This window comes from Cryptomeria japonica, chromosome 5 (assembly GCF_030272615.1).
Source record: "Cryptomeria japonica chromosome 5, Sugi_1.0, whole genome shotgun sequence".
Lineage (NCBI taxonomy): Eukaryota > Viridiplantae > Streptophyta > Pinopsida > Cupressales > Cupressaceae > Cryptomeria > Cryptomeria japonica.
The window spans coordinates 160,498,644-160,570,732 of NC_081409.1; the positions used below are offsets into that span (position 1 = coordinate 160,498,644).

Below are 72,089 nucleotides of genomic sequence, written 5' to 3' on the forward strand. Positions count from 1 at the left end.
AGACAATCTCTCTGGGCATCTAGAAGAAAAATTTCATACCTTATTACAAGAGAAACATTTCAAAGGCAATTTTCCATCATACTTACCGACTCCTTTAGGTAGTCTCTAAGCAATCAATGATTCAAGCTCATCCAATTCTCCTTCTTGCTCTTCCATCTCTCTTCTCTCCATATCTGGATATTTTTCATTCTTCAAGATCATACTTTTGATTTTCAAATACAAATTCTCTAAATCTTGTCTCAGACTTTCCATGCGTTTCACCAAATTCACTCAATTCAAATGCAACAATATTTCTAACCAACATATCTCTTGTCATAGTAGTTACACTCTAGATATCATCGATATCAACTACCTTATATTTGTAAGTAGGAGGCAAAGATATCAGCACCTTAGCAACAATTTCATCTTCTTCAAGGGTTTATATTCTCATCTTCTCCCATCTTCAACATCTCACACTTCCCTTTCAAACTCTACAACTTAGCAACTTTTACTTGTTTATCTCCTTCATACAAGATTTCAAAATTCTCTGCGATCTCATGTGCGGTCAAAAGTCCCATTACATTAGTCATCTTTGAATCACTTAGGGCACTCAACAATGATTCCTTCGGTCTAATGCTATTTTCATCTTCTTTGATCTCATCAGCAGTAACTGGTCCATTCTGAGGAACATAATAGACATTCTTTGTAATCTTCTAGTAATCTTCTCCAAGACACCTCAAGGGAACCTCCATCTGATTCTTCCATATATCATAATTACCTCCATCAAATCTCGTACTCTCCTTATTAAAGATAACACTTTCACTTCTAGTTGCCATCCTGGATCACCTCGAGCAGTTAAGCTTCTTCCAGAGAATCTAGCTCTTATACCAATTGTTGGCAACAATAATGAAGGAAAATTGAGAGGGGGTAGAGGGTGAATCAGTTTTCACTGTATCTACAAATTTAACCACAAATATAGATCTGATAAACTACAACAATAAAAAAGATAAGAAAATTGAAAGCACAACACACAACACCAAGATTTTGGCATGGAAAACCCGATTAAGGGAAAAAACACGGTAGGAACCTACCCACAATAAGATGATACTCTGTAGTAGTATGTGTAAATATTAAAATGGGAAATGCACATGCATTCATGCACACTTCCTAGAGCTCACTTCTCAAAAGATTATGACCCGGAAGGCTACAACCCTCAGGGAAGTCTCATTGACTTACAATAAGATTCAGACTACAATCTAGAAGAAATGAATAGATGGAATATCATCTCCAAATGCTTGATGATAGTTTTGGTTAAACATAATTGTTTGCTATGCAACACCAATCTTTACTCAGTCACAATACCAAAGGATGAATCACTTGTTCGCATATACACCACTCTTTGATAATATGCAGACACAACCACGTTACCTAAATTACATGACTATATAACCTATTTATACAACTCATCAAACTTGACAATAAGGTCAGCTAAACCCTCAACTCACAATTGAAAAATTACATCACACGATACAAAGATCGACCACTAGAACAATATAATGATATACAAGACATAACATGGACCTAATTCAAATCTCCAAACAAGCAACACCACCGGAAATCATGCCAAGATCAACTGCAACATGTTGCACCACCAGGAAAACCACATGACATGAAGACCATCATCGGTTCAGTGAAATTACCAAGAACACACACAAAAATCTATGTGGATCATCAAGACAAATAGGACACAATTAGGAAACACCAGCAAGTACGTTAGAATCATTAGTACCAGTTGCACCAACACCACTTATCAAACCTTCATCTGTCAACATCTGAAACTCAAGAAAACTCAAACAACAACAACTGCCATGAAGAAAAATAACTTGTAGAGCACCAATTCACAAACCATTTTAAATGAAGATACACAAGACCATTCCAAAAAATATCGCAAAATATCATCTCAAGATCTGATCACACTAGAATATACCAGAGGAAATACTAAACTTTGCAAAGCACTGAACAAAGAAAAAAAATACAAAATCGGATCATATGATATGATCAATTGAGCTTTCCGGATCACCAAAACCAATACAGAAGAATAAAATAATGGTATAAATACTCCATACACCAAACCAAAATACCAATAAACCAATCTGCAATCACCAAAGTAGAAATATGTTGACATCAATGACAGCAACATATCCTAGAAGCAACAATGTCCAACAGATCTCATGTTGTTCATGTATTAATATCAACTTAAGAAAATTGATATTATTGGTCTAAAGGCTTAAACATAAATTCCATCTACATAAACAACCTAAAACTTGAATTTAGCAATATCTAAAATTCTAACATGTATTGAATTTTACATGGCTACAAATGCATCATTTAGTCAAGATGGGGAATATTTTGCATGATTTTTTGTGTTTGGGCATAATTCAAGGGTTGTAGTGTTGGACACAATGGATCACTTAGAGGGGGTGAATAAGTGATTTAAACTATTTTTCTTTAACATAGAGATACTAGTAAAGTAGAGGACAGGCAGAATGCTAATCGGTAACTTAAACAATGCAAGTAGAGTGTGTGAAAATACTAGCTAAAACATTAACATCACATATGAACAAGAATACATCACACAACACCAGTTATATACAAGGAAAACCCAATGTGGGAAATTTTTTGGTGAGAATAGCTGTTGGAGATCTTCTGCTCCAATCCAACCTCACAATGAAACTCAGATTACAATATTTAGGGCACCAACCCAAGGAGCACCAACCCCTGATTTATGAGTACCAACTCAAAGGAGCACCAACCCCTGCATAATTTATAGGCTATAACCTAAAGGAGCTACAACCCCTGCACTAAGCTACAACTCAGTGGAAAACAATATGAATCTCAGATATACAAATGAAATCATTGTTGCAAATGAAGTTTTGCAACCTTACAATATTCTCCTCTGCTGGTTTGTATTTTCTCGACCCACTCTGCAACTTGATTTTGCTGATAAATTTTCTAAATCCCCTCTCACAATGTCTTTTCACCTTCAACTCACACTTGATCACTCTTAATCAGGCATGACCTTTGCTGGTTTGTCCCCTCTGTAATCAATGCACACTCTACCGATTGTTCCCTACACCGGTTTATACTGCTTCTCCTTATCAGTCAAATCTTCACTTTGTAGCAACAACTACAATAGTCTCAAGTCATCATATTTAAACTTGATCTTTCCTACTAAGAAATAATTCAAACTCTGAGCGGTTAGGGTTTCCTTTACCCAAAACAATCTGCATGAGATCCGATTTAGTCTGTCTAGGATCGATCACCTATACACCTAGAATGCATCTGTACATGTTTTCCATTATCCAACACATACTTGCTAAAGATAGCAATCTCGTACATTATTTTCTACCTTGAAATCTGTTGGCTCTTAAAAAGTTCATCTGTTTCCTTCTCGAGATCTTCTTACAATCTGATTTCTTTGTTTTGATCCAAGCACCAACTACTCCTTGATCTTCCTCAAGCCGCATCAGTTAGTTACAATCCCGTGATTTTTGGTTGTTTCATTAATGTCGACTAGCTGTTTCAACAACCATGTCGATGGAGGCTTTGCCGGCCTCTGCATGTTTTCCACCTCAGCTCCACATGGCATCACAATAGTCAATCACTTAGCTCATTAACACACAGTCAGTTCATACTTGAACATTCAGCAAACTCATACCGATACATGCCTTTACCGATGAGACCTTCTCCTCCGGCTAACCAGTAGTTCACGCTTCACCGGTAGCACATCTTCATCTCTGTTGATTTGTGATTACTTTAACATTCTTCCTCTTCATCATAAATAGGCAGCCAAACTCCAGACCGATTTAAACTCTATTGTTTATCACTCAGCATGCCAACACACACATGCATCTCACCTCATATCGGTGATGTCATTGGTAGTCTCAATAACTACTTGTCTTCCACCATACCGGTTTGACAAGTCTTCATGTTAATCTTCTCAATACCTTAATTGTCTTTCACCATAGTGACCTACACTCTCCTTCATACCATATGGCATACCTCTACCAGTAGCCTACCTGCAATACCGGTTGACATCAATGACAACTCAATGCCAACAATCTCCCCCTTTGGCATTGATGTCAACATCTTCTTTTCCAGTTTCTCTTCGCCTTTGATAGCAATTGCAAAGGGAACCTTAGTCTGACACCAATAATTTCTCCCTAGATGGCATTTGATTAAGACACACTCCCCCCCCGTGTCCATGCTTCATGATCTAAGAGTCATAACATAGTGGAAAAGGTTGAATCTCCCTGAATCATGTATCCTCTTATGCATTTAAGCGCTACCAGATGGTGAGACAACTCCCATTTTTTGTCTCAAATACTCAAATGGGCCCAAAGGAACTGGCTCGGTAAATATGTCAGCAATCTGCCCATTAGTATTAACATATTCTACTATGACCTCCTTGTCTGCTACCTTCTCCCTCAAGAAGTGATACTTGATTGCGATGTGTTTTGTTCTTGAGTGCATGACTGGATTGTTTGAGATGTTGACTGCACTTGAGTTATCACACCAGATTGGAATAGATTCCGGTATCTCCACCTGTATGTCTTTCAGTGTCTGCTTCATCCATAAAACCTATGAACAACATGTAGCAACTTCTATCTACTATACCTCAACAGTAGATAATGACACTAATTGGTCTCCTAGGTAGAAAGAAGCCCCACTTGTACCTTTTGGGTCATCAATATTTCCCACCCAGTCTGCATCAGTATAAGCTTGCAAAGAGAAATCTCCTCTCTTTGGATACCACAAACCATAGCCGATAGTTCCTTGCAGATACGTGAAAATTATTCTGATTGCATTTAAGTGAGATTGTTTAGGAGCAGATTGGAATCTTGCTACCATGCAAACAACTTGTACAATATCTAGTCTATATGTTATTAAATACAACAGACTACCGATCATAGACCTGTACAATGTTTGCTCAACTTTTGGTGATTCATCTAGTTTGCTCAACTTACAACTGGTAGCCATGGGAGTACTTATCGGTTTGCTATCCTCCATTTTAAATTTCTTCAACATGTCTTTTGCATACTTGGTTTGGGAGACAAAAATTCCTTTCTCCTTCTGTGAAATCTTCAAACCAAGAAAATAGGACAAGTCACCTAGCATGGACATCTCAAACTCTGTCTTCATCTAATCTGCAAATTCTTTGCACATGATGTCCTTGTCTCCACCAAAGATAATATCATCCACATATACAACAACTATAATAATGTGATCTCCATTTACCTTGACATACAAGTTGTTGTCTGCATTCCCTTTCTGAAATCCTTGCTCCTTCAAGTATTTATCTAGCCGGGAGTACCATGCTCTGGGAGCCTACTTCAAACGACATACAAAATTCTCATCTTCATGTAACAAGTACCCTTCTGGCTATTCCATATATACTTCTTCTTCAAGATTTCCATTAGGAAAAGCAAATTTCACATTCATCTGATATACTTTATATCCCTTGTAGGCTGAGAAAGCTAGAAACATTCTTATTGCCTCTAACCTAGGAATCGGTGCAAAGGTTTCTTCAAAGTCAATACCTTCAACTTGAGCATACCCTTTGCAAAGTAACCTTTCTTTATGCTGGACTATCTTACCTTCTTCATTCATCTTATTCCGATAGAACCATTTGGTACTTATGACATTCTTGTCTATTGGTCTAGGAACAAGTTCCCAAGCTTGATTTTTCTCAATTTGTCTCAGTTCTTCATCCATGGCCTCTACCCACTTCTCTCTTTTGCTAGCATCATCAAAATTTTTGGCTCTACTTCAGTCATGAGACTGAAATTTACCTGTTCACCTTCCCAGGCTAATCTCCTTCTAGTCTGCACACCTTCATTCCTATCTCCTATGATTTGTTCTTCCGAATGATTCTTTTGCACATACCGGTTGGGAATCTTGTTTAGTACATCTTCTATCAGTCCATTCTTAGATTGTTCTTCATATTCCACATCTGACTCATCAATGTGGGGTGCAGGTGCAGATTGTCCTCTATGTGAGTCTTCATCTATTCTCACATGTACACTCTCAACCTCTCTTCTCAATCTCTTTTTGTAGCATTTGTAGGCTTTACTGTTGGCTAATTATCCCAATAAAATTCCTTCATCACTCCAGGAATCAAAACTTTCCAAACCATCAACACCTTTCTTGATGAAGCACTTACTTCCAAACACTCTTAAGTGTTTGAGTGATGGTTTCCTTTGATTTCATAACTCATAATGGGTCATTCTACTGCTCACCCTTAACTGAACCCGGTTTAAAGTGTAGACAGCAGTATGAACTGCTTCCTTCCAGTATATATCTGGTATGTTGGCCTCATTCAACATTGTCTTGGCCATTTCCTTCATTATCCTATTTTTCCTCTCTACCAACCCATTTTGTTGAGGTGTCCTTGTAGCTGAATACTATCTTCGAATTCCATGTTTCTCATAGTAGTCAACAAATTCATTTGAAGAAAATTCTCCACCCCGATTAGATCTTAAGCATTTTAACTATCGTCCACTCTCATTTTCCACCATTTTCCTGAAAATTTTGAATCTCTCAAATGCTTGTTACTTGTCATGCAGGAAGGTTACCCAAGTAATTCTTGATTAATCATCTATGAACAACATGAAATACCTTTCTTTGGCCAATATAAGTCTGTATGTATCAACTCCAAAGGTCTTGAGGTGTTATATTCTTTTGTTTTAAAGATGACCTTTGCTTGCTTACCTCTGACACATTCATCATAGAATGTGCTTGCCGGTTTTATGATCTGAGGTATGTTTCTCACATACCGGTTCTTGCTTATCTTAACTAGATTGTCAAAATTCACATGGCCTAGTCTCCGATGCCACAACCAAGTTTCATCAACAGGCTATCCCATCATGCATTGGGAATCATAGCATTCCTGCAAATTGTAGACATTAACTTATGTTCTCTTTCCTTCTACTACCACCTGACCGGTACTCTACTTCCTTATCTCGCAATTGGTAGAGTCAAATGAGAACTTGTACCCTTTGTCACACATCTGACTTACACTCAACAAGTTATGCTTCAAACCTTCCACATAGTACACATCATGAGCCTTGAGCTTTCCATCAATATTCAATGTACCCCGGCCTTTGATCTCAATGGAGGAGTTGTCACTGAACCGAACTAAACCACCATTCCAATCATCAAGCTTGATGAATTTTTTCTTATCTCTAGTAATGTGATAAGAAAAAATTCATCAATAAATTCCCATAAATTCCTCCTTTCAACATGTAGAGATGTCTGCACAATCAGGCTGGACTCTGTCTTGTTTTTCTCCTTCTCTACCCAAACCAGTTTCTCTTCTTTCTTTTCCTCTTCTGTCACTTTGTGTTCCAGTTTTGTTTCCAACTTCTCATTTAGTACAATTCTCTTTGGCTTGTCAATTCTCAGCTGACAATACCTTGCTATGTGACCAAAATTATGACACTTATAGCATTTCACATTAGCACTATAAGATATACTCAATGCATTCTTGTAGGACAATTGCATATTACTCCTACATTCATAACTCTTGTGACCAAACTCATTGCATTTATAACATGTGACATTTATACTTTGTAATGCAGCAAATGAGTTTCTACTCTCAAAACTAGGGTTGACACTCATTTTCCTACAGTCTGCCATTCTATGACGAAACTTATTACATCAGTGACAATAACCATGAAAATTTGGAACATACCAATTAGGTTGTCTTGAACCTGCAAGCAACTGCCTCACTGGGGGTCTTCCTTTCATGTTGCTCACCCTTGTGAATCCTTCATTATCAATACTTGCATTTCTCCTTGGATCTACATGTCAGTGCATTGAGTACGGTCTCTGATTCATTGATTGAGCATATCGATTTGTGTGGCAATTTCTGGCAGCATCTGCATAAGTCTTCTTGCCAGTATCCTTGCCTACTGTGAATGTCTTCTTCTCTTCACCTTTATTTGAGGAAGTAAATTGTATCTCCTTATAAGATGTGTCTTTGTTGTTTGAGCTTTGACATTCTTGAAAATCTAAGCCACCGACATCTTTAGATTGCTTCTGTTTGCTCAACATCTTGTCCAGGGCTTGAATGTTGCCTTCAAATTTGCTTCTCACTTTTATTTCTTCCTGACTTTTCTCTAAGTCCTTCTAGAGTTTCACTACTTCTACTTCCAGATTCTGATGTTCCTTTTACTTTTCACTCAGACTGGTACTGGTGAATTCACACATCCTCTTGGCCTCTTCCAACTGGAGTTTTAAATCTGCAATAGTTCTATTCGACTCTTCAAGAGATTTCTCTAGCGATTCTTGTTCTTCAGCTACAACCCTTTTTACCTTCTTGAAGTCTCTTCTTGTTTTCTTTAGCTCATCTAGGGCACTAATGAGTTCTGCTTCAAGGTCTACTTCTCCTTCTTTCTCTTCTTCTTCTTCTTCTTCTTCTTGTGCTTATTTAGGTACTGGTACCTCTTGAGCCATAAAAAGGTTTGCTTTGAGTTCATCTCCATTGCAATAGTCATCTTAGGCACTTTCCTCATTTCTGGTATCATCTTCACGTGTGTAAACACTGTTTTGCTTCCGGTAGCCTTTTCTACCATGTCGGTAGATATTTTTCTTCCTATCCTTACTAAATGATTTTCTACCATTTGATTGATCATCTTCATTCTTATCACCATAAGGACATTTAGTAGCAAAATCTCCAATCTTTTCGCAGTTGAAACATTTCAAAGGCAGCTTGCCTTTATATTTGCCTGAACCTATCTTGAGTCTTCAGACAAAGTTTTCCATGATTTCATCAGAGTCTTCACCAGATGCATCATGAGAATATTCTTCTTTTCCTTTTCTTAAAATCTTGAAAGCAACTTCTTTCTTCACAACATCAGTACCGATAATCCTCATCTCATAAACAGTTACGGAGCCATACAACTCATCCATTGTAAAGACTTTCAAATATTTTGCTTCTTCTATTGCTGAGACTTTTGTATCATACTTAGATGTAAGACATATAAGTACTTTCTTCACTACCACCTCATCTTTTATTTCTTCTCCAAGCCCTCTAATGGTTTTTGTTGTTTCATCAACCCTTGACTTTCGCCTTAAAAAATATTCTGCAACTTATGCCAAGTTTCATTGGCAGAGGAGCAGTGCATGACTTTAACAAACTCATTATTCGACAACCCACTAAGAATGGCATTCTTAGCTTTAGCATTTTTCTCATATTCCCTCTTAGCATTTGGGTCAGTAGGGCGATTATTAGGAACTATGTATCCATTTACAACTGACATCCATACATTACAACCTAGAGAGGACAAATAGGTTTCCATTCTTCTACTCCAAAAGTCATAGTTCACACCATTAAACATAGGAGCTTTTGAGGAGGCAGATTCATTTCTTACCATTGTGAACACCTAACAGTATCTACCCAAGCTAGAGAATGCTTTTGATAAAACAGGGTACCTATTCTTTGATACCAATTGTTGGACACAATGGATCACTGAGAGGGGAGTGAATCGGTGATTTAAACTCTTTTTATTTAACAAAGAGATATTGATAAAGTAAAGGACAAGCAGAATGCTAAATGATAACTTAAACAATGCAAGTAGAGTGTATGAAAGGAATAGATAAAACATTAACATCACACAACATCAGATATATATGAGGAAAACCCAATGTGGGAAAAACCTCGGTGAGAATAGCTATTGGAGATCTTCTGCTCCAATCCAGCTTCACAATGAAACTCAGATTACAATATTTAGGGCACCAACCCAAGGAGCACCAAATCAAAGGAGCACCAACCCCTGCACAATTTATAGGCTACAAACTAAAGGAGCTGCAATCCCTGCACTAAGCTACAACTTAGTGGAAAACAATATGAATCTTAGATATAAAAATGAAATCACTGTTGCAAATGAAGTTTTGCAACCTTACAATATTCTCCTCTGCCAGTTTGCATTCTCTCCACCCACTCTGCAAATTGACTTTGTTGATTAATTTTCTAAATGCCCTTTGACAATATCTTTCCACCTTCAACTCACACTTGATCACTCTTAATCAGGCATGGCCTTTGCCGATTTGTCCCCTCTGTAATCAATGCACACTCTACTAGTTTTTCCCTACACCGATTTTTACTGCTTCTCCTTATAAGTAACATCTTCACTCTGCAACAACAACTACAATAGTCTCAAGTCATCATATTTAAACTTGAGCGTTCCAGCCAAGAAACAATTCAAACTCGGAGCGGTTAGGGTTTCCTTTACTCGACACAATCTACATGAGATCCGGTCTAGTCTGTCTTGGATCGATCACTTGTACACCAGGAATGCATCTGTACACATTTTCCTTTATCCAATGCATAGTTTCTAAAGATAGCAATCTCGTGCATGATTTTCTACCTTTTAATTTGTCGGCTCTTAAAAAGCTCAGTTGTTTCCTTCTCGAGATCTTCTTTCAATCTAATTTCTTTTCATTGATCGAGGTGCCAACTACTCCCTGATCTTCCACTATTATTCTTTCTTCCTTGAGCCGCATTAGTAAGTTACAATCCCGTGATTTTTGGCTATTTCATTAATGTCAACTAGTTGTTTCAATAACCATGTCGATGGAGGCTTCACCAACCTCTGCATGTTTGCCACCTCCACTCCATATGACATCACAAAGGTCAATCACTTAGCTCACCGACACAGTCAGTTCATATTGGAACATGGAACAAACTCATACCAGTACATGCCTTTACCAGTGAGACCTTCTCCTCTTGCTAACGGGTAGCTCACACTTCACCGATCGCACATCTTCACCTCTGGTGATTTGTGATTACTTTAACATTTGTCCTATTCATCATAAATAGGCAGCCAAACTCCAGACCAGTTTAAACTCTACCGGTTATCACTCAACAAGACAACACACACATTCATCTCACCTTATACCACTGATGTCATTGATAGTCTCAATAACTACTTATCTTCCACCATACCGGTTTGACAAGTCTTCATGTTAATCTTCTCAATACCTTAATTGTCTTTCACCATACCGGTACACTCTCCTTCATACCAGATGACATACCTCTACTGGTAGCCTACCTGCAATACCGGTTGACATCAATGACAACTCAATGCCAACATGTAGATGGCATGCAAACAATCTTTATACAAAATAAATTAACCACCAAAGTCTACACATTGGGCATAAAGACTATCCAAAGGTAAAGAATATGAGAGAGCAATTGTGTATGAGGTTTTAGGGTTGGGAAATATGACATCCACAATAGAAGATTGTATAAAGATAGGAAGTTTTTTAATTCAAACAAGGTAGCATTGATCTAATTAAATGGCCTTGATAAACTAAAACAAGAATTAATTTTGTACACCACACTAGAAAATTATTAAATATCTACCTTTTATGAAACTAGAATGCATTATGTCAATGATGTCCCTACATCAATATAATTACTATTAATAAACAAGTGGCGAGATAACACGATAAGGTCAAGTTTATTGTAAATGAGAGCCAATTTTTAAAAAAAAGCTAAAGTAGATTGTGAAAATCAATAAATATTTAAACAATTTAAATATAAATGAAGATGTATTTTATGCTAGTTATAATGACCATTTATAAACAAATAGTAAAGAAACGATACTTCAAATGATGTGTTAATTTAATATTGTATAATCAATCTATTCTAAATAATAAATAATTGAAGTGGCTACTATATGTAGTTAGTTGATTAGTTGTTTAGCTCATCTTTTATGATAGCATTTTTTCTCCTAATCTTACAAAAAAATTCTTTTCTCAGACTATAAATCAAATAATGTAATTTACTTCTCATAGTTTTTTTATTATGTTAAATGGGGAAGGGCTCCAACCCATTATAGCTAGACTTTGATAGATTTTGACAACCATAACCTTACTAAATTTTTTTTGAAAGAGGAAGTAAAATTTGTTGTCCTCTCCTATGCAGCAAAGCACCCAGTCTTGATGGATTCCCCCCAACTTTATTTCAAGAATATTGGGATATTGTTAAGTGAGATGTTATAGTTGCTACAAAGGACCTCTCTAAGAGGAATAACACCAGCTAATGAGATAGGGGTCATGGGAGATAAAATGATGTGAGCCATCGAAGCAAGAAGATAGTTGGAGATGGGCATGTTCAAAGTTCATAGATCAATTATAAGTAGAGTTTGACTCCATAGGGAAGACCGTAAGATGAAAATATTCAACATCTTTTTGCAAGGTAGGAGAAGAGTGAAGTCAAGAACCACGAGGACAAGAAGGGAGAAAATGTTCAGTTGCAAAATGACATCTACACTTGAATGAGATCCCTTTGTATTCCCAAATCTGTCTCTAATGCAACTCACTAACCTTAAGAGTGATCTCAACAAGAAGAGGTTTTGAGAGGTCTAAATCCACTAAAATTCCCATGTAGGAGGTGTGATAAAAGAGGTTAGTTTGGTCAACTTTGAAGTGACCCATCTTGTTATCTAGCAATAGATTTGTAGGCAACAAAAAACCAAAAGTGGAGCGGCGGGGGGTGGGTAGGCATTGAGGGAGCTTGATCTAAGTTGGAAAAAAAATCAATAGGATCCACCAAAGGGATTGAAGGAGGGTGTCCAAGGGTGAAGGGATAGTGCATGTCAACCCCATTTCTAAACACCCAACAATAGAACATCACCCTATCATCCTTAGTGTCAAATAAAATCACAAAGAAACCATGAGCACAATGATAAATTTTCACTATACCTAACACCAGTGGGTTTTAGTGCTCAGAGATCCAAGAATGCATTGTTGGAAGATATGGCCATAGACAATCAAATTTGCCAATAAGCACTAGCTTCTCAAAATATGAAATGCAACCGAACACCTCCTTCCTCACCACTACCTCTAAAATAGAAGAGGTACAAGGGAGACATTTCTTCATCGAAGCAGAACATCTCTTTAAGGGTTTACAGAGTAGGTCAATAAAGGAAATTTTAATGGGACAATTAAAAGAGGCATTTGTTATTGAAGGGGCAAGCTATTGTTTTTAAGAAGGGGAGAATTCCAATTTTGAAATGTCGACAACCAGTTTATAGACATGAGAGCCAACAATAGGAGATCTGTGTTGCTTCTAGTCACCATGAGTGAAAGACAAAGTTTTGAATTTAGGGAGCGGGAGGATGAGTCGGAAGCCATTGAGTTATAATGACATACTTCTCAAAATGTTAAATTAATTAGTTTAAAACATTTAAAATTTCTTTTTATATTAATGAGGTTTGAATAAATTAAGATAACATTAGAATGACCTATTTTAAAATAGTCATACTTGAGTAATGAGCAATAAAAGGAATATCTCTTAATATTCTATAATTATTTGGCTATTTGCAATTGCTTTACAGCATTAGACTTGTCTAAACACGCAAGCTCAAGAAAGTAGGGATCAAATGCGAGGAAACAACGTACAGAGGCTAAGATTGACGTACACAGTTTTCAAATAATGTTTTAAATCGAGCAGTTGTAAAGGCAAATTGTATTACACTAAACCAGTCAATAGCGCTGTATTAATAGAATCAGTGTCAATAATCCATAACATGGACATACTAACTATCTGGTTTTATTCTTTGTAAGCCTTTCTTCCTAGACTAATAACTCGTTTTCAATTCAACCATGTTGACAATGACAATTTCTTCCCCACATAATCTAATAAAAAAATATTATTTTATGTCTCATCAGTAAACGATATCTCATTTTCAATTCAACCATGTTGACAATGGCATTTTCTTTCCCACAGAATCCAATAACAAAGATTATTTTATAACTTAAAAAAGCCTTCTCTATCCTACAATGATGAGCTCCATTGCTAGTGGATAGGAATTTTTAATATCTGAAATTCAATTCTCTTCAGAATGTGGACATAAGCTGTCAATAATTCCAATCTTTGAACAAGGTATTTGGAATCAATTGCAAATAATTAAAACAGAAATCAAATTTTATCATTCTTGGATGAACTTTTCTATCAACTTGTTCTTAGATGTGGATTTCATTACCGACGAGAACATGAAACAGATGCATATGATTTAACAGGTACTTTATAAGGTTCACATGCATCTCTAACTATGAAACTTCTGCACGTCTCTCAATTGGCCCACTGAAAAACAAGTGGCGTCTCATGGCTATAAGTACTCACCAGATCATCCATTGTTCTGCAACCATAAAATTGTAGAGTACATTTTTACTATATAACATTGGTTTTACACACTCTGCTTAGGAAACCACAATGAAGAAAGCTGTAGCAGTGCTTCTTATTGTTATGATTCAGGTGGCAACTACCATGCCAGTTTTAATGGCATGGAATCACCACCCTCCTGCAGGAAAATGCCCACTTGATGCTCTGAAGCTGGGAGCCTGTGTTGATGTGCTTAGTGGCCTTGTGCACGTGGGCATTGGAGACCCAATTGTAAACCAGTGCTGCGCAGTGGTTGAAGGAGTTTTGGCATTGGAGGCAGCGTTGTGCTTGTGTACAACAATTAGGGCTAAGCTTCTCAACCTCAATTTACTTCTTCCAGTAGCGCTGGAGCTTATTGTTTCTTGTGGAAAGACTCCTCCTCCGGGCTTCAAATGCCCTGCTCACTAAGCCGCTTCTTAGTGTCTGAACTATTCGATGATTTGCTCTATATGTTGCTGCTTATTATAACCATGTTTGAGTAAATACTAGGATTGAGTGTACTTAGAATAAGCAGAAGTCAATGGCTGTTGCCTAGATCTGCCACAGAATATTGAGTTCAAATAGTGTAGATCAGTCCCTGCTCTCCATCTTATATGAAGTGAGTGGATAAATATTATATGTTTTCTTAGAATTAAATAAACATGGTATCTCTATTCTAGTTCTACTAAATCTGTTGGGTATAGCCTGCATTAAAGAAGTTTTGTACACCTATAGCCTAAAGAAAGCCAAAATAGTGTATTATGTTCTGATTTTTTTGTTCGATGAAATTTTGTGATAGAATTTTATGTGCTCTAGTGTTTCACAAGAATATTTCTTAAATTTTGTTTCATTCAATATTTGTAATTATATTGAAAAGACTTTCTTATCCTGATTATTTGATATTTGATTTTGGATTAAGGTATTAGGCTTGGTGAATCCACTATTGTTTTAACTCTATTATACTTCTCACTTTTGGAGGTTGGAGTTAGTATACAGATTGACATATTTATATTTAACCGAAGAAAACTTATAAGAGATACTAAGAAATGTCAAATTTTAAAATATTGACATCTCTTTGTCAAATTTTAAAATACTAAGAAAAAAATATATACACATCTCTTTTACAGATGAAATGTTAATTGTATATTGATCCTTCACTATCTCTTTGTCAATGACCTTGATTGTCACATCTTGATATGTCTTTGCACTTTTTGCACAATAGGCATTCCCAAATGCACCCCATCCCAATAGTTTCCCTCATTCATACTTTCCAATCATGCAAGTTCTATGCATCTACATTTTTGCCATGACCTTAATTTTGTAGGATAAAGGCCTTAAAGATGACTTAAGGGATTATATTTAATTGCACAGAATAACTATTCTTTAATATTTATATATGTCATAATAATAATGATATATCAATATTGTTGTATTTATAAATCTATCAAATTTATATAGATGTCTATGTTTTTTGTGATTAATAGTTTATTATTATTATATATAAACAAAAAAATTAATTACAAATTTTCATAATGTAAAAAAATATTCTTTATTTTTTTTATAAAATCATTGTTTAGTAATACTTTTAATTAATAATTAATAATTACAATTAATAACATATTTATAATTTATAATTTTTTCTCTTTATTCTTTAACTAATTTTTTTATTTTACCTTTAATTTTTATGTACTTAGCTAGTTTGTCTTTTTCTTTCCAAGCCCTTATTTTATTAAAGCAAGTAAACTAAAATACCTCTACATTTTCACATTAATTTATTTTTTCACAATGTAAAAAATAATTCCTTGGCTCACAATTGGAAAACCTAATTAGAACTAATAATTTATGCCCATAAAATTTTAAAATAGATTCACACACCCTCTTAATCTTCTTCTTTTCCTTAAGTTGGGAAGAGTTATAATGTAATCAACACTATCATGGGCATGACCAAGAACCTACAACTTATTTGCTCCATTTGTAGACCTACCCAATGATGGAGCTATCAACACTATTGTACATGTTTTTGTTAGAATTTAAGTAAAACTGAATTTTACATGTATTGTTTATGTGTCAATAGAGTTTTAGTGGGAAGACATAAATAATTCGAGAGTTGTCTAGCAATTCTAGTTTATTCTCAAGTTATATAGTTTGTTCTCAATCTTGAATAATTAGTTTTTAGTCTGTTTAATGGATTTGTAGGGAAGTGGTTCATATTCACTACTATTAAAACATGTATCTTTTGATCAATAAGATGTATCATCAAATTCCTCAATTTCCTCTATTTTTATTCTTTGTAATATATTTTATTTTAATTTGGTATTAGAGCCTTCATTGGAGGTCCCATTGTTGTATTTTGTTGAATAGTTTGCCTTCAATATATAACATTGTTATATTTTCTCTCAGTTAGATTTCATCACAAACTTTAGAAGATGTGATTTTGGTGCTCTTAGCTAAAGAAAAGAGTATAGTTAAAGGAGATTTAGGAGAATATGCTCAGCTTGAACCTACATTATACTCAAATAAAAGAATGAGAAAGAGAATGTTAGGTATAATTGAGATTGAATGCTACTATTGCAAGAAATTAGGTCATATTGCAATTAATTATAAAATTCATGCAAATGAAAAACTATAAGTTAAAGTTAAAGAATCTGCAAATATAGCTAGTTTTGGGGAACCGCCAGATGTTATTAGTGATGATGACATCATTGAAGATAAAGAACTTGTGCTGGTTTGAAGAGGTCATTTCTTTAAAGATATGAAAAGATGCAATAGAGAATAGATGGATGCTCAATATTTTGAGGTGAGAACACATTAGAGAAACTATACCTCATTGGGATTATGCTACATGCATGCAAGGATTGATGTCCAATAGTTCAGGGGAGATCCAAAGTTGTGGAAGTTTATAATCATACCTTTACGAGGGTCATCAGATACTTCACATGCAAATGGTGTCCAATGATGTTGCGAACATGGATGATAGCTGCATGATTATACCAATAGTTGGGACAAAACTTGAAAAAGTCTTACTGGTCTATTAACTATTTTCAAAGAATAGCTTCTATATAATGTACTATTTTTTTTGTGTTGCTAGTTAGTTTAATTCCTAGTTTATACTATGCAAATATGTTAGAAGTCCATCAAAATTTAGTTATTCCTTAAGGAGGAATGTTGAATAAGTAAAAATAAATTCTAGCAGTTAGTTGTAAGTCAATTTAATAGATTTGTAGGGAAGTAGTTTGAATTCACTTATATTTAAAAAAGTATCATTTGATTAATACTTGATATATCATCAAATTCCTCCATGTCCTCTATTTTTATTCTCTGCAGTATTTTATTTTAACTCTTGGAACTATAATTTCTCCGCATGAAACCAATTGTAGTGTTAACTAAATCTACCTTGATCCAAATAGTAACAATGTAATGGAGAGTAACTTATACATGATGAAGGAGTTGTCAACTAGGTTTAGTGTTCAAAATTTGAATTCTCTAGACAGGGCAAAAAGCAAAGTTCTTGAAAGTAGCAAACTTTTGGAAAACTTGTTTAACATGCAGAAAACTCATTCAAACAAGACTGAACTAGGATTTCAGCCCAGTAAATGTTCAAATCAAAGTTGAAGCAGAAAAGAAACCTGAAGATATAAGGAAAACCTTTAATCAGAGATCTACTGCAAGGAAACTACTGGTTCATCATCTGAATGTACATGGGTACCCATCATTTAATGGTTGTTATTTTCAATGAAATAAATTTGGTCATGTTAGTTGATGGATTTGTCACCTAACTATATATTCTCATGCCCACAGAGATGACAAATGTAACCAAAGTTGAACCAGTCTAAAAAAATATTAACTGACTGATTTTCCACTTATTTTACAAGGTGGCAGCTACCTCCTAATGATTTTCAATGAATGAATAAAAAACTCATATTCTTTTAACCGGAAAGCAAATAAAGAAAGAGCTTTTAATCATAAAGATTTGTAAAGTCATTCACAATACTAACTACCATTTTTAGCATTTTTTTAGATTTTAAAAAATAAAGCTACTATGAAACATCACTCACAAATAATATTCCACGACAACTAAAATTTCAATTCACCCACCACTTCAATATAAATTCACCAACTGACATCCATTTCAAAGAACACAAAAGCGTCCACACACCATAATTCAAAGATTGAATATATGAAAGCCACCAGTAGTTCTTCTCTATTAAAATAAAAGATAACAACATGCATAAACATTAGCTCTTATGAGAAAAATAAAGTTTTCCAAAAAGATCCTTTGAAATTAACTAATCTCCCTAGTTATAGCTACCATCCTCTCGTCTTTTCTGTTTCCAAGAAATGGTTACTAAGGTAACGGTCTTGAACATGACCGTTTCTATAGAGAAACATCAAAATATAAACCATCTCACACCAAATAAGATTCCAAGATCACCAGGCTCAGGCTCCATTCTTAAGTACTGGGTTCAGCTCCGCGATCCAAATATCGGTCTCATTTGCCTTTTCTTCTTCTTCAATCAACATTAGCAAGATATCCTTGAATTCTTCCCAATAAAAAATAGTAGCTTGGAAAAAGTCAGACATGCTCAAAAGAATATACCATTGCACTCGGTTGGCATCGACCTACATTACAAGACCTCTTCCACTGGGAGTACCATTTCACTGAAGCTAATTATCTGGATTGCGTTCTACCACTAGATCATATCACAGACGTTGTTCGTGATTCTTGACTTGTTCTGCAATCTTATCTAGTATGGTAGTGGCCCTCCTATATTCACTAAAGTCAGTTCGAGCTTTCCATGCAAAAGACCGTAACTGTCAGACTATATCCTCTTACTCTTTCTCTATCCAATTCAAATTTGGGTTATGAAAAGGCATTTCATCATGATGAGGCAAGACCATTTTGATACATGCAAGAAATGATGACAATTTTCCCCTTTAGCTATCTTTAATATTTCCTATAACAATGACAACAACCAATGAAGTAATGCATGCTGCCACCCTTTTTCGTATTCGAATTGCTTAAAGGCCATTAATGACAGTACTTCATAAATATTCCCTTGATTTGTGCCCTGAAAATAATTCATGATGTGGCAATTGATGAGGAGGAAGAAGAAATATCAAGATGTCATTATTCTCATCAATCTAATAGTCTTATTTAATTCCGTCGGTGCTCAAACAAGACCTATCTATACCATCACTCGTGCTACCATCCAAGGTACTGAACCACTTTAAATTATTTCACCAAATGTCCTTACTTAGAACCAATAGTGTCCTTTAAATTTCTTAGAGGGTTGGACATTCACCACAACACAAATAGTGATGGAAAGTTAGAAGCTTGGGCAAGTTCACAACCATCGAACTCCTTTCGAAAGAAAGCATGAGTATGAATTCTGAAGGCACCAGCATTATGCAGACCTTCCTAAATTGGTTGGATGATTGGGCAGTTCTAAAAGCTAAGAACCTTGCGATAGATGTTAGGAAATTCGAAAAGGCCGCGATAAGAGTGAAAGAGAGAAAAAGCAGAGGGTTGCAGCTTTTCAAAGTTTAATTTTTTTATGGGTAACATATAGGCTCTGAATGGGGATAAGGACTAGCAGGAAACAAAGAACTCTAGAATCAAGACTAGTGCATATAAAATGGGCAACAAAGTCAGGCGTGATAGAAAGAAAGGGCGCTACTTAGCAAAAGGGTGGAGGGGCAACTGGGCAAAACATAAGGCCAACAAGCCAAAAATTGAGAGCAAGACAACTACGCCTACAACAAACCTAAAAGAACCTGAATATGTACACTACCATAAGGGCCTTATGATGAAGGGAGATAATATTAGTGAAGGGAAACCATTTATAGGCTGGGAGAAATATATACCTATGTGGAAAAGAGAGTTTGAGATGAATGACATGACATGAGATGAAAAAAGTGGGATGACGATTCCCAGACTTGACTTCCAGTTACGGCTACATGAAAGTTGGTAGATGTATCCATACCCAAACATCCATTCTTCATGATAGGCTTCTAGGACCGGAAGTTTCACCTTCTCATGACTTTCTTGAGATAATTAATAATAATCCTTTTGAGAAGATCTAACCAGTGCATCCTGTCACTGATCATACATTTCATAACTTGGTAAAATAGCACAACCATCATGGCTTGGTATTTGGACCTAACATGATGACAATTCAAAGCCTTCTACAGTTGAGGATTTATCCATTCCGTCATCAAAAAATTCCTCAAGGACAATTTTCTCAGGCTCATCTGGGATACAGAAGAAAGGTAATTGTTTTGTCGATTGAGGGTTCAAAACTTCAAAAAGGGGATTATCTATTGTTTAGGCATCCTTAAAGGACTCTATGGGGTAATACAGGTGATTCAAAGGTGCCATTTAATCTCCATCCCTTGTGTAAGGGGATTCTTTCTTGAAAGAGAAAGGACATATTATTCGAATGCTTCATTCCGTATAGAGCTGATTAGTTTGATAGAAGGACTTTCAGATAGAGGATCCTTTGCTAGCCTATCAACAAGCATGACATGACTCATACGAGCAGTACAAGATGACATTTTATTATCATATTCCACAAGCATAGGATCAAACTTGGGAAGGATTTCATCCTCTCATGCATACAGGAGCCCATCTAGGATTGTAACTTGAGGCAATTCTTCCTTCTTTCCATTCCTACCAAAAATACTTATGAACCTTTCCACTTCAATCTTAGTCATGTGACCCTTATTGTCAACTACACCACATTGGAGATCATTCTCAAAAATTTGACAAAACCAACTTGAAACATAAACCCTTTTAAATTCTCCTAACACCACTTCCTTTTCATAGGAATCTGATAATAGTTCTTCAAGTTTTACTTTACACTTTCCCTCAGATGTACTTTTCTCTGGGGTTGCCTTTGCCAGTCCCATAACACGGGCATTTCATGCGACACCGTTTCAACAATTCTTACTTCTTTTCAAAGATTGACCATGTGTTGAATTGAAAACCTTTCTCTGGGTGGGGGACCAACAGAGTCGCCAAACTTCTTATCAATTAAGATATATAAAATATTTCCCAAGACACACTAAAAATTTCCCCAATAGAGTTGCCAAAAGGTCATAAGTTTGCAGATTCTAGAAGCATTCAATGTTACAATTGCAAAAAGTTTGGTCACAAAGAAAATCACTATAGAAATCATGCTATGAGTCAGAATCATAATCCGGTTGGAATGAATAAGGTAGATAGTAACTTTCATGGATATTGTCATATATGCAATGGTTATGGTCACAAAGCTAATTAGTGTAGATATAGAACACATTCATCAAATTCACTTCAAAGGAACATCAATTATTACAAGAGGAAGAAATTCAAACATTATGCTAATCAGTGCAGAAATGAAGTTGGTATGGAGAAGTCTACAAAGAAGAATGCGGTGAAGTCTAATGAATCAAAGAAAAAGAAAGTCATTATTTGGAGAAAGAAGGAGGTGAATAATGAGAGCAAGCCTAATGTACTAGACTCTGGTGTAGGCACTTCTTCCTCCAGTAACTAAGATTATTGCTTTGGCTAAGGGGGAGTTTCTTAGGGAAAATATTTTGGTCCCCTCTTTTGAGTTCATTCATGTTGTCGGTCTAGCATGACTATGTTTGAGATGAAATCTGGTAACTCAATGTTTGTGCTTACATCATTGAAAAGACACTTTTTGGTAGCAAAACACTAAGAAAAATTGGTAAGATAAATTTGGGAATTTGAGATCATTTTCATCATTATGCAAAAAAATGGTTTGAAGAGTAGAGCAACAATTATAGAGCAAAGAGCAAAGAAGTAGAGAAAGCATGAAATAAAAAATGATTATCGGAGAACCAAGTAGTATAAGTTTTTAGAATTTGGGAAAGGTGCGGTTAGACGAGTTTGACACAAAGAAGATCAAAAAAATGGAAACGAGTCTTAGTGAAGCAGATTTGCAAAAGGTCAAAGAGTTAAGTCATAAAGAAATGGATTTGTTGAGTGAGTTACCTTGGTTTGATAATAAGAATGTGATTAGGTTAATCTTGGGTTGTGTGCATAATGACTCTATGATGTTGGATAAACCCTATCTGATCATGAAGGACATTAGCTTGGATATTACTCGACTATGTGATAGTGGGAGTGACTGGTTAAAAATATGGTAAAGAACAAGGAGGGTAAAACCCTAACCAGTGTGACGGAAGATAAGAGAGCATTGTTGATCGATAAACTCATTAATCCCTTTGTGAGGTATGTTGCATATTGTATATCCTATAAGATTTATTTCAAAAAAAGGGAAGGTTCTACCTCGACTATTATTGTGTATGTTGAGCACATGATTGCTATGAAAGATTTTGTGTTCAATTTGTATGAATTGCTAAAGAATCAGTTGCTAGAGAATATCAAAATGACAAAAGATCAAGGTTATCCCTAAGTTCAGTTTGTATCATTACTTATATGTTTGGCTATATATTGTTTGAGATCTTTATTGGCGAAGGAGAATGTCTTGTTGGAATCTCATGTCCTCGTTGCTAGACAGATCTTTTAATATATTAATGGATTGGATAAGAGAGAAGATGCATGTGATGCTTATTTCAAATCATTTTAGGATATGTGGTGTATTGGTCTAGTATCCCTTGCTATCGGTTCGGTTAAGGAGGGTTTGGCCTTTAGAAAGAGAAAGATGAAAGAGATCGAGTCTTGTGATTCTTTGAAACCTAAGAAGAAGTAGAAAGAGAAAAAACAAGAAGTAATTGAGTTGGATGATCCGGAATCCCCAGTGGTTAGAGAAAAATTGGAAATTGTAGAGCAATAGAAAGATAAATCAAAATATGAAGTAGATAATATGTAGAATATGTTAGAGAAATGTGACGATGCCAAAAGAACTTTATTAGAGTGCATAAATGAAATGAGATATTGTATCGATAGAGCTAGAAAAGTTTATAGGTATTGTCTTTCATAGTCGGCTTCTATGGCGAAGCATAAAGAAAAAATTGAAACTGTTGCAGAAGAATTGAGTTCTATGGGTAAGTCAATTGATTTTCTAAGCAACAAAGATAGAGAGAAAATGAAAAAGATAATTTACTTGTAGGTTGAATTATTATTCTTGTAAAGGAAAAGGGAAGATTATGTGATTTTTTTTTGGAAAGTTAAGGAGATTGATGAAGCCAAATTAGAACAATTTTGAGTATTGCTTGGTGATGCGGTTGAGAATGAGAAGAATCCCATTGTTCCAGAAAGTTTCTCTCATGTTATTGATGCATTGGTGGAGTGTAGAATTTTATCTCTTAGTATTAAATTGTTTGTTCATTCGTGGAAGGTTATCCTTTCCAAGCTTAAAGATAAATACAAGCGGATATTCAGAAGAAAAGCAATTGAGAATCTTTTTTGGTTGACACAATTTTGACATTATTTTTTTTATTGAATACATTTATGTTTTTTCTTTCTTTTTCATCAAAGGGACCCTTTGTCCTTGATGTCAGAGGGGGAGAAAGGTAAATAGAGAAATGTGAATGCAGAAATAAGGAGGTAGAGTAATGGAGATATATGAGTAAGGGGGAGTTATATACAGATCTAAGATTGAGTTTATTATTTTTGAGATGTTTTACCATCAATGATAAAGGAGGAGATTGTTATATTTCTGTTAATGTTATCATTGATGTTAAACCTAGCAATCTAGTTAGGACTGTGTGTGGCATATGGTAGTTTGACCAACAGTGGAAGATAGGTATATGTGATATGAAGCAGTAAGGCATATATGATCTACTAGAGTCATTTTTGGAAGATCCTCTTCTCCAGAATCTTGTATTTTGCTTCTTATGGTTTGTATCTAGTTCCAATATCAGCTAAGTGAGTTTCAATATTAGTTATATCAGTCATATCAGTGGTATCGGTAATATTAGTTGTATTAGTTTGTATTTATTATATTACATCATGTTATGTTTTAGAATTTGTGGCATCTGTATCTTGAAGTTAAGAGTTGTTGTGCTTGGAGTTTGTGCTGTATCTTTCGGTCTGATAGATCCTTGTTTTGTTCTGGTAATTGGGGCACACGTTTTGATAAATGAAGTATTTGAAGAAAGTGTGTAGAAGATTAGTGAAGGCCGACTTGATTATCCTATTTTTGGTCAAGGCATGTTTTGGATAATGTGTTGATTTGAGCAATGTATTATTGTATAAATCACTTGTGCTTGGCCAACATAGTATCTTGGTGTATTTTCTTATTGGTATATATATAGAAGATGTCAAGATGTGTGTATGCAGTATTGTGTGGAATGAAGAAGTGTAGTATGTGTAGCAGAGAGTATATAAGTGTGTGATAATAGAGTATGAAGTGAAATAGTTGGTTCAACAAAGTGCATTCATAGTGTTGTAGTAATCATTTACTGGATTTGTTGTAGGCAGGTGTAGATAGTTTGAGAGATACTTTACTGGATCTACTTCAAGTTTATATGAGTTGATATCTGAGCTTATATTGGAACAGACTTCATGTATTTGGAGATGCAACTTTCTTGAGTTCATTTATATCTATTCAGGTGAGCATTCCAATAGTGACTTGCTTTGTAATTTGTTAGTGAACCATTGGGAAATGAGACACCCCTTTTGAAAATACCATATAACTAGTTATATTATATTGAGAGTTAACCCTCTCCATGGTTTTTCCTTTTTGGGTTTTCTATGTATAAAATCTAGTGTTCAATTTGTGGTTGTGTTACTTGTTTATTTTGTAATTGTTGTTTCATGTTGATGAGCTTAATTGATGAGATTAATATAGTAGTAATTTTTATAGAAATGTGGGAATACCAATTCACCCCCCTCTTAGTATTCTAGTCTATTTAACCAATTCAAGAAATATGGGTGATAAATTTAGCTCCATGTCAGCCTGCTCCAACAATTCAAATATTTTATGAATGTTTAGGTAGAAAAGGAAGCCTACCCCCTCATTTGGTAACTAGGAAACCATAAGTGAACTTTTAATTATAAAATCAACTCAAGTCTATGTGAGAAAGAATTCAAGCATTCATCAACCATTGAAGGAGAAGATGAAGTCACGATCAAGAATTCAAATTTAAGTATCCATGATCAACCTTTTATGAAGACATTCTACATTGCATCATAAACCTTTGCATGAGGATCCAACAAAACCTTGTCAAGTTATTAGGTTCAAGTATTTTTCAGATTAGATCTAACCCTTTCCCTCAACAGAAAAGCATTCTATTTCAGTTCAATTCAATTTTAATTATAAATTCAATTCAAGGTCAATTCCTACACCAAGGTTTGACCTAAGGAAAATACCCATGAACCAAATTTATTTCCTTCTTTCTGTGTGCAGGGAATTGTCCCAAGATATATGAGCGAGCAATCTAGAAATGTAGATGATGATAATTAGGCTCAGATTTTGAAGGCGCAAAAAGTGGAGGACGAAGAAGATTGGATCCCCTCAGTCCCAATTATTTTTTATGATGTTCTAAAAATAGATTGTATGATTCATCTAATTTGAAAAAGATCTAGTCTATCTACCCCTAAAATTCATAGGCCTAGGGTAATCTACTCCCCTTGGTCCCAACAATCCTGCCTAAATCTTCCATCATAGGTTTTGATCTATTTTGTCTTCTCAAATTGAGGTTTATAGATCTACATGGTATCTAGAGCACTCACTCACTATCTTCTCAAATTGAGCTTTATAGATCTACATGTTATCTTATTACAATTCAATTTCAACTCTAACAAGGAAAGACTTAACCTGGTCTAAATTCAATGCTTTTATGATTGGAACAATCAATTTTAATCTCCTTCCCTTAATGTTAGGTGATCTCATGGAAATTAGTGCGCTAAATACTAATTAATCTGTTGAAGCTCTAATTTTTTAACACCTCACTAAACTCATATTTCATTTAGAACTACTCCCCATAGACAATAGATCATCAACATACAAACTTATGATAAGGATATGGTTAAGTTCTTATTTGCAGCAAAGGGTAGGTTCACTCTTACTTCTCCTTAAGCCATTCTCTTGAAACTACCCATCAATCCTAACATACCACACTTTGGTGCTTGCTTGAGGCTATATAGAGCCTTATTCAACTTGTATACATGATTCTCTTTTTTGTCCACTTCAAAACTTTGTGGTTGTTCCACCTATACTTCCTCTTCTAAGTACCCATTCAAGAAGACACATTTCATGTTTATATGACATATGCTCCAATTATTTTGACTTACTAATGAAATGAATATCCTAATGGTCTCTTTTCTTTCCAATTTCTTTTCATAATCAGCTCCACATTTTCATGTGAATCCTTTAGAACTAACCTTTCCTTATGCCTTTCAATAGTCCCATCACTATTAGACTTAGTCTTGTAGACCTTTTTGTTCCAATCTTATTCTTGTCATATGGAAGCTCTGTAAGACCCCAAGTGTCATTCTTGTGAATGAAATGCACATCTCTAATTCCATTACCTTCATCTAAACCTCATTAGTACATGCTTCTCCAAACCATGATGGTTCAAAATCAAGCTTAGTAAATAAAGTAAAATTAATTTTCTTACCTATTTGATTTCTTCATGTTCTTGATTTGCACCCCTTTGATAAATATCACACAATTTTGTTACTCTCCTTGTGGAATTTAGATTTGAATCTCAACTTGCACTTAGAATTAAAGAACTAGATGATGGGTTGCCTGGTGGATTTGTAGCACTTGAAATAGAAATACTAGTGGGTTTATGATTATCAATATCATCAATAATAACTTTATTCGAAATAGATTTTGGCTTCTCAACATATCCTTTTTGATGACCATAAACTCCCCTTGATAAAAAATGACACTTATGACATAATAAGCCTATTAGTGAGAGGATTATACAATTTATAAGCCCTACTTTTCTTACTATATGGAACAAAAATGCATGACTCACTTTTTGGATCTAATTTTTTTCTTATTTGATTAGGTACATGAACATAGACCAAACAACCAAAAACTTTGAGATGATTAACATTAAAAATTTTCTCATACTAGGCTTCATAAGGAGTCATCTTGTTGAGTGCACTACTAGTTATTTCATTAAGGATGTACACTTTTGTAGCAATTACATCTCTCCAAAAAGAACTACTTAATCCCTTGGTTTCTAACATGCTCCTTTCCATTTCAAGCATTGTATGGTTTTTCCTTTCAACTACTCTATTTTATTGAGAGGCGTAAGTAATGGTGAGTTGCCTATTGATGTAATTCATATCAAAATATCTTTGAAAACCCCTTGAACAAAATTCTGCTCCATGATTAGTCCTCAACCATTTGATGTTGCACCCTTTCTAATTTTCTGCATAGGATTTAAACCATTGGAATATATCAAGGTCTTCATCTAGGGCCTTCAAAAAACACACCCAACATTTTCATGAATAATAGTCAATAAAAGTGATAAAGTATGACGAATTAGTTAAACTCTTTGTTTGCATAGGACCACAAATATCTGAATGAACAAGCTGAAGTGGGTGATGAACCCTCCATGCATTGCCCTTTGAAATTTTTTTCCTTGCATTATTGCCTTTAGCACATCCTTCACAAAATTTCTTGTGCTCCTCAACCTTGGAAAAACAAAAAACTAATGCTTGTGAGTTCAAAAACATCAAACTCTTAAAAAGTAAATATCCATACCTAAGATGCCACAACCAACTTGTATCCTCATATTCCAGATTGGAAAGGCTATCAATCTATTTGCCAAAATCCAATGAGAACATTATTTTCTTTGTCATATGCACAATTGTAACCACTTTATTTCCTTGATTCTTATCATAAATTGTACATTTCTTATTTTCAAAGATAACTTTATAATTCTTCTGGCATAATTGCCTAACACTTAACAAATCATGCTTTAACCATGGAGTGTAATAAATGTCTTGGACACTCTTCATACCTTTTTTTTTTGTGGACCTTCATAGCTCCTTTTGCAACAACCTCCAATGATTTGTCATCACCAAGGTAGATCACAGATTTGAAACTTTAATCCTTTGTTGAAAGAAGCTTCTTATTTCATATCCAATGGTTAGAGCATCTATAATCTAAATACTAAACATCTTTACTATTGTTTTCACATTTGGATTAAGATAAAATAAATGATCTAGAGGATTCTCATCACCTTCTTGAGCATAATAAGCACTTTTACATTCTTTTAATGTGCAATCTATTTAAAAGTACCCATACCTGTTACCATGGTGACATTGAACATTTCTCTTATCAAATTTGCCTCTATTTCTTCAGAAACACCTCTTCCTCTTGAGTTCCTCAGCTTCTATTTCCACTTGAATTATTCTGATTTTGACCTTTACCTTGGTCTTGATTGTTTTTTGTATTGTTGTAGGCATCTTTGTTCTTTGTGATTTATAATTTGAGGGAAAATGATTTCACATCACTTTCTCCAAATGAATATCTCAATATCTCTTTATGAGACATCAAAGATCAAACTAGGAGATCAAACTAAAGGGCTACCAAATATTTTATGTCTTCTATTATTATGGCAACATCATTCTATTTTGGTGTTAAAGTCCTCAACACCTTTTTGTTATCAAAATCTCATTGATCATAGTTTTCCCAAGTGCAAGACCACATCTTTAACTCTGACACAATAGTCAGTCACATTCTTGGTTTCTCGTATCATCAAAATTTTGAATTCTCATTTCAATGTCTATAACTTGACAAATTTGACTTGGTCACTTCACTGGTAAGCTTCTTTTAGAGTCTTCCAAGTATCTTTAGTTGTCTTTGCATCTAAACTTCTTGGAAATAACCTTTTATCAAGAGCTATTTGAATGTAAAACAAGGGTTGAATGCTATTCTTCTTGGCCTCCTTCTTGGCTATTTTATCATTAGCAAAGAGGGCATTCTAATCAACTGGCTCTTGGTAACTTGATTCAACAATTTCTAACATATATTTTCCTATAAGAAAAGTCATCATTTGCAGACACCAATAATCATACTCATTTTCCTCAAATTCTAGAATGGGCAAGTTGTGAAAAGTTGACATGATAAAGTTTGGCAAAATGCCAACCACTCAAACTTTAATGCCCAAAAATAACCTAGTCTGATATGAAATGTAGTTTTTGAAAATCGACACTTGCCTCTAAACCAATTGATAAAACTGACAACAATAGAGTGAAAAATTAAATCCAAGTTCAGACTTACAACTTTAAACCAATATGAATAGATAAAAAATAAACAAAACACACATTGAAATTGACAAAAGGTAGAGTACTCTATTTTTGATGGTTGAATGCTTTATTTTTATTGTAGACCCTATTTTTTAATTGCAACTTACATATAATAACATAAAGATTTGATTTTTATAAAATATGTAAACCCTAAACAAGAAGTAGATTGCGACAAAGGAATAATAGAAGTTTACCTCACTAATAACAGCTAATGCATATCGAAGTCTTTTACATTATTCACTAATAGAATAAAGGAGCCTCTACATGAACTCATATTAGAACCAAACTAAACTTGCATACTAAAAATGGCCAAAAAAAAGCCTACGCATGTGAAAAGACATGGACTATTTTAATGCATATAACCAAAGCTAACTAATCTAGATTACAACAAAGTTGGCTGAAGTGCATGATTGAACCAGTTGACAATGACATTTTATTCCCCACAGAATCCGATACGAAAAAGTATTTTATAACTTAAAAAATCAGCCTTCTCTATCCTATAATGATGAGCTCCATTACTGATAGGAAATTTTAATATCTCAAATTCAATTCTTGTCATAATAACGACATAAATTGTCAATAATTCTAAGCTTTGAAAGTAGTATTTTGAATAAGTTGCAAATAATTGAAACAGATATCAAATTTTATTTTTTATCAACTTGTTTGTGAATGTGGACTTCATATGTTTTAATAGGTACTTTGTAATGGCCACATTAATCTCTGACTATGCCACTTCTACACGTTAGTGGTCTCCCATTGCTATAAGTACTCACTAAATCATCCATTGTTCTGCAACCCAAAAATTGTAGACTACATTTTTACTATATAGCATTGGTTTCAGAGGGGCTGCTAAGGGAAGCACAATGAAGAAAGCTGTAGCAGTGCTACTTATTGTTATGATTGAGGTGGCAACCAGCATGCCAGTGTTAATGGCGTGGAATCCTGTTCCTCAACCTCCTCCAGCTCCAGTTCCAGCAAAATGCCCACTTGATGCTCTGGAGCTGGGGGCCTGTGTTGAAGTGCTTAGTGGCCTTGTGCACATAGGCATTGGAGACCCAATTGTAAACCAGTGCTGCCCAGTGATTGAAGGAGTTTTGGCATTGGAGGCAGCCCTGTGTTTGTGTACAGCAATCAGGGCTAGGCTCCTCAACCTCAATATACTTGTTCCACTAGCACTGCAGCTTATTGCTTCTTGTGGAATGACTCCTCCTCCCGGCTTCACATGCCCTGCTTCTTAGTGTCTGAACTATTCAATGATTTCCTCTATAAGTGCTACTTATTATAACTATGTTTGAGTAAATAAGCAGAAGTTAATGGCTGTTGCCTACATCTGCCACAGAATGTTGACTTCATATAGCGGAGATCAGTCCCTGCTTTCCATCTTAATCTGAAGTTAGCTGGATAAATAATATATATGTTTTCTTACAATTAAATAAACATAGTATCTTTTTCTAGTTCCACTAATATGTTGAGTATTTCTTTAATTTTGTTTCCTTAATTTGCACTGATATTGAAAATACTGCCTTATCATGGTTGGTTTTGGATTCAGGTACTAGGCTTGGTGAATACATTACAAATTTTCTAATTGGCATAGTCCATGTTTTAATTCCATTACACACCTCTCTTTGTACATCCCAGGTGGTTGAAGTTGAATGGTACATATAGACTAGCTTATATATAAAAATATCTCCAAAAAAATATTAAATTTTAATATATTTAACATTTATAAGTATGAATAAATATTATAAACATCTTTTACAAATGGAAAATTAAGTATATATAGATCCTTCATTAATATCTCTTTGTCAATGGTCTTGATTTCCACGACTTTAGCTGCCTTTCCACTTTTTGTATAATAGACCTTTGTAAATGTGTTGTGTCCTAATAATTTGACTTATTCATACTTGCCCATCAAAATGCTAGCTCCATGCATTTGCATTTTTGCCATGACATTAATTTTGCATAATGTAATGCTTTGAAGATGACTTGATGAGTATATCAATTGCACAAAATAGCCATTATTTAATATTTATATATGTCATAATATTTTTGATGTATCCATAATATTTTATTTATACATCTGTCAAATTCATATAGATTTATGTCATATGATAAATAGTTGATGGTTATTAAAGATAAGTGAATAAACTAAATAGCTTTTCATAATGTAAAAGAACAATTTCTAATTTTTTTATTAATTTAAATGTACTAAAATTCTTAATTAATCATAATTAACTATAATTTCTAATATTTAAAAAAAAGTACCAATACTTAACTTTTGTTCTTCTTTATTGATCACCTAGTTTTTAGTTTCACCTTTAATTGAATTGTACTTTAGCTATAAAAAATTCTTTCCAAATGAGCCCTTTAACACAAAACACACAATAGGGGAGAGAGGAGATGTAGTACCCCTACCCTAGTCAGCTTTGTAAAACCGGTTTGACCTTGGTTGACTTTTTATGTGGCATTCTTGAATGGTTGAATTACCATGAGGTAATGTTGTAGTCAGATATTATGATTATTATGCGTACCTGTTAATGTGCTCCGCATCGATTCTTATGTAAGTTGAATTGTCCTCCTGATTCTTGTTATTAATCTCGAGCTAACATCTTCATTAAATATATATATATGTATGCTTGTGTGACTCTTGGTTGCAAGAGATTGCAGGTACAATACCGCCTAGGTGCAAGGTTCATCTTCACCTGGATTCCCAAGGTTGAGTATACCTCTTTCGTCCTTTGAATTTGGGTTAGGTGGCCGTAAAACCCTCAGTTTACCCTAGTCATGCTCAAATGAGCATCATCTGCGATCTGTCCGTTTCCCTTTTCATTTGGGTATGTGAGTTGGGTATTTGGTTGGCTTTCTTGGGTTGCATGCTTGGCGTGTGGTTAAACTGATTATTTAATCCTAAGTAGTTATTTTGATTTAAATTCTTCATTTACGTATTAGTAATTAAGAAACTAAAATAAATAGGTTTCTTTTATATATTTAATCATTTATTTAAAAATTGCTCTATTCATGTTTGTAGCAAGTTTAATTTAATGATTAATTTTAAATGAGGAATTTATTTAGTTTCATGCATGTTTCTTTTTTTTTTCTTTTCTTAAAGTAGAAGTAATACTTCTTTAAAGGAAAAGTAAGTGATTCAAGTTCTTTTAAAGTACATACATTATATTAAATCAAAAACAAAATTTTAGAACTTATCCCACGTGATTGTAAAGGGAAAGTTTATTTTAAAATTTAATAACTTTAAATAGATTCAAATAAAACTCTACCTTTGCCACGTAAGAAAAGTACAGAGCAAATTGTGCAGGAGTAGATTGATTTTTATAAGCATGGGTAGTTTTAAAAATAATATATATATTATAAAGAAAGCCAAAGTCAAGTTTAATGAATTTTTTTTTTTAAGCATGAGTAAGGAGATTAAAATAAAACTTTTTTTTTTTTTATATAAGTCAAGCACAGCATGGATGGGTGCTTTTGAGTGTACTTTATTTAATATTAAAAGTATTAAATTAGAAGATAAAGTCAATAATAGTTCGTATCTTTTCATGCAAGAGGTAAAAGTTGGGGTTTACAGAATAAAATGGGAGAAAGAAACCAAGCTTATATATATAGAGATGGGATCGATTAGTATAAAAATAATAATTATTGAGAACCAGGATGGATTATATTCTCGAGAATTTCCATCTTTTTGATGCCAGTTGACCATTCAAGGACTATGCATAAAAGAGAGGCAAAGCTTGGTTTAGGCGCTCGATTTCAAGAAGAAGAAAAGGCACTGCAACCACTAGTGTTCCTGCCATAATCCATTAGCAACTTAGGCTCAACTAAAATAGGTAAGAAGGCAATAAATTTAGAAGTGAGATAATTTAAAAGCCCAAGATAAGGGAGAAGTCAACCATGTAGATTTAGAGACTCTGGATAATTTTACAGAATTAAGCTTTGTATCAATCCATTGCAATCTGAGAGGTAAGTATTTGATCCATAGTTCTATTTATACATGTGGAATGTCTCTATTTATACATGTGGAATGTCTTTCTATTGGGTATGGAAAATAGGCTTGAAATTCGAATCTGTGAAGATTAAATTCAGAATAGCTCGAACTTTATTGTGGATTGAATATATATTTATTTTTATTTCATTTTTGTATTATTCGAAGGATGTCATTGTAGTATTATTTGGTATAAAATAGATAGGAGTGATCTAGGAGTATATTATATTATTGAAAATAGGCAGAATGGAAGTTGCTACTATTTCAGAGATAGATAATTGAGAATTATTCCCAATATTTAATAAAATGTTAAAATGGTATTATTCTAGTTGAAACATTATACATTATTTATAGATGAATTGAATTGTAAACCTTATAGAAGATTTGTAAGATTGGGAAAATAGCATAGAGAATGTACAACCACCTTGATGTTTGCTTTCATTACCCATCTCTTGTTTTTTTTTTCTTGAAGGTTAGGTATATCATCTTAAATTTTTGTAGGTTAAAATGATTGGGATCAATTAATTCAACCCAATGGGATAACATGATACATATATTAGTGGTATGATTTCATTAAGAGGTAAATAATAAGTATTAGGATACAAAGTATAAGTATATAGTCTAAATTGAATCTAATAAAAACCAATTAATATGTTTCCCACTAGCAATGTTAAATCTATTATTAGTCATTCTTAAGTAAATGATTTAATAGTTTTTTTTTCTGTGTATGCAAGGATTGTTCTAGAATATTATATAGTTAGTTATGAAATTGAAATTTATACTAGGTGTTTGGTCTATAATAAAGATAAAGATTAAATATCATATTTAGACAATTAATGCTTTACATTCATGTGAACTTGGTTGAAAAACTTGTAATGATGTATTTATGTTATGTCTTGATGCATATCAGTTTAGTGAGTTAGAAAACCAAGAAGGACATGTACCTAGATGAGGTAGACAACTGAAATTAGCTTAGATCATTTAGAAAACTTGATCGACCTTTAATGTTTAATTCAATATGGAAAAAGATTGTATGTTCTGGTTATTTCCTTTGCAAGTTTAATTTTTGTATTCGCTTTTGTTTAAAGTAATGGCAAGGCCTTGGTATGTTTGTTTGGACCCTGTCGTTTGGTTGATTTGGAGTACCTATTTATGTCTTCAATCTCTAGTTTAGTTGTTGCCTTGTGATGGTGTTCAAACTGGTCTTGTCCTTTATGCGGGTGTCAAGTGTTGATTTGTGGTTGACCATAGCAGGTCAGGTCTCTAGTTAGAGTACTGTCGGGCAATGGACCTTGTATTAGCTTTTGATATGTTCAGTTGGATCCGTTTCTTTGTAGGGATCATTTATGTAGTTATTGACCGATGTGGTCGGTTGTTTATTGGTATGATTCACCTGGATGGCAGGAATGTAAATGATGTGAAACTTATGTACCCTTAACTTATTTAAATGATCAGAGGGGTCTTACAATTGAGCAGACCCGAAGATGTATCCCTTTAGGGGTGAACTCTGATATCAATTTGGTGTTATGCGATGCTTTTGTTCTTATGGTTCTTGTTTTAGTATTAGCATGTATGGATGGCATTTTGATATAATGTGTAAGTGGATTTGATGAGGTTTATTGTAAATGCATGTATGTAGTCGTCTCTTAATGCAGTAAAGTGGTTCATGAAAGAGTGTAGTTTGATTTGTAGAATGAAATCTATTATTGTTAATAAAAATAAGTATGCATGAAAAGTTCTCATTAGTTATGATGAAATTATAGTGCGTTTGGGACAAGATGCATGGCATGTGTTTAATGTAAATTGAACGATATGGATGGATAACAATTGTTGGATGAACTCATCATATTACCTAAATTGTAATTCTAATGGATGAACTTCATTTGGTTATTTACATTTCAACCTTAATAAATGAATTTCATCATATTAGCTATATTTTAACCTTAATGGATGTATTCGTATGTTATCTATGATTTAATCTTAATGGATGGACATTATCATGTGATCCATATTTTTATCTTAATGACAGAAATTATCCTTGTTTAAAGTATTATCTCATTAATAACATAATCATCTTATTGGATTAATTAACGTTAGTTAAGTTAAATGTGGAATTAACTTAAATGTGGAATTAAGTAATTGTGTTGGGAAACTCTTTAGGTGTTAGTTGATGTCTTCCACTGTGTAATCTGTACTTTAATATCTTGTTGTGTCATTGTGTTGTGTTTAACTTTAAAAAAAAATTATTGCACTCCATTTGAGTGTCTTAGCTTTATCCCTTCGGGGTTTCCTGGTGGGGCATTACATTTGGTATCAGAGCCAAGTTGCAAACACTGGGATCTCTGGTTTCGCTTATGCCCTTAGTTGGTGTGTGGTGTATTGACCTTATGTGTATGCTTGTCCTTCTTTTTGTATGTGTATGATTGAGAAAACCTTAACTTGTGTGTTCACACCTTGTTTTCACCTTCTTGATGTGGGTGCTTTGGAGTGATTGTATGTGCTTTGTCTTCTTATTGAGGTCTTGGTCTACAATTTCTCTTATTCTGAAGGAGAGTCGTGTGTACCTTCTTTATTGATTGTTGTACTCTTTTGGCTAATCCATTTGGGGTCGTTAGTGTTGTCTTGAATATAAAAGTATGAAATGTGCATGTTTAAGAGTATGATCTAGCTTAGTGTTGTCCACTTGAAGGACTTGTATGGTAAATATTGAATGCTTATTTTGTAGTAAAATGAATGATTATCATCCTTCTTCTTCTCTCTCTCTCTCTAGAAATTAAATGTTTTTGTTATATGTGTATTTATCTCTTATGTGAGTTTTCTTATTGCAAGAGAAAGGTTGCGATTTCTTGAGCCCTTGTGTGAGCCTTATAACGCTTATGTGTTTTTAGATTATAAAAGGGCTTTGGTTTGAAAGTTCATATTGGATATTGAGAAAAATTGTATGTTTAAATTAAATAATTCTCCATGTGTTTCGTAGGAGTAATATAATTAAATTCTATCTTAAGTAATATGCATTAATATGTGAACAGTTGATTTTGTGAAACTGCTTTGGTTGTTTTATGTGTTTCTTTAAACCAATTTGATTGAGGATCTATTTTAGCAATGCTCCATTGAACTTGCCTTTGGATATATGTAATTGCCTTATTATGTTTAGAAAGTGCAAATGAAAAGCTTGTTTGATGTGTATGCATAAATGTGTATTATTTAGCTGACAGCTCCTTGCTTATCTTCTTACCGTACCTTGAACTTTCAATGATAGGTTGCAAATTATGATATGCGGTTGTATTGTATTAAAGTAGTGAGTGTTCTCAAGAGGTCTTGCATTATTGATAAGATTACCTGTTTTGATCTCTATTGTTTGGAAAACTAGAACATTCTGTTGCAACCAAATAATTGGAAATTTCTTGTTAGGTTGTTTGGCATCCTTCTAAAACAGTAGCGAAATGAAAACCATTCAAATAAATGATAAACTTATAGTGAGAAGTTTCAGCTTGTAGTGTGATCTTGTTAATCTTGTGCCTTTGTAGGAAATAGTTTGATTATCAAACCCTCTTTCCCTTTTCTTTGCCTAAATAATAAGATTTTTAGAAATGCTACTAAGAATATATTTATTTAAAAAGAATTTTTATAACGCATATGTAATTGTATGTTTGCTTTTGGGTTGCTTATGGAAAGAGGAAAGTCTTAAGCTTCATAAAGAAATTTGCATAGTTAGTAATGTGGTTGTGAATGCTTAATGGATCTAGAAAAGATATCAGAATGATGTTATTTCCTTATGTAATGGTGAATTGTTAAGAATTTCAGTACTGGTATCTAGAGTAAACTTTATTCAGTGATTCATGTGGAAAGCATAGGTAAAACCTTTCTTGAGTAGATGATAGCATATTGAAAAGTACTCCCCGTAAATGTGACTAAACTAGTAATGGTGCTATTCCTTGTGTATTGTAAGAAACCTATGCTTGCTATGTGTACCCATGGGATGGTGAAGTAATCAACCATGGAGGAATATATTTGCTTACGAGTATGGGAAACCATACTGTTTATGTGATGTTTTTTTTTTATGTTTCCTTATTGAGTGCCAACCCACGGGTTGTTGATAAGTCAGTATGTGAAGGGGTAGTATTAGAAGTCACCATTCCTTGAATAGTATGGAATGGCGTACGAGTAATATCGATGTGAAGCGACTTTAGCTTCTCTATTTCGAGGAAAAATATAGTTATGTAATGAAACTGTATTATAGGTGTACTCAATACTTTCCCTTGTGATGAACCGATTTATAAGGTTCATGTGTGCCAGCCTATTCCTATTCTTTATTTGAGCATATTGATGTTAGTTCTTGAGCAGAATGATAGTTTTATTGGAGGATATTTTGCCTTGTCTTCATGAAAGGTATGTAATTTTTCACATGAGCTACCAATTGTCCAGCGTTGGTAGACATGTGGGTGGACCTTAGCCATGTATACCTCTGTTTTACAGCAAGTATCCTGAGAGGTACTTCGCTATGCGGGGTGTGACTTGCATGTGCCCTTTTCTATGAGGTACATTGGCAAGCGGGATACGTCCATTGCATGCACTTTCCGCTTGGAGTATTTCCATTCCATGCTGAGACATGATGCGGGATGTAGTAGACATTGCCATGCAGGATACGTCCATTGTGTGCCCTTTTCTCTTGGAGTATTACCATGTCGTGTTGAGACACGATGCAGGATCTAGTAGACATTTCCATGCGGCCTACTGATAGGTTTAGGATAGAGCCATGCCGCATGACGATGTGATGCGGGGTGATGTCGAGGTGCACACCGCCATGCCATGTGGGTAGTGTGACTATGTCGCACCACATGATGAGCTACTGCGATAGCTAGACGATTGTTCCTTCCTTCCTCGTTGGTGGCTAGATTCTAGTCACATAGTGATGTTATGTGCAATTGTAATATTCTTATTTATTTCTTTGGGGACCAGCAATTTATTTTATTTTGACTTCGAAGATTTAGCCACAATCTTGTGATCTTTTACATACTTGAATTGGTGTTGCAAATTCTGGATTATTTTTCTTGCCTTTCTGTTGGAATTGGTGATTGATTATCTTTATTCATTTGTATTTTGGTGGCTAAACTAGTTTATCCTTATTGTTTTCATATGTTGGTCTTGTGTTAAAATGTTAAACTCCTCTCCAAGGATGTATGAGATGGTCTTGGTTGAGTGTGTATGAGGAAGTAGATGTAAGGAACCTTGAGGATGGGGGTATGTGAGGCTGTGATGCAGCTAAGATCCACTACCTACCTATGTGTGGTGACTATCTCTTGGAGGCTAACCACCTTACTTAACAAGGGATGTTCATGAAGGTCTTGTATGGAAGGTAGCACCGCTATGGTGTGCCCTAGCACCATCAAGCCTTTGAGTGAGATGTTCGATATATATGATCATATTATTGTTCTGAGATCAGGCATAGAGATGCTGATCGTACATGTTATCTTTGACTGAGCATTAGACATGCTCACATGTGGCCTTTTGAGTTGTCCATTCTAGTTATGTGGATGATTATCATGAGTAATCATGGAGTAAATTGTGTTGACTTGTCACTATGTTATGAGACATAGTCTTTGGAAAAGTTTTTTTTATATATGCCTGACAAGTGTAAACAATTGAGTTATTTACGTTGCTCTTATTTCATGAAAGTTAATTTGGTTGTAGAATTTGATATTTGAAGCTAGTTCTATGCGATAAAGTTTTATAAAAAAGATGTACTGGTAAAAGAAATTGATCATGATGGCATGTTTTCTTGTCATGTTTGATAGATGAGTATAGTAATTGTTACTTACCTCTTTTAATGCTTTAATTTGGTGTAATGAAAGGAAGAAAATTCTTGTTTCTCTGCTATGATTGTGGATAATTCCTAGAATATTTTAAGAAGTGTATGGTTTTAGATGTATCTTGCCAATGGATAATGACATTCGTAGAGGATTTAGCAATAATGTTTCAATTGTTGAGAAAATATTTATATGTGCAAATTAATAATTGTTAAATGAGTTTCAGGGCTAATACGTGTTGCATGATTTCCTCTTAGCCTTACAACATCCGGGAGTAAGTCACAACCTAGGGGGGGAGGATGTAGTACCCTACCCTAGTCGGCTTTGTAAAACTAGTTTGACCTTGGTTGACTTTTTATGTGGCATTCTTGAATGGTTGAATTACCATGAGGTAACGTTGTAGTCAGATATTATGATTATTGTGCATACCTGTTAATGTGCTTCGCATCGATTCTTATGTAAGTTTAATTGTCCTCCCGATTCTTGTTATTAATCTCGAGCTAACATCTTCATTAAGTATATATATATGTATATGTATATATATATGTATATGTATACATATATGTATATATATACATATATGTATATGTATACATATATGTATATATATACATATATGTATATGTATACATATATGTATAGATATACATATATGTATAGATATACATATATGTATAGATATACATATATGTATACATATACAGATATGTATAGATATACATATATGTATACATATACATATATGTATACATATACATATATGTATACATATACATATATGTATACATATACATATATGTATACATATACATATATGTATACATATACATATATGTATACATATACATATATGTATACATATACATATATGTATATATATATATATATATATATATATGTATGCTGCTGCGACTCTTGGTTGCAGGAGATTGCAGGTACAGTACCGCCTAGGTGCGAGGTTTGTCTTCACTTGGATTCATAGGGTTGAGTATACCTCTTTTGTCCATAGAATTTGGGTTAGGTTGTCATAAAACCCTCAGTTTACCCTAGTCATGCTCAAGTGAGCGTCGTCTGTGATCCATCAGTTTCCCTTTTCATTTGGGTTTGCAGGTCGGGTATTTGGTTGGCTTTCTTAGGTTGCGTGCTTGGCTTGTGATTAAACTGACTATTTAATCCTAAGTAGTTATTTTGATTTAATGTGTTCATTTATGCATTAGTAGTTAAGAAACTAAAGTAAATAGGTTTCTTTTATATAATTAATCATTTATTTTAAAATTGCTCTATTCATGTTTGTAGCAAGTTTAACTTAATGGTTAATTTTAAATTAGGAATTTATTTAGTTTCATGCATTTTTAAGGGGAAGATTTAAATTTATTCGAAATAGAAATAATTTAATCTCTTTTGCTTTTTGGAATAGAAAGGTTAATTTTAATTATTTAAGAAAATCAATTTTTATTAGAAAAGTAAGTTTTATTCATATATATTTGATATTGTGTGAAAGATTGATTTTCAGAATTTAATTTAATTAAAAATATTTTATCCTCGTTAATATTGTGAAATACAACTATTAGCTTTGTTAATATTGAGAAAATTAAAATTAAATGAGGGAGAAAAGCATTTTGTTTTTTAATTAGAACAACAAGTTTAGATTATTTTAATAGTTGAAAAGAATGATTTTTCTTTTATTTTATTTTATTTATTTATTTTATTCTTTTTATTCAAAAGTTGTTTAAATTCTAAAATAAGGGATTAGGTCAGGGGATTCTTCTATTTAGCCCTAGGTTTGGAAATATCTTGGGGGAGAAGAATTTTTGGAAAAATAATAATATAGTCTTTGTGTGAGACTGAGTTTTTTTAAATCATCTCTGGGGTTTATGTCTTTGAAATTTGTTTTATTTTATTAAGCTGTCTATAAATTATATTTTCAAAAATTGAAAATTATAAAATAATAAATAATAAAGCTAATTCATACGTGGGAAATGGTAATAATTAGATTTAGTAAAGTGAAGTTTACTTTACATATTTTTACTATTAAAAGAGTTCATGTTTTATGCATGTTTCTGTTTCGTTCTGTAGTGTTCCTGAATGCATGTGCATTCCCCATTGCAATATTTACACATACTATTGCAGAGTGTCAGCATATTGTGGGTTGGTTCCCACCATGGTTTTTTCATTGACCGGGTTTTCCGCGTCAAAAATCCATATTTTATGTGTGTTGTTGATGTGGTGGTTTTTTTTGTTATTGTTGTTCCTAATCTAATCTAAATTTGAGATTAATTTGTTTGAGTTTGGTGAAAATTGATTCACCCCCCCTCTCAGTTTTCCTGCATTGTTGCTGCCAACAATTGTATCAGAGCTAGATCCTCTGGAAGGAGCTTGACTACTTAAGCAGATCCGAGATGGTATTTGTTGTTTTCAAGAAGGAGAGTTCGAGATTTGATGGAACTAAATACTCTATATGGAAGAACCGGATGGAAGTTCACTTGACTTGTCTTGGAGAAGATTATTGGAAGATCACAAAGAATGCATACAATGTTCCTCTAAAAGGTTATATTACTGCAGCTGAGATCAAAGATGCTAAACATAATATAAGAGCTAAAGAACCATTGTTGAGTGCCCTGACTGATGCAGAGATGACTGATGTGATGAGATTGAAGACTGCAAAAAGATATTTGGGAGAAGCTAGAAACCTTGTTTGAAGGAGATAAACATGTGAAAGTTGCTAAATTTCAGAGCTTGAAAAGAAAGTATGAGATGCTAAAATGGGAGGAGATGAGAATATTTCATCCTTTATAGCTAAAGTGAATGATCTTGTTCTGAACATCAGATGTGTCAGTGGAGTCCTTGAAGAAGATGAGATTGTGGCTAAAGCATTGAGATCTTTGCCTCCTACTTATAAACACAAAGTTGTTGCTACTGATGAGATCCAAACTGTGACAACTGTGACAAGAGATATTTTGGTTGGTAAGCTTCTTGCTTTTGAATTGAGAGAACTTGGCCATCTAAATTCTAAAGTTTTGTTGTAATTTCATCTTAGGGTTAGTTTATTATTAGGTTTAAATTATGGTAAGATTAGGTTTAAGGTCAAGGTTAGGGTATAGTTAGGGTTATTATTCTAGGATAATGCTTGGGCTAAGGGTTGAAGATTAATTAGAATTAGTGTTAGGGTTAGGGCTATGATTATACAATTAGGCTTAGTATAACAATTAAATTAGGGTTTTGTTAGTGTTATAGTTAGTGTTAGCATTCAAAAATGATTAGTTTTTAAGGATAAAACATGGTGTTAGCATTAGGATTTATTAATAAAGCTTGGCTTCAATGTTAAAGTTAAGGTTTAACTATGGTTTTGGGTTATGTTAAAATAATGATTCAATTACAGTCATGGTTTGATTAGGTTTATATTAGAGATAGGATCAAGGTCTTTTGGGGTTTAGGGTTAAGGATACTATAGGTTTAGGGTTCACATTCAAGATAAGGTTTCGTTATGGTTAGGGTCAATTTTAAGGTTAGGTTATTATAAGGGTTCAATTATAGTTAGAGATAAAGTACAATTAGGATTAGAATTATGGTTATGGTTCAATTACATTAGGGTTAGGGATAAATTAGTATTAGAGTTCAATGAAGATTAGGGTTTGGGCTATATTAGGATTACGATTAGATTTGGATTATATTTAAATTAGGGTTAGGGTTTTTTAGGGCTAGGGTTCAATAAGGATTACAATTCAGTTAGGGTCAGGGTAAAGTTTAGAATTAAGGTTCAATCATGGTTAGATTAGGTTGCAAGTTGTAGTTAGGGTTTAGTTTTAGGGTTATAGTTAAGTTTAGGGTAAGTTATGGTTAGGTTTCAATAATGGCAAGATTAGGTTTAGGGTTAAGGTTACACTACAATTGGGTTTACAATTCTAGGATAATGCTTTCCCACATGAGGGTTGGGCTTCAATTAGAATTAGTGTTAGGGTTAAGGTTAAGATTACATTTAGGGTTAAGGTTACACAACAATAATATTTACTATTATAGGATAATGTTTGGGGCAAGGGTTGGAGTTCAATTAGATTTAGTATTAGGGTAAGGGGTAGGGTTCAATCAAGAAGAATGTTAGTATCACAAGTCATTTAGGATTTAATTAGGGTTAGAGTTAGTGTTAGGATTTAAATAGGGTTAAGGTTTATAGATAAACTATGGCATGAGGTTTAGGATTATATAATAAATATTGATTTTAGGATGAGGGTTAAGGTTTAACTATGATTATTGTTATGTTACCATAAAGGTTCAATTAGGGTGGGGATTCAATTAGGTCTAGATTAGGGTTATTATGAAGGTTCAATTTTGATTAAGGTATGGTTTTAATTATAGATAGGGTTAGTATTAGAGTTCAATTAGGGCTACAATTAGGGTTATGATTCAATTACATTAGGGTTAGGGTTAAATTATGATTGAAGTTAAATTAGGGTTAGGGTTTGGGATGGTGTTAGTAGTAGGGTTTGATGATGATTAGGGTTTGGAGGTAGGGTTCAATTCTAGAGTTATATTTAAGTTTAGGGTAGGTTATGGTTAGGTTTCAATTATGGTAAGATTAGGTTTAGGGTTAACGTGACATTACAGTTAAGGTTACTACTATAGGGTAATGCTTGGGTAAGGGTTGGGGTTCAATTAGAATTAGTGTTAAGGTCAAGGATAAGAATCAATTAAGAACAAGGTTAGTATCACAATTCATTTAGGATTTATTTGGGGTTATAGTTAGTGTTAGGATTCAAATATAGTCACAATTTATGGATAAAGCAAGGTATGAGGGTTAGGTTTGTGATTCAATTACAATAGGGTTTAGGTTAAATTAGGATAAGTGTTGAATTAGGCTTAGGGTTTGGGCTAGAATTCAATTAGGATTAGGGTTCAATTAGGGTTAAAGGGTTCATTTTCCTGTTATGATTAAATATGATTAGATTAGGGTTCAATTTTAGGTAGTATTTAATTTTAAAGTTATGGTTAAATTTGGGCTTAGGTTATACTTAGGTTTCAATTATGGTAAGATTAGGTTAAGGATTAAGGTTTGGTTACAATTATGGTTACTATTGTAGGATGGTACTCCGGGTTGCATTGGGATTAAATTATAATTAGTGTGAGGGTTAGGACTAGGGTTCAATCAGGAATATAACAAGTATTACAATTCATTTAGGCTTTAATTAGGGTTAGGTTTAGTGTTAGGATTCAAATAAAGTTTAGGTTTGATTTAGGATTAGTGTTCAATTGTGGTTAGATTAGGGTTCAAGTTGTAGGCAGTGGTTAATTCTAGAGTTAGAGTTAAGTTAAGGGTTAGGTTTCAATTCATGTAATATTAGGTTTAAGGTTAAGGATATGTTACAATTAGGGTTAACATTTTAGGATAATGAGGGAGGCATGCCGAGGAGTGAGAATGAGGGTTTTTATAGGTAGTGGGGAAGGAGATGGTGATGTGGGAGAAGACGCAAATAATGATGAAGAAGATTATGGAAAGGCTCCAAATGGTGGATATATTGTGGTCCTCTTTTCAGCCCATGTTTTGGGCAGTCCCCTGGTTTTGGGGTTTATGTTGTTATGGTGCCCCTGTTTTTCTTTTTTTATAGAAATTCTGGCTCCTCTCATCTCTAATCTCAGTGTTGGTCCCAATGTGTGTTGTGTGGATGGAGTTATTTTTTTCTTCCATATGATTGTGGGGCTTTCTTTTCCTTCTATTCAAGCAACTGATGGAAGATATTTCTTCATTATGCCTACTATGGGGCAGTTTGGGGTCAAAGAACTGGTTGTGTAGTGGGTGGGAGTTCTTCTTCATGTGTTGTTCTTTTTTGGCTTTCCTTCTTTGAGTTATTGGGTTTTCTTTCTTTTACCATTGGTGTGGTTTGGAGTTCTACAAGTTGGCATTTTTGGGGGTTGTGGGGCCTAGCATTTTTCCCTTGTTTGCTTGAGGGCTTCCCCTCTCAGGGTTTGTGCTATCCCTTCTTTCTATTTTGGTTGCAGGGTCTCTTTATTTCTGGGGCCATTCTTGTGTATGTGGATACCCGATGATTGAAGGTATTTTTTTCTCTTCCCTTGTTCCTTCTTTAGTTGTTTCTCGTGGAGTTGAAGTCATCTTTTCTTCAGGTAGGACATTGTTTTATGGTTATGGTTAGGGTTGGGTCCTTGTGTTGTCTTCTTCTTCTTCTTCTATTGGTCCTATAGAGGTGGCATCTTTCCCTATGAAGGTGGTGATATGCCATGGGGAAGAGGTTGGAATTGCTTTATTAGTGGTTGGTCTCCTTTTCATAGTTTCCTCCTCTACTATTTCTATTGAGGGGGGATCCGCTTCTATTGAGGTGGAGAGGAATTCTTCAGAAGAGATGGATTCCTATTTTCTGGATGCCTTCTTTGTTTGGTATAAGACGTTTGTGGGTTTCATGGTTGAATCCTTTGTAATAAGGTTATGGGTCTGAGCCTTGCCAAAACCCATGTTTCAAGTTAAGGGAGCCTTGTAAAACACTTATCTATTTTGTTGTTGACATCTTTTTTCTAATGGCGTAGGCTTGACGGGTGGCTTTTCATGTTCTTAGCTATCTTATTAATGGTTGATTGATGGTGGGATCTTGTTAATATTTGACTATATCATCTTGTAATGTTCTTCTTGTGGGTTCCAAAATCCTTTTAATTCTAGAGGGTTTCAGGTCCCTTCAAAACCTATTGTAAAGGGTTTCGAGTCCCCTCAAAACCTATTTGACCCTTAATCAAATAAAACTTAGGAAAATGCATTCATAATTCTTATTATAATATTTTTATAAAATAATAAAAAACTTTATTAATATGTACTTTTCATATAATTCTTTTTCCTTATTTCAATATTCGTATGAAATAAATACCTTTAAACTTTGTTCTAATAAAAAAATACATTTTAAAATAGCTTAAACTTTCTTTTAATTAAATTTATCGTAATCGTATCTTTGAATCTAACCCAAACCTTCAAAAAAATTTAATCTTAAAGCTATCCCTAATACAACCCCAACACTAACTATATTTAAACCAAATTCTTAAATGAGAGTTTAATGTTTATGAAATAATTTTAAACAATTTTTAAAAATTATTTGAATAATGATAAAAATATATAGCACAAAATTTATATTATACATTATCATTCTTTTACCCTTTTTATTTTTTTAGAAGTTTACATAGAAAACTTTTTTTATAGAACTAATTTTTTAATTTTTCATAAAAATACATTTTAAAATTTATGAATATATACTAAGCCCCACGTAGTGTGAGTACTTCCTTTTATAGTATTTTTGTAAAATTATTTGTTGTAATTTTTAATTATTGTTATTTTCAAATTATTTTATTTTGATTATATTTTGTAATATTAAATATAACTCTCAATAAAATAATATTAATAATTATGATATAATATAAATATTTTAGTAAAATTATACATTTTTCTTAAGAATATAATCCCAATTTAACTAGAAAATCTAAATAATTATAATTATAATTATAATAATAAAATTAATATAAAACATAATTATTAATTATTAATTTAAGATAATATATTATGTTAATAGATTTATGTAATATTAATTACAACTGATCTTAAAAAAACAACTATTAATAATTATAAAATTATATAATATAAACAATAAAGTGAAAATGTATATTTTTATTAAAAAAAAATACTTTTGAAAAATTATTAATAAGAAATAGAAAGGTTTCAAAAAAAGGTTATACCAAATTATAATTATTAAAGATAATATTTTGGTTTATTTTTTGAATAGAAATATTTGTTTTGTAATGCTTGTAATTGAAATAATTTGAGTATTTATTTACATTTTTTATTTTATTTAATTGAAATTAAGTGAATGAAATCTCTTTGCAATAGTTAATTGATTTTGTTATCTATAATTTAAAAAATAAAAATAATAAAATTTATGATTCAAATTTTGAAATATAAAAATTTATTTTGATCTTTCTAAATTTAAATTTGTGTCAGTATGTAATTACTTTTGATAATAAATATTGTTTTGTATCTTTTAAAAATTTGATACAAAACAATATTTATTATCAAAAGTAATTTGTATGTACCTAAATTATTAAAAATTAGAAACATCAAATTGTTTTTGATCTTTCTAAATTGAATATTAAAAACTATATTTAATTTTTTTATATATTTGTGTAACTTTACTAAGAGATAAACAAGATATAAATAGAAAAATCAAATTTATATTTTTGAATTTAGAAATATTATATATTCATGATTTAAATTTAGCAACATAGAAATTCATTTTGATTTTTGAAGTTCAAAATTATATTTTTATGTTTAAGATTTACAAACATAATTTTTTTTAATCTTTCTAAATTAAAAATAAGGACTCTTTCTTTTATTTTTCTATCAAAATATAGCTTTTATTTTAATTATTACTATTTTTTACAATATTTTTATTCAAAACATATAAACTACTAAATTCATTGAAATAATATATTTCCATTCATAACACTTATTATCATTAAACAGAGTAAGTGAGCTGATATTTACTGTAACCTAAATTTTAAAATATAAAACTATTGTGTTCTTTTCCATTGCATGAAAGCATTCATATATCTATGCCTTTCTTAGTGACCATTCTTGAAATATGCTAGAGCTTGAAGTTGCTCCCCACCCCTAAATATGTGCATGTCCTTTTAGGAACCACTTTATCTCTCCTACCCCTATATGCCATCCTCTTAACCTTCACCCTTCACTTGTCTTTCTTGATCCTCACTTACCACTATTGTCACCCTCTATCATATCCAACCCTTAACCTTATAACACTTTGTATCACCTTGTATCATAGGTGATAGACCACTTTAAGGGATTTTTCTTTTACCTTGATGCCTTTATTTTTGGACAAATTCCTCTTCTTAAGAAACCCATAATTCTACAATTAACATTAATAGCTTATAGTTTTCTCCTTAGTCCAACCCTAGAATTGACTAAACTAAATGAATTTGCATTACTCTTCTTTGTCATAAAAAAATCTAGTTCCATATTTTATTAGTTTCTTGGAATAACCTTATCCAACCATTGAACCCCAACCTCTTCTTTTTCTACCCATTTCATCAATTCTTTTTAGTATATAGACCTATTTTTATTAATTATCTCTTTGGAATTCCGTATCGCTGAATCATTTTCCCCTTTAACTAAATATTATTTTTTAATCTTGATGTGTATCTCCAGGGTCATTCTTGAAGTGTTTTTGGTCATCCTTGAATTCTTTTTGGCTTTATATTCCTCCAAAATTGTACAAAAATGAGCATAACTTTTGCATATAATCTACCTCCTCTTGCACAAATAAGCCTTTCTTTGGAGCCTAAATATACTCCATCAGTCCCAAATATGTTTGCAGATGTTTCCGATGAACAACAAGATCAAATATTTGTTGATCTGGTCGAACAGGTTCCTGTTGATGCCATTGATAATCAAGTAGTGGACAACTCCAGTGATGCTATTTAGGATCCTCATGAGATAGAAATTATTGTAGAAATGATAGCAAAGGAGTTAGGAGAAGTGGAGAAGACCAAAGATGATGGCCAAGAGGGTGAAAAGGATAAGATTGAAGATCCAGTGAAGGAGAAGGGTGAAGAGAAATCAAATGAAGCTTTGACAACCATGACCAAAGCTACTATCCTTGATAAGATAAAAATAGATTGCTACTGATGGTGATCTTTCTTATGGTTTAATAGACCCAAGCACTCTATCCCCTCTTCAAGCACTAAATTTGGATACTCTTGTGCAGATCAAGGCCAATGAGGACTTACTAAAGTCTGCATCCGAGGAGAAAGAGGTGATATCTTTGGCCACTATAGTTTTGGAAATGTTTAGGAGAAGGGTGAAGAGAAATCAAATGAAGCTTCGACAACCATGGCCAAATCTACTGTCCTTGATAAGATAAAAATAGATTGCTATTGATGGTGATCTATCTTATGGTCTAGTAAACCTAAGCACTCTATCCCCTCTTCAAGCACTAAATTTGGCTACTCTTGTGTAGATCAAGGCCAATAAGGGCTTACTAAAGTCTGCATCCAAGGAGAAAGAGGTGATATCTTTGGCCACTATAGTTTTGGAAATGTTTTTGCCTAAACTTAAGTAGATTTTAAATGATTTGCCATCTGGTAATCTTAAGGATATGTTGAGTAAGGTAGATTTTGATTTTGTATCATTAGAGAAAGCGGCTGACACAAAGGTTTTCAATCAATTCAATGAAATGAGGCTTCAAACCTATGTGGAGGTAATTGAAACTGATAGAGAAGTCTTGATGACATTGGTAAAAGGTGTAGAAGATGCATTGAGTGAAGGTGGTAAGATATTTAAATTGTGTCTATTTTTGGCTAAGTTTATAGCTGACATTGATAAGAAAAGAAGAGATTTTGAAGGGAAGCTTGCTAGTATAGCTCATTCATTTGTACCCCATTAAGTTTTTTCTAGTTCCCTTGAAGCACAAATTATGAATTTTACTGACAAAATAAAGGGATTATATAAAGAAAAGGAGAAAGTATTGAGCAAAGTGGGAGAACTAAGAAGTCTGATTACTCCCTGGATGGACACCTTACTTGGAGCTCAATATGATGCAGTTGGTGCATTAGGTAAATTTGTGCCATCTGGTCTCAAAGGAGTTGAAGTTCATGCATATATGTTTAGTGCTCTGATTAATGTATTAGATTTTTTCTAAGCGGATGGAATGGGTACTTGCAATCCTTGAAGGTTATATATGCAGATATTTATAAATTCATGTAAATTGTTGTAGTCTTTTGTACATAAGTTTTGGCAGATTCCTAAACTTTGCCATTGATGTCAAAGGGGGAGAGAGTTAGATAGACTAGTGAAAAATGATAATTATTCTTAGGGGGAGTCAATTGGTCTCAGTTGAGAGTACAAATTTTAGATTGTCGGATAGTTTGCAGTTTTTGGAGCTTTAGAACACTTATCATTTTTCATAGTGTTCCCATCAATGCCAAAGGGGCAAATTGTTGGCATTTGATGCTATTCTAGTGATGCTCCAATGAATATTTGCAATATCTGATGCATGCAGATTCTTAAGAGTTGTCATTGATGGCAAATCAACTTATTGATTTTATCTGATACGAAGTTTGGAACATCTAGTATGAAGTTTTGGTGCAAGTCTATTAGTAATACTCTATGTCCAATCTTTATGAGAATTTCTTATTTCCGGTGATATCTTTTTTGGTTCCAGTGATTTGAGTTAAGTTGATTGGGTATGAGAAGTAGATTATTGTGCAATATTATCCTCCAGTGATGATTCTTTGGCTTGCTAGAAGGTCTGGTATTTGATTGAGCACCAAAACAGGATTATCTTCATTTTCGGTGGTGTGACGTGTGGACTGGACAATCTTATCCTTTTCACCCTCTTGGCCATCATCTTTTGTCTTCTCTACTTCTCCTAACTCCTTTGTTATCATTTCTACAATAATTTCTATCTTATTGGAACCTGTTCGATCAGACCAACAAATGTTTGATCTTGTTGTTCACTGGAAACATCTACCGACACATTTGGGATAGATGGAGTATCAATCACCAATTTTCTTCTATATATTTTTCAAACAAGGGTACTCTTACCTGTGAAATATTATTCCAAAATACCCACAATGAGCACTTAGGTACTCATACCCATTTTATTTCTTCCTCTTCTTTGTGGAAATTTGCAACCATCTACATGGGTCACTCCTCTCTCATTCTCAAGGTTGCTTTTCCTTCCCAAGGGTGAGCTTGGCCTTCACTTCCCTAGACAATCATAAACACTTATATACAACACAAGGAAACACATGGGAACATATACATGTTTACTTCACCATAACATTTACACAAATAATTACTTATTTAATAAAATTAAATAATCAAGGGGTCAAGGCCATAAACCACCAATTATGAGGTGAAAATTTATTAGAGCAAGACCTTCTATCCTTTCAAAATCTTTTCTAATGGCAAAGAGAAAGTGTAGTGTTCTCCCCTCTTTTTCTTTCTTTAAGACCTAGCAAAAATCAGAAACACACTAAGCCCCCACTTCCCCTTAGCATCTTTTGAAATTTTATATTTGAATTCCCTCTCTAAGGGGAAGGTGACAAGTGTCACCTTTTCCTTTTTTATATAATTTCTCCCCCCTAAGCTACAATTTCTTCCCGCAAAATATTTTTGGGAAGTAAAGATTGTACTTAGGAAGTTACCTTTGTAAGGAAAATAAGAGACTTGGTCAGACACTTTACCCCACAAGATCTATACAATAAATGTGAAACTCCCCATTCCATGTTTCTAATTTTAGTAACATTTCAGAAACCATTTTTTATGGACACATATCCAAAAGGAATGTTTTGGCCTTGGCTAGGCCCTTAACCCATAGGTACATAGCTTGGGGTCCTAAAAATTGAAAAACTACACAAACAAAGGTTATTTTGACTCCTCAAAGATCTTCTAAAAAATTACCTTCGGATCAACATGACAAGGGCATGCCATAAACTAATCTACCCAAGGCATACCTCGATTTCGAAGATTATATTGCATATTTTAATAATTTTAAAAGTAAATTTATAAAATTTCTGTACACATTTGTTATTCACAAGACTTACACTTGACATTAACATGGCATATAATAACATATACTTAAACAATTTGGCAACCTCAATGAGACTTCTCACAAAAATACAAGGAACGTGACTGACTTATTTACAACACCTTTTAAATGTGACATTTAATAAACACTCATGAAAGTATCACATTATGAACATATTTCACTTAAGGAATGATGCATTACCCTTCCAAATGGGCAACACTTTTGCCTCATTGTGTTCACCTAGGGTTCTTGGGTAGCCTCTAAAATTTCCCTAGCTTTTCGAATTAGGTACTTGCACACTTGCACGCAAACATTCATATATCCAAAAAAAATAATACACATATAGCCATTGCATTCACATTAAGACCAAACATTGCACAATCCTTTCCTCAAAAATACAATTAAAGCATCTAAATCATGATGAAACTAATGAAACATGCACAAGATCAATGAAAAGAATTTTATAAAGAAATTAAAACAATACTTGATAATCCACATTGTATTAGAAACATGCATGAAATCACATCAACATAATTTGATTGAGAAAACATAATAATTTTAATAATCCACATGGTGTTGGGAACACGCATGTAATTAGTATAGTATAATTTCATGAAATAATCATAATTATCCTAATGATTCACATGCGATGCAAATATGAACATATTCATAAAAGATGTTTAGAGATTATAAGATCCATAGGTGTAATAAGAATATAGTTATTTTAAATAGAATCATCATGAGAATTTTGAATATATCCTTTCTTAAAATGTTTAAGGTTCAACATCTAAACCACTATCTAGCTAATTGAAGCTTCATCTAACTTTAACAACAATTGTTCTCTTAACATCATCATAAAGTATCCTACCTAATCACATTGTTATAACATCATATCCATTATGAGTCAAGGTATATAGACTTCATAAGAATAATTATCCTTATAATAGTGAATTGTAGCAAAACACATCTACCTATGTAAGGTTTCATCATTGTTTGTTTCAAGCACATATGACCATATCATTTAACTATCTTATCATGCAATAGTAATTAGAATCCAAATCTAATGATATTCCTATGAATGATTTTATTACCTATATTTTAAGAGATGAAATATTACTAATTTGCATATCTATATAGAAAAATCACTTTATTTACACTATTATAAATAATAAAAATTATTTTTTATTTAAAATGGACATTTCTTTTTTAAATATAAAGAAATCCAAAAGAAACTTAAAAAATCTAACATCAATAAAAGTTTGCTACTATAACACCACATTTTTAAAACCAATCATATAGCAAAATAATTTAGACAACATATTATGTTTAAAAATATAAATCTCAATTTTATACAAGTTGAATTTCTTTAAAAAAATAAATAAATATTTTTTATTGGTGCAAAATAATTGATTAATTGTACTTGAAGCAATAGTATTGCCTATGCTTTATGTAATATTAACTATAATATAAATATTAAAAAGAAAATAGACTTTTTAAAAAACTAAATAAAAAGGTATTTAAAAAAATAATAAACATGAATAGAAATATTTGTTGCGTTATGTTGTAATGAAATATTTAAATTTTTAGCGCGACACATCCTCCAGTACCACGTGGGTTGTGGAGAGACTAGACCTCATGACTTCATGTACCACATGGGTTGCGAGGAGACTAGACCTCATGACCTCGTGCTTTACCACTGGAAGCTCTCGCCAATCAAGCTAGCCCTTAGATTCCGTTAAAAAAGGTTAATTTGATTTTATTAATTATATTTTGAAAAATTAAAAAATTATTGAAATTTATGTATCTATATACAAATATTTATTTACAATATTATAAATAAAAATAAAAAATATTATAAATATAAACTTCTTTTTTAAAAATATTAATGAACAGTTGAAGTCTTGCATGCCATTTTTCAAGGCAAATCCCCTTCGGGAAGCATTAAGATGGTCAAGAAGACTAAGGCGGGGGACGCAGGTACATGCAAGATTGTTAGAGTGTCATTGGACAACATGGATGCAGACTTGGATAATATTAGTAAGAAAGTTTTGTTGATTAATGAAGATCGAGGTCATTCAGAAAAATGACAATTCAGGCAAGATTCTATAGTTTTGTTAGGGTGTTCTGTTTTGTCTCTCGGTTTGGGCTTTGTTGCTCTATTTTTTGAGGACCGATTGGCATCTTTTTTTTTTTACTGTTGGGTCTTGGATAAATATGTTTTATCTTTTATTTTCTTGACTTTGACTTCTGGTCCCTGTAAAACCAGTTTTCCCCTTAAATCAAAACTTCTTTTTTAAATTTAGAGAAATTTTAAAAAAAAACTTACAAAGTCTATCATTCCTAAACAAAAATGTTCCTATAATACCAATTTTTTTTGGACCAATCATAATACAAATAAAATATTTCTACAGCATATTAAATTTCTACAACATATTAATTTTAGAAATATAAATCTTAATTTTATCAAAATCAAATATATTTTAAAACGAAACTATTACTCAATTAGTATTGCCAAGTGAAGTACTAATAACTCCATACAATATACACAGCCCAGACCCCATAATAACATCATATGAATCTACAAGATTATGGCAAGGGAATCCTTGCTCAACTAAAAATTTATGCTTCTTTGGCTACTTGCAAATGCTTTTCTAAACACGTAACCTCAAGAAACAGAAAGGCTAAGCTTTGCCAGCCTTGCCTAGACAGTTCTGAAATTATTTTCGAATTTGAGCAGTTGTAAAGGCAAATTATTTTCGAATTTGAGCAGTTGTAAAGGCAAATTATTACACTGAAACCGTCAATAGCACGTTATTCATTGATTCGATGTCAGTTATCCATAACCTCACAATCCGGCTTTATTTCTTTGCAAGCCTTTTCTAAATTCAAGAATAATGTTGACAATGTCAATTTGTTCCCCAAAGAATCTTATTAAAAAAAATTATTTTATGTCTCATTAATAAACGATATCTCATTTTCAATTGAACCAGTTGACAATGGCATTTTGTTCCCCATAGAATTCGATATGACAGATTATTTTATAACATAAGAAATCAGCCTTCTCTATCCTATAATGATGTGCTCCTATAATTCCAAACTTTGAACGTGGTATTTGGAATCAATTGCAAATAATTGAAACAGAAATCAAATTTTGTTATTCTTGAATGAACATTTTCTTTTTATCGACTTCCCTATGAATGTGGACTTCATTGCCGATGACAACAGGAAATAGATGAATATGTTTAATGGTCACATGCATCTCTAACTATGCCACTTCTACACATCAATCAATTGCCCCACTGAAAATCAAGTGGCCTCTCATGGCTATAAGCATTCCCTAAATCATCCATTGTTCTGCAACCAAAAAATTGTAGAGTACATTTTTACTATATAGCATTGGTTTCAGAGAGTCTGCTTAGGGAAGCACAATGAAGAAAACTGTAGCAGTGCTACTTATTGTTATGGTTGAGGTGGCAACCAGCATGCGAGTGTTAATGGCATGGAATCCTGTTTGTCAACCTCCTCCAGCTCCAGCTGCAGCAAAATGCCCACTTGATGCTCTGAAGCTGGGGGCCTGTGTTGAAGTGCTTAGTGGCCTTGTGCACATAGGCATTGGAGACCCAATTGTAAACCAGTGTTGCCCTGTGATTGAAGGAGTTTTGGCATTGGAGGCAGCGCTGTGTTTGTGTACAGCAATAAGGGCTAAGCTTCTCAACCTCAATATACTTGTTCCAGTAGCACTGCAGCTTATTGCTTCTTGTGGAATGACTCCTCCTCCAGGCTTCAAATGCCCTGATCAGTAAGTTGCTTATTATAACTATGTACTTGGAATAAGCAGAAGTCAATGGCTGTTGCCTACATCTGCCATATAATGTTGACTTCATATAGCAGAGATCAGTCCTTGCTCTCTATCTTAATTGAAGTTATCTGGATAAATAATATGTACTTTCTTAGACTTAAATAGACATATTATTAAGCTGATAGGCTTTCCGTGGGGGCATTTATGCCCGGAAAATTGTCAGTGTTCTGGAGGTTTTTTTTTGTGGGAACGGTAAATTTGTTTTACGGGGAGCATTATTTTTCGGTGACAGCAAAGGTCCGTGCGAGTTGCGAGGCAGTTGCACGTCAAATCGGTTTTGTGGTGGCCATTTTTCGGTGACAAATAAATACTTTATTAATAAACTAATAAATATAGTATTATATCGGCTTGATTATTTTGAATTTATTTAATGCGTCAGTTTGATTTGACCTTTTATTTTAAGCAGAAGAATTTAAACAAGGGGCTATATAGTGTGACCACTAGCTTATTGTACTTTCGTCAAATATAGTATTATAGAGAGTTTATCAAATATATCAGGAAAGACTATAAAAATGAGATAAGATTCGATGACAAAAGTATTTTAACCTTTTTTAAATGTAAAATTTGTAAAGGGAAATATATACTTTATTAAATGCAATCTGTGAGGAGTTGTTTGAGGTGTGAGAACATTGAATGTCATTTATACACATTAATGGCTAGGTTTTACCGTCGTTTTTTGTTTCTAGCATTGAGTTTTGATATTCAATTGTTTGTTTGGTTTTGCTCAATCAGAAGAGGTAACGAAGGAAGCTCTGCAGATTTGGGTCGAAATAAATTGTTGTGTTTGCTTGAACCAGTTTTAGGTTGCTTCACCTGCTACTACTAATCAAGCAGAACGTGCGTTAGATGTGCAGGTAAGTGCTGCTTTCAGAAGACTTCTCATTTTGTGGAAAATGTGTTGTGGGGTTTTTAGTGATTTTTGAAAAATCGGATAGTTTTATAGTTGAAAAACTGTAAACATAAGATTGATATATGCTTGTAGTTTTCCAACTTTAATAATATATGATTGCAGTTCTGAAATATCGATCTTATGTTTATTGGATGTGTATTCCAATCGAAAAAAAAATGAAACCAGAATTGTTTATCCATGGAAGAAATTAGAGACGTAATTTTAATGGATTCAAGAGCTACTCATCGTCTACAGATGGATGTGCTCAGGGTACGCTTAACCATTAAAGCTCTTTGTTTCATAAAATCTTCATTTTAAAGATCTAAACATAAAAAACCATATTTATTGTGCGAAATAGACAAGGCTTTATGAAGCTCACAAGGAACCTAAACAACAAGGTCGATCAATGGTAGTGAGAGCAGCAGGTGTTTACCTTGCAAACCCTAATAAGCCATATGAAATTACCATTTATTAAAATAACACTTTCTTTCTCTTTCTTTTCCTGTTTTTTTTTTTTAATGTAGACATTGGAAAACCTAGAATTTAAAAGAAGAGTAGAAAGACATAAATACAGTTCTTAGTAGATTTTGTCCTTAGCTACACCAAAATAAGAGAAATAAGAAACACTGAAATGGACAAAAGACTTGCAGATGAAATCATTTTTTAAACACCTTCACGTTTGCTTCAACCTGTTTTAGGTTGCTTTGCCTACTGCTAATAATCAAATGACACTTGCATTAGATGTGTAGGTAGGTGCTACTTTAAAAAGAGCTCTCATTTGGTGGAAAATGTGTTGTGGGGTTTTTATCAATTTTGGGAAAATGGGATAGTTTTTACAGTTGAAAAACTGTAAACATATAATATCAATATATGTTTGCAATTTTGCAACTTTAACAATATATGTTTGCAGTTTTCCCGAGCACTGGAATATCAATCTTATGTTATCAGTTTTCCAACTTTAACGATATATGTTTTTGCACATTAGAAAACCCACTTAACTTTTTGCAACACTCTTGCATGCAGATTTTAATTTTAACTTACTCTTAGAACTTTGATGGCTATATTTCCATGAATTTCATTTTGTTTAAACTATTTAACTTTCTCTAAGATGACTATGGATGGATTGCGGGTCAGGGAACCTTGAGTGTTGGTAATAATAGAAGCCTTGGTTGATATTGTGCAAGGCATGGGTTTGCAATGATACTGTAACAAAGGTATGCTGCAACTCCATTGGTGATGATAACTATGGGCATCAATCTTTTTCTAGCATCTTGGGAGTAGTGGAATAGAGTATGGACAACCATCCAAAGCCTTCTAAAGATGGTTTGTCTTTTTTTGGTCAAATAATTTCTAGAAATTACATCTGCCAATTAAGAAAACATTATAAGGAACTTATTTCTTTGATAAACAAACCTACCTCTTCCTTGGTGCAATACAAATTAAGGATCCAACCATTCTACTGCACAGGTCTTTGGATTTCTATATAATTTGCATATCCACATCCTGTGTGTTTATCTCCAAACTTTTCTTACTCAACTTGGAGGCTGAAGGTGGAACGTTACTAGGTGGCTATACTCTCTGAATAGCAATTTTCTCATTAACCCTTTTTAGGCCTTCCACGCTATTATTCATAGCCTCTTTTCTTATTTCCTCCAATCCCCTGAGATTGTCCTTTAATTCCTCCATACGTTTTTTCATACAAACAATTCTTGACTCATGGTTGGTTTTCATAACCCTAACATCTTCCATTAATTTTTGAGTCATCCTCAAGAGCTTGTCAGTTTTATCTAGCATGGGGTTGTGTGTGCAGGTGTTGACTCTATCATTGATCCCTTTTTTAAGAGGGCAATTTCACTGTTCACCCAGTGAAAACACTTCTCCTAGTTAATAGTAGAATTAGCTAGGAGCACTTCAAAACCCATTTCTTCCTTTCTATATTCCCCTGGGTCCACATTAAGGGGGATATCCAGTTTGATTTCATCATCCCCTTTACCCTTTGTGTCCATCCCTTTCCTTATTTTCTTCTTTTTTGAACTTTGAAGGCCCAAGTCTTGGGGCTTTGAATGGGGGGTGATAGTCCTGAAAATCACCTAGCAAAAATCTTCATGCCTCAGCAAAAATACTAGTCTTTCTGGATAAATTTTGTTTTCTATCATGTGCTTCAGGCTAAGGTTTTAGGGTTTTGTGTACTTTTGTTTAAGTCTTGGTTAAAAACCCTAAACTTGTTTTAATCTCACGTTACCTTTTTCACTTAAGTCTGAGGATTCTAGTAACGTTGGCGGAACCTTTTTATGTCCTAGCCATTAATTTGTTTAGCAGTTCTTATATTTTCCTAAGTCTGCATTTTAGTTCTCCTAGGCGAGTTCCCTTTTAATATTTCATCGACTGCATAAAATTTTCTTAAGTCCAAGCTTAAGTATTTATGTTGATGTCTTTGTGATAACAGTTGGGTTACTAAAGTTTCCTATTATCTACACGCATGTTAATGGATGAAGATCTTTTAAATTTGGTCAAAACGATGCTCGGTCGTTAAATGGCTAGAGAAGGAAGGCATCGTGGCTAGTAGGATAATGCCCAAACAGATCCGACGACTCTCACTACCCCACAGATGGACATTCTCAAAGGTTAATGATCATGACATCATGAGATGATGCCATGTATCTAGGGCGGGCTGAGATAAGCCGAATGGTGGGGGTCATTGATAGCAATGAAGACGATGATGAGTTGGAGATGTCACGCCATGCTTTTGATGGGTCTGCTTGGTACATGTGATGGTCAATATCAGATTGACTAGTATTGATTGTGTGATATACTAGTGTAGATAAAATCAATGGTCCAATTTCAAACCTATTTCAAATACGAATTCGAGTTGTTTTTCCACTCGCACAAGCAGTAATGGTGAACAAGATGGTGACACTTGGTTCCAGAATGATAGTAAAAGCCTTTTCAAAATTATTCTCAACTCACAAAGTAATTTAATAGTGATCAGAAGGTAGTTCTAGAGTAGAAGAAGATTTAAACGAGTTCTCACAGTGTGAAATTAAGGTTCATCTAGTGCATTCAAAGCCAAAAGTTGCTAAAATACCTATTCTATGTTTTCAAAACTGTTGAAAGTACAAATTGTGTGAACTGTGGTGGAAGGATTGTGAATTTCCATAGGGTTTAAAATTTAAGCATAAAGGGGGTGAGAATTTTCACTTTTCTGTGTTGAAAATTACCAGTCTTGTGTTAAGCCCTAGTTTCTCTTTTCCTTCTGTCAGTAGTTGTTCAAAAGGTCCTAGTCAAGTAGGATGACTCCCTCATGAAACCACTCAAGACAGACAGAGTATTTGAAGAGGAATATGTTTGATGATTTTCTTGACCAATTGAGACCCTTGACAAATGATAAATATCAGGGGTTGAGACTTGTGCAAGGAAAAACCGTAGGAGAAGGGCTAGTTGATAAGGCATATACAATTTCAAATGCTAGGGTACCCATGACTGAGGTGGAAATATTTAAATTATGGTATGGATAGAGGAATTTGCAATCCCAATTTTCAAGTGCTTGGCAATATGATTTGGGCAAGTTAGTGGTGCCCAATGTATTCATGGATGTCGACCTCCTTAAGGCAGTCGCAGACAGATTTGACTTCGTTTCAAGAGTAATATGGGGAAATGAAGGAGAAGTTTTGTTGACAATCAGAAGGGAGGAATTCCAGTTTTTTTTTAATTATATGAACCTTCTTCCACCATGGTTCAGGTGGATTTGAATGAATTAAAAACATAATACTACAGAATGAAGGGTTAAATAAGAGCTAATCTCCTTCCAGCCCATTTGGCAAAAGCAGGAGGCACAACATACCATATTAGTCCAAGTTCAGTGGAGCCTATCCCTATTGGTGCTTTCGCCAAGTATTTGCAGGCCACTTTCTTTTCTCTATTCTAGATTTTAGGTTTCCACCCTATTACAGTCATGCCACCAGATTTCATGTATATGGCTATATAGATTCAACATCCTGATTTTACAGTGGATTTGGACTTTGCCTTGTATCTTGAAGAAAACATTCATGAGGGGTTGCTAGATACTAAGAATGATGTATTTAGTACCCATTTCTATTTGTATTCATTGTTAATGCACATGTTATTGTATAGAAATGCAGATTATTTTGAAGGTACCATGAATCTTAAAAGAACAGTTGATAATATTGAGATATCGGTGTAGCTATGGAGTATGGACATGTCTTGGGACAGGCAAGAAGCTAGTTTTGTGAGATTTGATAATGGTTTTTCTTCTAGATTAAGCCAAAGGTTAATAATGAATCCACCAAGGATTCTTACACAACTACATGATTTTGTAAGACCAAAGGAAGGGCTGTCACTTATGAGAATTGAGAACAATTGAGGGGAGATTATCTCCTATCTTGTTAGTACAATTATCAAATTTTGTGGTTTCCCTAGTCAACCGCATGTACTACCTTTTAATGTTCCTTTGAGGTTAGGTTTTGCTAAAGTAATATGGCAAATAGGTTGTATACATGACAAGGAGCTGAAGGGTAGGGGCAAGGGGACTATTTTCCCTGATTGTACTATCATCCCATACTTTGCAATTATGAAAGGGGGACATGTGCATTTTGATAAAATCTTTGTACCATATCACTTGGGGGTTAGCACAGTCAGACACAGTGACCCAGAGGCATTCTACAATATTTTCAAGCAAACAATAAAAGGAGGCCAATTGCCTCATGGGAACAATTTCCCTGAAGATATAATTAGAAATGAATTTGATTTCATGACTCAAGATCGGAGGAAGGAAAAATAGATTACTTTTAGGAAGCTATGAACTATTGTACAAAAAATGAATCCCAATTATGATCAATTTACAAAATTCACTCCATTCTTTGCCAAAGTTGATTTTATCATGAACAAATTTGATGAAGCAATTATTGCACTAAAAGAGAATAGAATCAAACTTGAGGAGGTTCACGATCGACAAGTAGAGAGGAAAAATATACAACAACCTACACCCATCACAACAACAGATGCAACCATGATTCATCAGATGAGGATGAAATAGCCTAGTTCACCTCCTCCTCCATGTCATAGAACAAATGGGGTAGAAGAAAGTAGACCTAGCTAAGTGCCTCCTTCAACAAGTGGTGTTGTAATAAAGAGGGTATGAGAAGAAACAAGTAGTGAAGATGATAGTGGTAGTGACAGGGACAATAGAAAGTTGGTGAGAAGGAAAGGAAAGAAAATAATAAAAGAAGAACCAACCCCAAAGGTACAAGTAAGACCTTTTAAAGGAGTCAAGATCATTGATCTTGAGGATTCAGATAAAAGTCCCTCACCACCACATGTGCCTCTTTCACCCCTAAGACAAGTTGAAGAACAAGGAGAAGAGAAACACCTGGAAGAACAAGAGGAGGAGGAAACTATTCAAATTACAAATGCAGAGATTCAGATTGGTATTCCTCTAGTGCTACCCACTTTGGAATTGGACCCCATTCCTCTGGATATTTAGGGAAGAGCTTTTAGAGATCGCAGGAATGAGGCATGTGATGGATTTATCGAGGATGAAGCTTTTTTAAAAAGCCCTTCCTTCCTTCAATTGGTATGGAAGATGAATATAGATGAATATAAGAGGAGAAGCACTGAGAGGATGGCCCAAAGGCCAGACAAATCTGACTAGGAGAACCAGGAAGAGGTGAAGAGTGAAATGATGGAGGAATTCAAAGGAATCACTGCAGGTGAAGGTAGGATGATTGTAAATTAGGTCGATGTTTTAATTCTGCCAGAGTGGGGCATAGCTGATGTAGTGTCTTTTGATGCAATCAGAAAATAAAAAGACCAACAATTTAGTTCAGAAGAAAAAGCAAGGTTGGCACTAAAGGGATTAGAATCTGTAGATGACTATGCAACCTTAGAAATATGGGCACTAGAATAGGGTCCTAGGAGGCTTGAAACTTGAAAGGAAGCCTCATTATAAAGAGAGCCTCTGATACATCAAATGTTGAGGCCTCAAAATTAGTTGTTGATGTGGCCAAATTGGCCCATGAAATTTCAAAGAGGGGGGCTATGGAAAAGCAGGAACTAATGAAGAAATTTGAGAATCTTTTCAATGATTACATTGTAGCTCAACAGAGGTGTGTGGAACTGCAGACTAAAGTTTAGTTCCTTGAGCAGAAATAGATAGGAGCATCCTCTTCAATTCTTTCAATTGCATCAGTTCCATCAACATCTAGGTTTCCACCAGTCTCACATATAGATGCATCAATTCAATTTGATAGTGAGATTGACACTCCCATCACACCACTAGTGCCATATGTTGATGAAGAGCTTGAGCCCACTAGATCTACTAATCCAACAAGAGCTCAAATTTTGGAGAGAGTCAATGAGTTAGAAAATAAGTTAAAGGAGTCAGAGGATCAGGCTGCCACAAAACAAAGAGAGATAGTTAGCTCTGTGCTAACTCATTTGAATGAGAAGGTGGATAGTAGACTAAATAGCATTCATTCTTTATATTCTTTATTGTTTAATGCTATTCAAAGTTTTGACAAAGATAAGGAAGTGGCAATCCCTCTATTTACAAAGTGGTTACAAAGGGGGAATGAGCTTAGAATAATGTCAATGGCTTCCAAGTACCATGCTGAGAGGCCACCTATGCTTTAGCCAACTTATTTGTTGGTAAAATCAATGCAAGAAGCCCAGGTGCTGCCAAACAATATAGAAAGAAAGATAAGAGAGTTGATGCAAAATTTTAGTGAGTTGAATGAAATTCTTTTGCCGGGTATTGAGGATGAAAGTGGGGCAATTAAGCCTTTAAAACACTAGAAATCTGCGGTAGAAAGAGTCATCAACACTCAGATGGACTTGATTTGTGATGAATTAGATACTGCCATGTTCAAAGACAACATGGACAAGATAATATGCACAAGAAACTTTTTTGAATCCTTTGAAAGGGAGGCAAATCAAATGGCAGTTAAGTATACTCCATACAAAGAAAAAGCTGACGAGGTTATGAATTTCAAATGGCCACCAAATCAAGAATATGCCAAATGGAGTAATACTTACTTAAAGGATGAATGAGGAAATCAAATAGTTAGTTAGCTAGCTATGTGATGTAACAGTCTGGCAGGCAGTTTTGATTCTTTGTAGCAGTCACTTTTTGGACGTGAGCAACATGAAGGTGGGTCCATCTCAGATCTTCATCGACAAAAACAAAAAGGGATAAGGTGCATGAAGTGCTATGATTGAATCAGTTGCAGATATTTGGTCTTGGCTGTGACATTACTTAAGGGGATTATTTTGTACCTGAATTATGGGTAACCGGTCATTTTTTAATGATAGGTGTCTCCTCTGGCTGATAGCTTGTTTTCTCCCTTATTTTCTATAAAAGGGAATTGAAGGCCAAGAGACAAGGTTCTAAAATTGATTTATGTACTAAGTCTTTCTAAGTCAGAGTCATAAGTCCCATGTAACAGGTTTCAGTTGGAATGAGCAAAGTATAAAGTCTTTTTTGCAGAGAAAAATATAATGAGTTTGGTGTCATATTTTATGCAAGTTTTGAAGGACTAAATTGTATACTATTTTATGATAGATATAGCATTTGAATTAATGAAATATAATTCAAGTTTATCTCTCTCTAATGTAAGATTCTACTATCTTTTGAATGAAAGTGAATCAAGGGTTTCCTTCTTTCATTACATTGTTATGATGCATGTAGTGTTTGTTTATGCTTTGATCCAAGGGATCAATTAAATGCTTGAACGAAATTGTAGAGTGGTGCGGTTTGTGTAGGGATTTTGATAAGTAGTTTGGGATTGGGTTGTAGTTGAGATATACTATAAGGAAATATATTCTTAGATCATTATGCTTTTTGATAAATTCTGCTGTAATTCATCTTATATTTCATGAATTTGACTTCCCAATGGAATAAGGCATTGGTCACAGTTTGTCTGAAGTCTTTATAGTCAGTTTGTACTCATTTTTTTTGTATTTGTTACCTAATTGTTGAATATCATAACATATTCTACTTCATGTATTTTATTTCACATTTATCCATCTCATGCTCCGATTTGGTTGAGGATCACTAAAGGATTTGCCATCCTTGAGCATTCTCCTTGTTGTTGAGCCTGCATATTAGATTATCTGTTTTGTTTTATTTGAATTTGTGAGTACGACATAGAGATCATAACATTCATTAAGGGATCACCCTCCCAAGTTTTGCAAAGCCCAAAGTGTAGATGGATTTACATATCCTTGTCATAGTTGGTCCAAGTTCTAAAAGATATTCAAAGACTCAACTTGGTTTCTGTCTGCTCCAGTGTAAACCCCACCTTTCTTATTTGGGGAACCAACAAGGGGTTTTCAAATTTTTAGCTACATGTCTATAAATGAGTTTTCTTTTCCTGCTATTATTAGTGTCAAGAGTAGATTTCTATGGGGGACCCTCATCCTTCGACGATCGATAATCTAAGCCATCAGACACATGGAGGTCATTCCAATCCATGGCCACTTCACCCACATCCTTCTCATCAAACTTGGTATTGGATACCTCATTCACATCATGGCTATCCAAGGATTTAGGATTATTCCCAACAAGGGAAGGCTTAACCTCATGCGCTTTGGCGTATTCCATAATAAGTAGGATTAAACCCTCATGCAAAATAGGATTCTCATTGTTTTTGCCATGATTTAAAAGACTATGCTCAAGTGAAGAAAGCAAATAAAAAAGTAGATAAATTTTCCTATCATGCCTAAAATGATTTAATTCCACATTTGTATGTTATTGTAACTTCTTTGTAATATTAGATTCCTTAAATATTAAAATTAACATTGTTTGCAATATTAATGTTAATAACTTTTAACACATCTATCTAATACATTCAAATGAATAAACTTTCATGCAGGAAAAACATTATAATGAATAAAGTAAAAATGACTTACCTCGTTTTTCACTTGCAGTATTAATATTAAATTTGTTTGAAACTTTCACTTGCAATATTAATATTAATGACTTTTAATATTAAATTTTTTAACACATCTATCTAATACATTAAAATTTTATATTAAATTTGTTTGAAACTTTCATGCAATTTTTTTTTTTATAAAACTTTCACGCAAGAAAAATACTGAATCAAAATAAAGTAAAAATTACTTACCTTGTTTTACACTTGCAATATTCATTTACACTTTGTTTGTGTTTATTCACACTATTCCACCCGTTGCCTTTAATAATTTATTTTCAAATAACTAATTCATTTATATTTTTTTCCTTCTATTTATATTAATTTGAAATGTTAAGTCCATTAAAAAATATATCATATTTTATTAAAATATTTAGTTGTAACATTTTTTTTAACATGGTCACATGCTCAACCATGTGTTGTCATTGTAGGATAAATTAATACTTTACATGTCATGTTGTGAAAGCTACTAGCCTAGATATCTTAATACAACTATCTAAAATATGTCGAGAGATATCAGTCTCGAGGCACCTATCTATTCTCAACAACAATTTAAAATAGGCACCTTGAGACTGATATCTCTCAGTGTATTTTAGATAGGTGTATTAAGATATCTGGGCTAGTATTATTCCATTATCTATGTCTCTATTTCTCTTTTTTAACCCTTCAGGTAGTCAGATGTATTATGTTTACGAGAGTTAAACCCTTGATAGTGGATTTCACTTTGCAATGAGAGAATTCTTAGTAGAGACTTGTTAAATTTGGTTGCCAATTAGGAAGCATATTCTTTTTAAATAGAATGCATTTCTACATTTTATTTATTTTCAGAAGAATTGAATTTTTTTTAAAAAATTTATGGCAAATTTATTTTTAAGTTTGTACATTTTATTTAGCTAATCTATGTTGTAATCCACTCATAGTGGATTCCATTACACAAAAGTAGAAGAAGAAATCGATCATTTGATGAAGAAAATCATAGCATGAGGAATGGTAGGAGTAAGTTTCACTTATTAATTCAAAAAATAGTTATAATAAATGATAATAAAAAGTTGTGCAAGGTGGAGCCGTAAAAAAAGTAAAACTAAAATTTAGCCGACAGTGTGAGGAATTGAATTCTAGTGGGCTATGCTCACATACATAGCCTATCGACTAATAATACTTTCTTACTCTATCATTGGAATACATAAAAGTTTGACATACAACAACTTTAAATGTGGACAAGTTAGTAGTAAAACTATCTCTAATATCACTATAATGTCTCATGCTAGATTTAGGAAAATTAAATTTAACAAATTTGAAATATCAAATGGTAAGCATGCAAACCCCAAAATGCATAACAATGTTTACTTGCATCTATAACATTATGAATTGTAGATAATTTCAATATTCACATAAAAATATTATCCACCCTAAATAAGCTTTAGATTTTCATACTTTAATTCTACAACAACATATATATGTGTGTGTGTTTGTGTGTGTAGATATATATAGATATATACCAATATATATATATATATATATATATATATATATACACACACACACACACACACACACACACACACACACACATATCCACACACATACATATATACATACATATGTGTGTGTGCGTGTGTGTATCTACACATACACACACATATATGTACATACATATATATATATATATATATATATATGTATATGTATATATATATATATATATATATATATATGTATATATATATATATATACATATACATATATGTATATATATATATGTATGTATGTATGTATGTATGTATGTATGTATGTATGTATATATATATGTGTGTGTGTGTGTGTGTGTGTGTGTGTGTGGTAGAATTAAATTATGAAAAATCTAATATATATATATATATATATATATTAGATTTTTCATAATTTAATTCTACCACACACACACACACACACGCACACACACATATATATATATATATATATATTTATTTTGTACATATATATTCAATCAATATATACAGTCTCAATTTTTTATTTATTATAAGATAAACTCATGAAAATGCACCAGCCAAATTTTAAATTATATTACAAGAAGTTTTTAACATAGTGGCACAAATTCTACAAAAGGTATGAAATTTTAAACAAGAGACACATTTGCGTCAACCATAATATTTTTTATAAAAGTTGGAACTTCTATAAATTATAGTAATACTATTAAAATCTTGACTTCATTAAATAACAATATGGAACACTTTAAATAATAATTGTATTAATAATATAGTAAATCTTTTGACAAATAGTTTTGAGGAAAGTTTAACATTGAAACATCTATATTTAAATGTTAAAACATAAAATGCTCTTCCTTAGTAAGTAAAGAAAAAATGTGTTTCATCTAGTTCCTTCAATTAGTATAACATATTTCATAGTTAAACAATATTGTAACAACAATGATTTTTGCATGTAACTAAAACTACATATGTATAATAAATATTTTAGAAAAAAAGAATATGTCAAATTTAGATTTAAAGTTCCATGTAGAATATTTTAAAATGATTAATTATAACTAATTAATATATATATATATTATAATAATAGTTATATAATTGTGGCCTATTAATGGGCCTTCATGGGCTAATCCATCATTGGAGACAAATGACATTGTGGAATGGTCAATACCAGAGTCTAGTTGGGTTAAAGCCAACTTTGATGGTACTTCAAAAGATACTCTACGCCCATCAAGGGTGGGTGCATACTTAGGGATGAACATGGAAACATTTTGGTGGTTAGTGCTAATTTTTTTTTGCAAGGGATAAACAGTGAAGCTGAAGTTAAGGAAATGCTTCTCGACAATATTTTTGCAATCAATCTATCAATTTTCAAGCTACTTTTAGAAGGCGATTCATAGATTATTGTTGATGCCACCATGAAAGGATACACTCAAAATTGTAAAATACATAAATACATTAAATTAATTAGGAATAAATTGAATTTATTTGATGATTTTAAAATCTCTCATATAAGGAGAGACAATAATAGGGTGGTAGACGCTTTCTCAAACTAGGGTTGTGCATTGAATGAAGGTAATGATGATATTTTATGAAATGATTTTTGAGGACTATGGATTGAGGTGGAAAGGGATTATATGCAGGTTGGAAGTGGTGCAAGTTAAATTATATTGATTATATCTTTGTATCGAGAGAGGTCCAAGTGTCCGAACAAATTTAAATGTATGATCGTCAAACATGACAAAAAAAATTTATCGAATGTTGTGTGAGCTCTGGTGAAAGATGACATAGATAGAGGCAAATTTCTCACTTCATATAGAGAAACAATAATTGGCTTTTTTAGGTAAAATATTAGATGTTCACTTGAGGAAGATATTTATTTTTTCTAACCCCATGTTCTCTCAACTAGTCAAATGGATGTTGGGAAATGATTACATGGATTCAAGCTTCTATGACCACACAAATGTGGATAGTATTAATGTATATGGTTTGGTGTTGTGAGTTTGGTAGTAAAGATGAAACTAAATGGATAATGATGGCCATAGTCTACTAAAAATATTGTAAGGGCATGGAGGATTTTCTTGGGCTTGTGGTTGCCAAGAATTTTTTTTTGGCATTTGAAGGAGAATGGATGCATATTGCAGAGTACAATCTTCCTATGCGGTCATTTGTTTTGTGAAAGGATGAGATTTCAATTGAAGAGAGGTGAGCCAAGAAAAAATTTGGATGGTTGTTTGTGAAATAATACATTGAAGATTGGGAGAGAGAGAACACAGAGCCTGTAATGATGGGTCAAACACCTATTAGGGAGAAAATCAAGTTTGTTGTTGACTAGGATGAACAAGAAAGGAAGAACAAATAAAAAGATTGAATTTACAGTCTTTTAGTTTCTTATAATAGATTAATTACATGAATAGTAATTGACCACAACCAAGAATAGTTTTAATTAAGTTTTGTAGTATGTAATGGTTGGCTTAGCTGGTGGGTAGATAAGAAATGATGGAGAGCGGCTAAGATGGTAGGGTAATTTTAGGGTTTAAATAATACAGTGTACTTATCTCAAACTTGGATATGTTATTGTATATTTATACTCTAATTATTAATATAAAATAATACTCTAGTAAATTAAAAATATATATATTTATAAGAGCTGTATAATTAGTATTGTTTTTTATTAAGGATCAAACAAATTTTTAGGGGACTTGAAACCCCTTACAACATGTTTTAGAGGGACCTAAAACCCTTTGGACTTAGCGGGAAGTCAGAACCCCAAAGAAAGATACTACAAATTGATAATACAAAGACTGACTACAGCTAAACATCAACCAAACACTAGCAAAATGGCATTAGGGAACTGACTGAAACACCCACAAGGCTAAAGCCATGAAACAAAGGCTAATGAGCCAAACATAAATACAGAAATATAATAGGTTCCCTTAGCATGAACATGGGTTTCAACATGGTTCCCATAACCACCACCTTTAGAGACATAAAAATGAAGCAAACAGACCAATCCAAAATATTGGGTTTTTAAAAAGGTTCCCAGAACCTTCACCTGGGGCAGAAACGCAAACTCATCAACCACTAAAAACTCAAACTACCCCCAGATCTCCACTTCCATAGGAGAAAAATGAAAGAGTGAAAGAGAAAATATGTCAATAGGAAGCTTGTACACCCTAAATGAGAAATAAAGGTCCCCATCAAAGAACAACCACCTTCACCCACCACACTAAGATCCACCTCAATAGGAAACTCATCCACCTCAATAGGATCAGTAAGAAGGGAAGAGGAACAAGAAGAAAACAAAACCTCGGTCACCCCCACACAAGGGTTCCCCACCTCAAAAGGAGAAAATATAACCTCAATAGGAGTAGTAAAGAGGGGGACTAGAGAAGAACCATCAAGAGCTTGCAAAAGATAACAAAGTTTAGGAAACTAAAGAGCTCTAGCCAGGTGCACAAAAACATAGTTTGCATTGAACCAAGGAAAGCCCTTGAAAGCGACTAGGAGGCCACACCCAAAAAGGCTCCATAAAGATTGAACCCCAATGGCCCCATCAATGATTACATAACATAAACTCTCTTAAGATTGACAATGAAGGGAAGAGAGGAGAACATAGAAGCCACCAAAAGAGATGAGTAGAGACATACCAGTAGCACCAATGATATCTAGTAAAAAAGGGGCCAACCCAGGAATAAAAGAGGTCCCAAACCAAGCCATGAAAGAGCGGAATAGAGCCTCAAGATCCTTAGAATAATGGAAACCCACAACTAAAGAGACTCAACAGAGAGTGGTCTTGTAGACACCACCCTGATGTGAAACACCATCAATCTCAACACCAACACCATCTGTCTCTGCACCAACAATGACCAAAGCCTCTACAAAATCATAGCCTCCAAAAGATCTACCATATTCCACCATGAGTAGTGATCCCAGCCAGTCTGTGGCACATAGAACTGGGTCACATAGAACCCCATCTGGATCGTCATCTTCCTCTTCACCTACGACACCTTCCCCACCCAAAACCCTACCTTTCCCCTTCTCGCTCCTCGTCATTCAAAATCTTTTTTATATAATTATTATTGTTAAAATTAGTTAAATATAATAATAATTATGATAATTAGTATCATGTATAATTATACATGTAATAGTTAACCTATATAATAATAATAGACATATATAATAATAACTTATTATAATATTAATTATTATAAATATCTTTTTGTTGGAAAGAGACACTATATTCGGTGATGTTTGATGCATGGAGATTAATTAGGGGTTTTCATTGATGTCAACTCGGTCTAGTAATCCTATCCAGTGCCTATAGATTTGATGTACTGGAAGTCATATTGATTAAGGCATGATTCCGTCAGAATGTGAGCACTATATTGCAAATTCATTGAGCATAATTCATTCCAAATTGTTTAGTTCTGGTCACGGTGATTGGTTGGTTGTGGCAGCTTACTTCATATTTTCAACCTCCGGTGTCGACTTTAGAGCATGATTCAAAGTTCGGTATCTAGTGATTCCAGAAGAGCAGAGCTATTATGTGGATAAGTTGGTTATCGTGTGTTGTAGATTCATAGGGATGATTTTGATGGTTGGTGTTGTGTTCGAGGAAATTGTACCTTTGTGTGTGAATCTTTTTATCATTTTTTTGGGTTCAGCATATGGATTTGTGGTTGAATTGAGCCGAAATGATACTACACGTTTCATATTTTGCAGTTTTGTGAAGCTGATTTAGTAGAGATCTATTTTGGTGGTGCGGATATATAAGGTTGACTTGAATGATCATTTTAATATAGTTGTGATGTGTGAGTTTATTTTGGAAGTGATTGAGTGTAGTTTCACGTGCACATCTTGATTTTTGGTGATCTGGTATTTGGCAGTAGAGCAAAACAAAGAAGATTTTTCCCTTTCCATGTTTCCACATAAAAATTCTGGTGTTATGGTTGTGTGGTTGTTTGCTTTGAGTTTTTGCATTATACTTTCTTTCTTATGCATCTGGTGGTTTAAGAACTAGTTTAATAAGTTTGTAAATTGTAGAACACTGATTCACCCCCCTCTCAGTGTTCACTGATTCCAACACTTTTAATATTCATAGTAATTATTCTATTATTTATTATTAATGTCTTGTTGGTAAAC

At 33.5% G+C, this 72,089-nt stretch overlaps 3 protein-coding genes across 3 annotated transcripts; all 3 read left to right on the forward strand.

Moving 5' to 3' along the window:
- The first annotated feature begins 14,263 nt into the window (after positions 1-14,263).
- LOC131072687 (36.4 kDa proline-rich protein-like) lies at positions 14,264-14,620 on the forward strand. The gene has a single exon (XM_058008918.1). It carries the CDS (start codon positions 14,264-14,266, stop codon positions 14,618-14,620), a length of 357 nt encoding a protein of 118 aa, XP_057864901.1.
- A 15,573-nt stretch (positions 14,621-30,193) lies between these two features.
- LOC131072667 (36.4 kDa proline-rich protein-like) lies at positions 30,194-30,792 on the forward strand. The gene has a single exon (XM_058008899.2). It carries the CDS (start codon positions 30,239-30,241, stop codon positions 30,611-30,613), a length of 375 nt encoding a protein of 124 aa, XP_057864882.2. The 5' UTR covers positions 30,194-30,238; the 3' UTR covers positions 30,614-30,792.
- A 24,348-nt stretch (positions 30,793-55,140) lies between these two features.
- On the forward strand, positions 55,141-55,651 carry LOC131072665 (36.4 kDa proline-rich protein-like). Its single transcript, XM_058008897.2, has one exon. It carries the CDS (start codon positions 55,195-55,197, stop codon positions 55,567-55,569), a length of 375 nt encoding a protein of 124 aa, XP_057864880.2. The 5' UTR covers positions 55,141-55,194; the 3' UTR covers positions 55,570-55,651.
- The last annotated feature ends 16,438 nt before the right edge of the window (positions 55,652-72,089 follow it).

Coding starts and splice junctions, on each gene's coding strand:
- LOC131072667 (XM_058008899.2), top strand. CDS start 30,239: ATGAAGAAAGCTGTAGCAGTGCTACTTATTGTTATGATTGAGGTGGCA.
- LOC131072665 (XM_058008897.2), top strand. CDS start 55,195: ATGAAGAAAACTGTAGCAGTGCTACTTATTGTTATGGTTGAGGTGGCA.
- LOC131072687 (XM_058008918.1), top strand. CDS start 14,264: ATGAAGAAAGCTGTAGCAGTGCTTCTTATTGTTATGATTCAGGTGGCA.